Raw genomic sequence first — 63,234 nt, 5'->3', positions numbered from 1 at the left:
TTACTGGGGTTGATTACAGTTGTAAAATGCTGCCTCTGAGATTTCCAATAGATGGGCTGCTGTCCACTGAAATTCAGCCAGTGAGCAGAAACATTATGATGACCAATTGATAAACTATCTTTTTTTAAAGTGGTGTGTTGCAACCAGTCTCTATGGAATCTAAGCATATATGCACTTTGGGAATAACTGTTTTTTAATCACTCTTAGGCCAACCAAGACATAAATCACTTTGTTTCTTTATCGCATTATAAAGCATTACATCACTTGATCAACAATGGATCCTCTGCAGATAGATTCCGTCAGAATGAGTCCAACAGCTGATTAAAAACATCCACAAGTAAAGCAGATGACTCCAGTCCATCAATTAACATCTTGTGAAGTGAAAAGCTGTGTGTTTGTATGAAAGAGATTCATCATTAAGGCATTTGAAGTTAAAACTTTCACTTTTACAAAATGTGTGTCGATTCTGTCACCCATAATATTGCTTCCTCCAGCAAACAAAGTCAAGCCCTTGTTGTCATCTCACATCCAAATCCACTGACACATTTGTTTAGAACTGTTTTTGTACTATTTCCACATGCCTAATCTGTTCATATTTCTCTCCTGATACAGTTGAGATGACATTTTCATGGGGAAAAAATTATATTATGAATTGATCCCATATTTTACCCATGACGCAATGGTTTTATGTTCAAAATGTCTTAAAAAACTTTTTTTTAATTCATAAAACATATACTAATATACTGGAGCCATGTTTTCCCCAGTTGTTTTGACTCTCATTATGATGGCACCTATTCACTGCAAAGGATCCACTGGTGAGCAAGTGCTGCTCAATTTTTCTAAATATGTTCTTAGATGTGAGATGTGTTTGAGTAAACTTATAGCAAATTTTCATTTTTGGATGAACTATTCTTTTTAAACCCCACAACATATTCCCCTGACAGCTAAGTCCTTTAAGTGCTATACAGAAGACGAAGAGCACAGAAGAGAACTTTTACTAATTTTATTCCCAGCACTTTTCACCGATGCGGTCAGGGTTCATCTAATCTATTTTAAATGACTGTAAATGGTAAGAGTAGATGCTGTATTTAGTTTGATTATTGAGTCAGTTTAATATTTTGGTGTTTTAATTCCACTGGAAATGTTTCCTGAGAGGTTACTAACTGATACCCAGGACACAACAGCATTTCGATCAGTTGTTGATATTATTATATTAACACAGAATTTAGATTCAAAACAGTATTTAGATTCATTTTGAACAGTAGAGTCTACTTTTATCCATCACTCATTGTGTCATTGTTGTGTCAAATTAAATATTACTGAGCTCTATTATGAAGCCAAAAACTCAACACTGCATTTCCATTCTGGCTTTCTGCCATTTCTTTAATGTAAAACTAGGATGATCCAGCGTCTTTGCTGGAAGCTGTTGAGGTCTGTCTCAGATATTTTCCCTAATCAAACCTGATGCATCGGACCGTTACCTACTAATCCAGATCGTGTGGCCCTCTACAGTGTAATACTGATCTCAGGACAACTTTACGCTGTCATTGTAAGCAGCAGCCGATTGTTCTGAAGGTTCTGATTACACGGCAGGACCATCTACAATGTCAGCAATCAAGTGCTAGATTGAAAAATACATTATTAATCACTCAGACATAAAAACTTTTAATTGACCAGGCAGCCTGCTGTTATTGATCTCTGTACATGTGTGAAAATCTCCATGAGCAAAATGGACCATAAATGTGTTCTGTGTGTGCTCACCGTACAAAAAGTGTGTACAGTAAAGTTTCTGCACACTGGATATTGTGTCATAGGCTTTGCTAGACCCCATTTATTTAATCTAACCCCCCTCAAATCTGTACCAAAATTCAGGCCTTTTTAAAAATATGTGACGTTTTCTAAAAAAACAGCAGCTACAGCAAGCTGTCTAAAATTATTTTACTGCAAATCCTTTGCTTAAACTAAACTTTGTTATATTAAGTATCATCTTTCCCTCAAGTCAATAGCAGATCACGGCATATGTAGGGCAATACTCGGCACGGAGCGCTGCCCCCACAAACAGTGCTCTACTTCTCTGTTCAACAAAACAAAATGCGACAAAAAATGCTACCTTTAGCTATATGAAAAATATTAGCATATATATTTTGGACCCTTATGTCTGGATTTCATTGTATTAGATAGAAAATATTGAACCAAGTCATATTTGCAAAAAAAAATTTTTTTTTTATTATGTTTTTAATAATTTTAACCAATTGCTCTCAAGGGCATTTTTAGTGGATGAAGTCAGCTGATGAATTTCACTGTATTAACTACTATAATAATAACATGTATAATACATGTATTATAATGACATGTACCATATATATAATATGTCTGTAATCACTATTATTATTCTTCTTTTTTTTTTTTTACATTAATACTTTTATTCAGCAAGGATGCATTCAATTGAACAAAATTGTATTAAAAAAAGTCACAGTTTCCACAAAAGTATTAAAAAAGCTTTTTTCAACACTGATAATAATAAGAAAATGTGGCTTTACAATCACAGAAATAAATTAAAAATGTTAAATATTTTCAAATAGAAAACAATTATTTTAAATTGTAATAATATTTCACAATATTACTGTTTTACTGTATTATTAATCAAATAAATGCAGCCTTGCAGTGAGCACAGAATATTTTTTTTTTTAAATGTACTAACATGATATATACATATGTGTGTGGGTGTATTTATTGCCAGTCAAGCAAGATTTGAACTCACAACCTCTCATACTGAAAGCAGGAAATACTCTTCTGACCCACATCAACACCCTGCACTTTATCTATCGACAATCTGTCCTACTGCACACAGCACTCTCACACTAGTCGGGTGGAGTTTGTGAAGTGCCTTATAAATGATTGAATGAGACCCTGCATGAGTTTCCATAAACCCAGAGAAAGCACAAGAAAGCAAATGCATGCTAACTGACGTCCATCTTACCCAGGCACTGACGACATTCTACATACGTAGCACTAAACACCAAAGCAGGTGTGCAGTCAGGTCTGAGGGTGTGTGTGTGTGTGTGAGAGCATGTCCTGCAGTATGAGCAAAAGAGAGGGAAACAGAGATGGGAAACGAAGAGAGGCTGGCAGACAAGTGTGTGAGTCAGAGAGCCCTTCTCCATATCTCCCTCCCACGCTTGCTATTTTTACAGTCTACCTCACAGCATCTTCAACCACTGCTTGGACATACACACACACATATATTTTGGGTATGATTGGCTGAGTTTGGCTATTTTGACCTGAATCTGCATACAGACATCTGGATATAGCCTAAATCTGTGTGTGAGAGGACACCAAACAACTCTGTCTGTCTGCCTCTCTCTGCTGTGATCACAGTGAATAATTTTTGCACACTATAATTAACTTGCATGGCTTCCTGTCTCCTCACTGTTGAGTGTGTCTGTGCACTGGTTTTTTGTGTACAGCACATTCGCTTGTCTGTGTACAGCATGTGTGTGTGTGTGGGTCTGTGTTTGTGTGCAGGTGAAAGCCACAAAATAACTGTAGTGCCACTATGACTCAATTTAAATGTGATATGATCACATGTGGAGTGGAATGACCTCAGGTCATCTTGTCATTTAGAATCTCTTAGCATCTGACAGAGAGAAAAAGAGACTTTGCTGATCGGTACACAAACATATGCAACCATGTCAATGCAATGTATAAGGGATAGTTCACCTAAAAATACAAATCATATTGACCAAAACCTGTATGAACACTGTGGAGCACGAAAGAAGAAATGCTGAAGAACACTGGTGTCCAAACTACTTTGAAACCCATTGCCTTTAAATGTAAAAATACATTTTTCAAAAATATCTTCTTTTGTGTTCCACAAGACAGCAATGTATGTTTTTATTTTGTGTGAACTATTCCTTTAATTCTCTCATATTTTAGTAATTTTAGTTTTGTAAATATACACTATTTGTTTTGCAAATATGTCTTTACAAATAAATGTGAAGAGCTCACAATGCTCAAGCTCTCATCAGATGTTACTAAAATGTGTGAGTGACTGCAGTGCTCTAATATGACTGCTTTGCCGCATTCACAAGCTATTCTTGACCTTTAGTGACCTCTATAAAATTTAAACCGCAAAAACAAGCCGTTAGTATCAGACAACAACACGACGCAGTCTGCGAAGAACGACCTTATAATGTCACTTTCAGCACCACGTTGGATGGACAGCAACCGTTGCGCTTTGGTTAAATACCTCGAGCACAGGAAACATCCAGTGTTGCACCCAAACGTGGCATGATACAATATCACATTTCTCTGTCTCACCTGATTCGTGGAGATCTGTGCTCGAGGGGGCACCAACAGCTGGATCGCGATGTGCAGCGCGGAGGTCAGCAGTCCCGCTACGATGGCCCAGGTGAGAGGCAGCGGAAGCATGCTGTAGGTAGCAAAGAGCGTGAAGAGCACGTACCCTATCCCATCCCCGAGCAAACCGTAGCCCAGTCCCGTCGCAAGGATCTGCGTGGCCATGGCGACCCAGGTCACCGCTCCGCTGTACTGCAGGTAACCGTGCGAGCTTGTGTCTTTGCGTACCACCACCAGAGCGCAGATGACCACCTCGATGCCCGTGAAGAAGCCGAGCAGCATTCCTTTGATCGGGTCCATCGGTGTGGACGCCAGGGTCAGGTGCAGCACGAGCAGGGTCAGCTTGGTCACCACGTCCAGAATGTTCATGACCACCACCGACTTCCGTCGCTGGCCCAGGAAGTAGCGCTGGTACAGGCGCTCGAGGTCCCTGGACTTGAAGGCGTAGCGCAGCGTGGGGAAGATGACCCCGCGGTACGTGTAGCCCCAGCTCAGAAAGAAGTCGGAGTTGCTGGGCGCGCAGTCGATCTGCAGGAAACCCAGGTCGCTGCTCGAGCGCTCGGGGAAGACTTTAGTACCACCGTTATTGTGCCGGTCGCTCACCGAAGTCCTGCCGGCGGACTGCTTGCGCGAGCCCTGTGCGTGAGGCTCGTCCGGTGAGACGGGTTTAGGGCTGTGCTCGTGAATGAAGCGCTGCTCGGTGATGTGTCGCACGGCGTTCTGCCAGAGCAGGCGCTTCGGTCGGTTCCCGTTGTTGTTGCTGGGGGTCTTGTTGATGGTGTACAGCTCCTCGCTCGCGCTGGAACAGCGAACCTCAGACAACTCCATTGTTCCTAACGCGGTTCTATTTACCCACGCGCGTTCCCAGAACAGAGAAAGCGAAGACGAGCAGGTGTGTGAGAGGAAGAATGAAGGCGAACCGAACGGATAGTGGAGAACGCATCGGGACAAGGAGACTGGTCCCACGGCAGCTGCCGCTCATCATCATACGTCTTGTCCTCCGTGAACGTCAGAGCGATTCGGTTGCGCTGGCTCGTGCCATTTGGCTGCGCATCACTACAGCATGGCATGCGCCCGCTGGCATGCTGAAAAACAGAGCATCTTAACGCGGTCTGACGAAGAAAATGCCCCCCGTTGTCTGCGCTGCCGCAGAAGGTCTTGGTGTGGCTCTTTTCTCTTTAACGTAACCAAAGTGCACATACAATGTTAAGAGTCCTTTTCACAACACCATCCCGCGGTACAGTCCAGTCTTTTACTATATGTGCGTCTTCTGTGGTAGCCTACGTTTTCCCCTTAAGAACTGTCTTCAGGAATCTTTATCATATCCAGAAGTGAGCTTTGGGTTGGAGGGGTGTCGAGAAGACATTCCTCTTTGTCAGTTTTGGGGGTCTACAATAGCACAACCGATCGCGAAGGATATGGAGTGATGAAATCCAAGAATAATATCACATAAAACAAACAAACAAGCAAGCGAGCAAGGATAAACTACAGAAATGTTTGTATCAGTCAGTGATGATTCAGAAAGCTTCTGTGATGTTATACAGAAGCATTCAGTGCGTCCGCGCTCATCTGGTGGAGATGGTATTTACACTGAGCTAAAGAGAGAAGGGAGGGTGTGTGTGTGTGTGTGTGCGTGTGCGTGTGTGTGTGTGACTTAGTCCTCCCGACGTCACGAGCTCCTTGCCTCTTTTTCCTCCCCGTGCGCAGCTTTTGTTTCGGTCCTGAGCACCTCAAATGAACGCGCGCTGTCAGGACAGTGGGGGAACACAAAGCATTTAAGAAAATAATTTAGGCTATGTTTGCGTTCAAAAAAAGAAAATAGATCAGTTTAACAAAAACCAAAATGAACACTGAGATGATTATTCATTTATTATTAATAACACACTATAGGCATAAATAATACCAATAAAACTATAGAATAGCCTAGCTATATATGGCTCCTCTTTGCACAGAAAGCCAGAACTTCAAGGATTTATAAACATTTATTCACAAAACCCCCTTTGGTCATACAGCCATGAAAAATATCTCAATATCACTAAGTCGCATCCTTCTGCTTCTAAAACAAAAACCTGAAGGACTTTTTTCCACTGTGCCTTCATCATTGGTAGCCTACCCTCAATGACTGGAATCAAAACAGAAACATTTGTACTAATTTTAGGCATATTCATTTAATTAAAAAGTAGTCTACCAAACGCTTCAGCCACTTTTTTCTATTACTTTCAGCTAATTTATCTATGTCATTTCTTTTAACATCTTAAATTGGATTATGCATTGTTAATGAATTTTATTCACATTTTGATGTTATTTATTTTTGTTCCAATTTGTCCTCATTCTATTTTCCAAGAGTAGGCTACAATATCTGTCTAACTGCCGTCGTTTTCAATAAGAAGGCGCGACCGGTAAAAATGGAGATTAAACAAAAAAAACGAAAAAATCGAATATTATTAAAGTTATAGGTCTATTGCGATTGATTTGATCATTTTTATAGAAATTCTCAAGATATTTTTAGCAACGTAACCGACTTAGCTCGAGTGGCTTTACCGTGACTCATCGGCTATTTGTCTTTTTCAAATATTTTACAGCGCGAGACATTAACCGCTGCTGATCAAAGCGGGCCGACTGCGCCTCGCGACTGACTCATCACATCCCCCGCTCGCGCTGCCGGCTCTTTTTCAACGGGTGTGGGATTGTACCACACGACACTACTTTCCAGGAGTTTCTCTATGCGTTGCTCACTTCCTTACTTTTTCTGCTTGCTCTAAAAAAAGAGGGATGATAAACTGCAACAGGAAACTCGCTCACCAGCTGCTCACGGCCTCCGCTGTTACACTCATTCAGCTCATAAAAATCAGTGAATCAAATCTAGCTGATATAAAATAAGTGAATCAAGTCTACCTACATTAATACCAGGCTTGGTCATGGTCCTGCAAAACCCCTTCTAGCTCCTATCATCCCTAACGGCAGACCCCTTATCCAACTTGAAGAGTGACTTGGCAAAATTAATGTTAACATATAAAACTGGGGGTCCTTGTCTAACAGTTTTGGTTTTGCATTAAATGCTGCCCACAAAACAATCAAAACCATGACTCATTTCGAAATTGTTCACTTAAAGATAAAAATGCTATCACCCTTTACTCAACTTTATGTTAATTCAAACCTTTCTTTTGAGAAACCCAAATGGTAAAGTTTATCAGAATGTTGATGCTTTTCTCCATAATGAAAGCATGCAGTGGAATGCAATTAGCCTAAGCACCAAAGAGCACAAAAATACAGTAAAAGTATGATTAAACTAAACAACTCAGGCATCATATTACAAGTTATCTGAAGTCAGCTTTGTTTGGAGGAGCAGAAAGGAATACATGCCATATACATTGTATATTTAAACATGGCATGTTGTTGTGATCAGTTTTATAAGACCAATACTGACGTCAAATTGGTGTCTTTCTAGTGCCAAGTTTGAACATGCTCAAATTTCCTCAGAAGAAAAAGTCATGCAGGTTTGGAATAACATGAGGGTGAGTAAATGTTGACAGAATCTGTCATTCCATTGAAGTTCTTCTGGGGTTTCTGTTGGCCAAACATCAACTCACCATCAAACCAGTGTCTGATTTATCTTTATTTACATACTGTACACCACAGTGAAAAAGCTTAGGGTTGTCACAAAGATGCAAAGATGCATCTAGTTCTCATAGGCTGCATTTACTGTATCTTAAATACAGTAAAAAGTAATATTGTGAAATATAATTACAATTTAGGATTTTGCTTTCTACGTTCAATGTAAGTACTTTATTCCAGCCAAGCAGAATTTCCAGCAGGCATTACTCCAGTCACATGATCCTTCAGAATATATATATGCCTTTAATTATGATAAGACAATGGGGGGTGAGTGGGATTGGGAAAGGCCCTCAAGCCTGTAATGCAACAGCATCATGCATCATTCCACTTACTCACTAGGCTATCGGTGCCAACATTGTTCAGAAATCTTTTTAATATGCAGATTTAAAACATCAAATTATCATATGATTAATATTTTTGTGGAAACTACAATACTGCCCCGAACTTTTGCACTGCATATGTCACATTGGAGATACCACATAAATTCACAATCATTCATATGTTTGTGAGATATGAGGACTGCTGAAAATATTTATGAAGTACACACTGCAAAATACAAAACATAAGTAAAACGTGAGGAGTGCCATATGCATGTCTGAGGATGTCTTGCTGTATATAACAGCGTCACAATGTGTTTGAATGTTGTTTGCATTTTGTGCAATCTGAGGTGGAGGAGGATGTTTCTGTCAGGATGAGTGATGTGTGTGGGCTTAATACTGATTATACTGCACTGTAAAACCCGACAAGTTAACTCATCTCAAATCGTTTGAGTAAACCGATTGCCTTGACTGTAATACCCGACAAGTAAACTTTACTCAAACAGTTTGAGTAAACAGATATCCTTAAGTTATGTTAACTCAAACCGTTTGAGGAAACCGATTGCCTTAAACCGTTTAAGTTGAAAAAAACTAACAGTTATGAGTACTCTGAACTTAATTCAGTTGAGTTCACTGAAAGAAGATATACATTGCAATTAAGTGATTAAGTGATTAATTGAGCTTTAGTGATGAACACCTGCTGTTAACAAACAGAATCACTGAAGAAAAGAGAGAAAGGAACAACAGCTGACTTCAGACACAGCCTCACTCAAACCTGACAAGTTATGTTAACTCAAACCATTTGAGGAAACTGATTGCCTTAAACCGTTTAAGTTAAAAAAACTAACAGTTATGAGTACTCTGAACTTAATTCAGTTGAGTTCACTGAAAGATGTACATTGCATTCAAGTAATTAAGTGATTAACTAAGTGCTGATTGAGAATTAGTGATGAACAGCTGCTGTTAACAAACAGAATCACTGAAGAAAAGAGAAACACAAGAACTACTACAACTGACTTCAGACACAGCCTTAGATGAAATCAACTGAAATAAAATACATGAAATCTCTCAAGATCTGATTAAACAACCCCACAAACAGCATCACCAGCTCCACTTATTAATAACCAGACTGACTTTATTTCTGTCAGACGTCTACAGAAGATCTTATTGAGAATGAACTAAGGTTTAGATGTTGATTTATTGTTTCATTTGAAGTAACCATGTTAGAGATCAGTGTTTGCTTTAGTTGGGCTCTTGACCCTTGATTTCTGTCTTAGTCTTTTCTCTGGCTGTTATAACCGTGTGTTTCTAAAACACATTTGTTGTATCTCAAAACCCCAGAAGAAATGCCATCAGGTGTTAACCTGTACCTAGGTGTAGGTTGTTATACTTTATAAAGGTGATGGTAATATTCATTATTATTCACAGTTATTGATCCATGCGGAGTCTAATCTCTGGTGTGTAATTAGTAGAAGTGGACCTAGTAAAAATGACACTAAGAGCCAGTGATTCTGTAATATTAAATTAATATTAAAATGACTTCATAAACATTTTGTAGACATACTTTTGTCTTCTATGCCAGTAACTGGTCAAACACAGACATCAATTATCAGAATATGAACCTCTACAATGGTGACAAAAAAACATGCTGCAATGCATGCTGGGTACTATTGTAGAACAAAACTCATCCATGGCTCCCAGCATGCTCTGCAGGATTTTTTTTTTTTTTATGGTCACCATTGTTGAGGTTCATATGCTGATTATTGATGTCTGTGTGTGACTAATAGACACCATAGAAGTCCACACTGTTTGAAAAGTCTTTGTATTAACGGATTATCACAGAACCACTGGGTCTTAGGATACATAACACTTTTTTCATCAGAGATTACACTTCTTATGAATCAATAATTGATGATTATCACCAATATAAAGTATAACAACCTACACCTAGGTACAGGTTAACACCTGATGGCATTTCTTCTGGGCTTTTGAGTTACAACAAATGTGTTTTAGAAACACACGGTTATAACAGCCAGAGAAAAGACTAAGACAGAAATTAAGGGTCAAGAGCCCAACTAAAGCAAACACTGATCTCTAACATGGTTACTTCAAATGAAACAATAAATCAACATCTAAACCTTAGTTCATTCTCAATAAGATCTTCTGTAGACGTCTGACAGAAATAAAGTCAGTCTGGTTATTAATAAGTGGAGCTGGTGATGCTGTTTGTGGGGTTGTTTAATCAGATCTTGAGAGATTTCATGTATTTTATTTCAGTTGATTTCATCTAAGTCTGTGTCTGAAGTCAGTTGTAGTAGTTCTTGTGTTTCTCTTTTCTTCAGTGATTCTGTTTGTTAACAGCAGCTGTTCATCACTAATTCTCAATCAGCACTTAGTTAATCACTTAATTACTTGAATGCAAAGTTTTAAAACTTACATGGTTTAAATCAAGGCAATCTGTTTACTCAAACGATTTGAGTTAAGTTAACTTGTCGGGGTTTACAGTGTGCTAATTATGTGAACTGAGGAACTAGTGAAGGCATGAAAAAGACACAATGTCATTTGAGTGTTTATGCAAGAAAAGCATCACAAGTTTGGGTAGGAATTGAATAAAACTGAGTCCCGTTTTTCATGGTTAAGTCTGTGAATTGCACTGTTATAGAACAAAGCCTGTGTGTGAGTGCCTATTTGTAAATTTTGGTGGTTCAATGTTTGGTTTCTAATTAAAGTGTGACATTTTAGATGATCCCATTGAGGTGCAAGGGTCAGATCTCTTTTTCTCATTCTCTCGGTTTAGTTAAATGTGAATCAGATGAGAACAGGTCAACATCATGGCTTTTATCTCAAAATCAGAATATTAAAATGTTTTTGAAGGATCATGTGCCACTGAAGACTGAAGTAAATATTGCTGGAAATTTAGCTTTGCATCACAGGAATAAATATCATTTTAAAACATACAAATAGAAAAATAATATTTTTAAATTGAAATATTATTACTATATTTCTGATCAAAGAAATGTAGCCTCACTGAGACTTAAAAAAAAGAAAACACAAACATAATTGTATTAAACAATATTATGGTTAAGCACAAATTCTACTGTAAATGCAGTTTTATAAATCACTTTTGATATATAACAGCTGATTAATATCAGCATAATTTTAATGTGTGACCTTTTAATGTGTTGTATGTAATTGAGTCATCAGTGTTCCTATGTTTCAAATGCCTTTGTTATTGCAAACATTCATGTTAATTGATTCACTTTATAGGGAACTGGGGAGTGGAACGATCCACTCATTCTTCTCAAATTCACCTCACACCCCTGTGCGTGTTAAAGCGTCTTGATTACAGCAATTATTGGCAGAGATCATTGCTCAATGCAAAGAAAGACATCACTGACATGGCACACATCTCTCTCTATGTCTGCCACTCTCTCATCCTCCATCAGGCCGGCTGCTGAATAAGTGATTGAGAAGATCAGGAAAAAGGGAGGCTGCAACACACACATCCAGACACAACTCACACACTCACAACCTGATCACAGCGAAGAGGAAACCTTCACTAGAATAGCCATTGAAAAAAAGACACAGAAAATACATTAGCGCTTCTGCAGAAAAAGCATTACCACACACACACACACACATACTGTGGCTCTGAGTGTTCGGGCTCAGATAGGCATGAAGGACATTCTATATTCAGCAGACACATTTGCGTAATTATAGAATCTCTGCCTGGAAAGACCAGGTGCTGCCTGTGTTAGGTGTTTAATTTGAGTTTATCATGGTCAGGGTGTTTAAAATTAAATGCTTGGTCATAGTTTAATTCACTCTCCTTAATGTCATTGAGTCTCTCTGGTTACACACATACACACAAAACCCAAAAAAGCAGATTACCTTTCAACAAACCTTTATGAAATTTGCTTGCAGGTAAAATACCTTCTTGTCTCTACCCCAAAAAACACAGGACAGCAGGAGGCAGTAGAGAGCAGCCATCCAAATCTCTCTCTCTTACACACACCCACACACACACACACACACACAGTACATTTACATACATCTTTATACTGTAAAAACTTTACATTTGCTTTCTGCGTTTTTACATTCAACAAAAAAGTATGAATTAAAAGCTATATATGCACACACACACACACACACACACACACACATATATATAGATAGATAGATAGAAAACAGTTCTTTTAAATTGTAACAGTATTCCACAATGTCAAATATATGCAGCCATTTGTGAGCATAAAAGTATTACCAACCCCAGAACCATCTTCGAAAAACATTTAGTGCCTTAACTATTACTTTGTCATCGTATTTTTCTTGTCATATTTGTGTCAGCAATGTTTTAACTTCAATTATTTAATTATAATCAATAGGCGCCATAATGTCTCACCTTCATTTTTGACAAAAAAAAAAAAAAAGTTAAAACATTTGTCAGAATTTCATTAACAAGCCACACAATCTTGAAAGTAAAACAACCTTTGAAATGTGAATAACTTTTTCCTTTGATTTCTAACAAGGTTGAAGGTCCCAAAATAAATGAGAAACCAGAGAAAGAAACCAAGTTGTTAGAACTTAAGTTCCTATAATTCCACCCACATTTCTGCTTACATGCTGTCTTGTGAAGGCTTGCATGTGTTTGCTTGTGTGTTGTCTGTGTATGTGTGTTGGATTCAGCCACCTGTCAGCCCATTCTGCTGTTGATGTTTTAGGTTCCAGAACTGTGGGAGTGATCCATAAAATTCAGCCCCAGAGTCCAGTGCTGTTCACACATGCTGCCGTTACTATGAGAGACATGAAAAAGTAGACAAAAAGCAAGCAGAATATCAAAGCAAACAAAAAGACTACAGATAATTTAATACATATAGCTGTGTCCCTCTCACCTGCTTCATAATTAACAGTTCCTCTTCTATTTTTATAGCTTGACTTCGATGCACATTGCTCTTTCATTTAGCCCTTTCAACTTTTATTTTGAGTTTCCCTTTCAGAGACAGCCAATATTCAATATACAAAATGTGTGTGAGAGAGAGATACAGTGCCAGTGTTTCACAGCATGAGAGAGTACACTTAACACAACTATAAATAATGAAAACTTTCCATATCAAATTGGTTCTGTTCATAACCCGCAGTAGAAACATAATCCTAAACAGAATAACTCTAAAAATAGAAGTGTAAATGAATAAGAATATAAAAATATATTTAAATGTAAATTTAAACTATTATTCAATTGTTTGTGGTTGATAAGATTATTTAAATTAGTGCTGTCAAATGATTAATCATGATTAATTGCATCCAAAAGTTTTAATTTACACACACACACACACACACACAGAAACCACCACCTGTATATATGTATATATATACATATATACAGTACAGACCAAAAGTTTGGACACACCTTCTCATTCAAAGAGTTTTCTTTATTTTCATGACTACACTTCAGTCACACTGAAGGCATCAAGAGCTAATTGACCAAGAAGGAGAGTGATGAGGTGCTGCGCCAGATGACCTGGCCTCCACAGTCACCGGACCTGAACCCAATCCAGATGGTTTAGGGGTGAGCTGGACCGCAGACAGAAGGCAAAAGGGCCAACAAGTGCTAAGCATCTCTCGGGGAACTCCTTCAAGACTGTTGAAGACCATTTCAGGTGACTACCTCTTGAAGCTCATCAAGAGAATGCCAAGAGTGTGCAAAGCAGTAATCAAAGCAAAAGGTGGCTACTTTGAAGAACATACAATATGACATATTTTCAGTTGTTTCACACTTTTTTGTTATGTATATAATTCCATATATAATTCCACATGTGTTAATTCATAGTTTTGATGCCTTCAGTGTGAATCTACAATTTTCATAGTCTTGAAAATAAAGAAAACTCTTTGAAAGAGAAGGTGTGTCCATATATATATAGAAGTCTCATAGGCTCAGCAAAGCTGAATTTTTTTGATCAGAAATAAACTATAAACAGTAATGTTGTTGTGAATTATTATTACAATTTAAAATGACTTAATATTTAGTATTATATTCTTCTCGTATTTGTGCTGCATGATTCTTCAGAAAGCATTCTAATACGCTGATTTGCTGATCAAGAAACATTTCTTATTATTATCAATGTTGAAAACAGTCATGTTGCTTAAAATATTTATTTAAAAAGAGAGAGAATTTTGTAAGACTTTTTGATGAATAGAAAGTTGAAAAGAACAGCATTCATTATTTGAAAGATTTTTGGTAATGCTGTAGGTAATGCCTACGGTTGCAGGTAATTTGACACTAATATAATACAAGTTATTTCATAATAGGAAATAACAATATTTCTGAAAAAGAAGCCTTCCCACTGGGATATTAGATAATATAAAATGCTCTGGAGGGAAAACTTGATCTTCAGCACACATGTCCAGGCCTCCAGGGTCACCATTTCTGTTCCAAACAGGTCAGCTATTTAGAAAGATATAACACACACACACACACACACACACACATATATACTGTATATATATATATATATATATATATATATATATATATATATATATATATATATATATATATATATATATGTATGTATGTATACATATATATTCCTGAACAGCACATTTCATTTTCTCTACAATCTCTTCTTAATAATATTCACAATCTATTCCTTTGGCATGAAATATGATTGACAGTTCCACAAGTACATTAATAATGCTTCACGAAAACCACATCTCAGAGTCTTAAGCCTGAATTTTGATCCCTCACTTTTCACACTGTACTGTAGATTAGAACACAGGCAGATGCGAATTCGTTTTTATCACTTCAAGTTAACTGCGTATGGTTTTTAGTCATCCAAAACAGAACAGTTCTTTACAGAAGCTCACAATTCAGTGGGATTTTGTATTCATGGTTTGAAACCCTATCTACAAAACACTTCATATTTATTTCACATAAGAAATTAATGCTTTATCCATGATATAAAACCTTATAAAAATTAATAAAAGTGTTTCAGTCATGAGTTGTTAACATTGCATATATACATGTCACGTTCCTAGACAATTTTAATATATAAAACTAATGTTGTCCGTAACATTCTAAAGCCCTGTACACAGTGTACGATCTATATAAGTCTGATTGCTGCTCATCAGACTGTATGAACATGTTTATGATATGTTTGGTGTCAGTGAGCTGGATTTACATTTGGTAATGAAATGGTGACTTGTATTGACTTGTATTTGACCAAGACTTGTATTAAAAATAAAATATAGTGGGGAAAGGATGTGGTGGTGTGTATCAAGTGGTTTGTTGTCATCACACTAATTGCAATCATTTACAACCCTCAAACTGTTCCAAACCTGTATGAGTTCCTTTGTCATTGGCTACCAGCAACTGTTTATTTACCAACATTCATTAAAATATATTCTTTTTTGTTGAAAAGAAGACAGAAATTCATACAGATTTGGAACAACTTGCCCCAACTTTTGGGGGGAAATATCCTCATAATGGTTCTTCATTGGACAGTTGTAAATCGTTTGTGGCTTAACACATGACACTAAAGATTTTGGATCACAGGAATCTATTAGGATTGACAAAATTTGTCCAAATTATGGCTAAAATAATACAGTATGCACCAGGCTTCACATGTGGGAAAATCAAATTAAGTTAATATTAAGAATTATGCTAAAATTATGAATTGACTTCCTTTACATGGTCTCAAATATTGGATAAAAATATATAAAAAAAATTAAATATATTTATATTTATATTTAAAATTATATTCAATGAGAAAAAAAAGAAGGTAGGGGATGATTTTCTCCAGATTTGGTTGGACATTGAAAAGGTTTTGATGAAAGATTATGAAGGCAAGCATTGCATGCAGAGTGCACCAAAGAATTCATCACAAAAACAACAGGAACATAGTAAGTAGCAGTCACGGTTCATTTCAATGTTATGCTGACTCTAAAAGCATGACAAGTTTTAGAATATCATGACAAATACAGTCATGGCCAAAAGTATCAGTACACTTGGTAAATATGATCAAATGAGGCAATGAAAATTAATCTGCATTGTTAATCCTTTTGATCTTTTATTTTAAATAAATAAATAAATCACAAAATCAAAACTTCCATTGGATATTAAGAATTTAAATTGGAGGAAAATATAATTATGAAATGAATGTTTTTCTCAAATACACATTGGACACAATTATCGGCACCCCTAGAAATTCTTTAGAGTAAAATATTTCTGAAGTATATTCCCATTCATATTCCCATTTCGAGCACTCCAGGGCGATTATGAACATGAAATTATTCAGCTATTGCTTCCTGTTTCACAGAAATATGAATAGGAGGGAAAACAAAGCCCAAATTCCCTTAATCATCCATCAAAATAAGAATAACCAAAGTTTATATTTCTAATGTGCACCAAAAGAAATTTGAGCTTCACAAATTAGTGAAATGGTTTTATGAAAAGAGCTTGAGCAGTGAAAATTCCCATTTCCACCATCAGGGCAAAAATTCTGAATTTCCAATCAACAGAAAATGTTGAAAACTGCCTGAAAGAGGACGTGTGTCTATATCGTCCTAATGCACCACGAGGAGAAGAGCTGCATAGCTAAAGACTCTCAAAATACCACTGATGGAGAACTGAAGAAAATAGTTGAGTCTTGGGGTCAGAGTTTGGGAGGATTTCAAGAAAAATTCTCCCTGCTCATCCAAAAACAAACTCCAGCATATCCAGTTATCAGACATAACTGGAACTTCAAATGGGATTTGCTTCTATGGTGAGATGAAACTAAAAAAATTAGCGTTTTAGCACCAAACACTCAAGATGGGTTTGGTAAACACAGGGATAAAAAGTACCCCATGTGTAAAACGAAATATTCTGCTTTATTTTTGATGGTGTGGGCCTATATTTCTGCTGGAGGTCCGGGGAATCTTGTTCAGATAAATGGTATCTTTGATTCTATCAAATACCAACAGATAAAAAAATCTAAACATGAAGGACTCTGTCAGAAATCTTATAATGACCATGTTTGGATCTTCCAACCATACAATAATCCAAACACAAACCTCAAAAAATGGGTCGCTGGGCACAAAACCAAGCTTCTGCTATGGCCATTCCAGTCCTCTGACCTGAACCCTACAGAAAATGAGTGGGGTGAACTGAAGAGGAGAAGTACCCACATGGAGCTGGGAATCCAAAGGGTCTGGAGTGATTACGGATGAAGCAATGGTCTCTGATCTCTTGTCAGGTGTTCTCTAACCTCATCAGGCATTATAGAGTTATAATAATGTTTATTGGGGCTTCTCAGACATTTTATAAAATAAGATGCCCAGCAATCCAGAATTTTAATTATTAATAATTTTAATTTTAGTAATTATTTCATTTTGAATCATCGTGTAGGAGTCTATTTTTTTTTCTTGTCAGGGTTTTGAGAGAATGTTCAGAAGTCTCTCTCAATTGCAAATATCATGAGTGTGTCTATTACGCAATCAATCCATGCATCGATTCTGACCGAAGACACTGAATAGACATTGCGCCTAAATGCTAGTTGGTGAAAAATGTCAAACCCCCCTGGAGACAGAAAAAAATCAAACTGTCTATTTTTCTCTAACACAAACAGTTCTATGGGTCAATATTGATCTGAAGCTCAGTGTGAAGCTTGAATGTGGAAAACTGAAAATCCTTAAAAGGTGGACATGTTTTGTATGTATAAAAAATGGGTATACAGGTATGGATTAAAAAAATACTTCTGTGCGTTTTCAAAGCATAATAAAGAAAAAGCACAATAAGGATGGAAAACAACAGCATTTACCATTGCGCCATTAGAAACGATTTTGACTCTGAAATTGCTAGTAAATTTCACAATTAATAACAAAAAATGCCAAGTAACAGTAAATTAAATGTAAAATATTGAAGGAAAGAAAGAAAGCTTCAAAGTATACAATGTTTATTTATCCTCAAGTTGTTCCAAACATTATTTCTTCCCTATTTTTTGATGCCTCATTTCTCTTATACGAGTGTAATGGGCTGTCAAAATAAAAATGGCCAAAAAAAAGTATTATAAAAGTACGAATTGTGCAATATATTCCAAGTTTTCTAGAGCTACACAACAGAGCTAAATTATTTTGTTATAATCTGGAAATTAAAATAAAGTTATTCATAACACTGAATTACTTTTATTTTCTACATATATACAAGAAATAATATGCAAGTTTCACACAGATTCAAGTATTAAATTAATGTCTTCAGACTGAGTAAGAGAATAATAAGTAGGAGTATGTGTGGGTTTGTCAGAATCTGTAAGTAGCTGAAAAATAATATACTACATCCATTAACTTAATTTTAAGTTTAAAATTCACATATACAAAACAAAAGTGCATATTTTAGGTGCAATCACTGCATTGCGTGTGTGTGTGTGTGTGTGTGTGTGTGTGTGTGTGCATGCAATATTCAAATAACAACTTAACTGAATGACTGGCAAACCAGCTGCCATTTGTGCACACACACACACACACACACACACACAAAACATTACTCAATCAATCAAACTGCCCAAACTTTCATGCTTCGTTAAACCACCAATATCAATGAGGCAGAAAACATTTTGTGTGTGTGTGTGTGTGTCTGGTCGCAGAAAGACATCACACAGATTTGATAGAGATTATTGGTGAAATAGGATTATTTAGCCAGCATTTCAATAATTATTATGCAAATGTTTGCATCTGTAGATGCTAGAGCTGTATCAAGACAGTTTGTGCCCCAGTATTTCTGTTTCCCTTAGCTCATTGTGACAACCCACGATACAATGTAAACACGCCTAGTTACAGAGAATTAAGCATGAGAAAGTAAGTGATTCAGACTGTATGTGTGTATTTTCAGTGTTTTAACAGATGTTTGGATAAAATGGACCTTAATCACACATAATTCCAGTAAAGCAAAGGTCTTATATTAACACTGCGTATTTTCTCTCTCTCTCTCTCTCTCTCTCTCAGACACACATGCTCAGGTCCTCAGAGCTAAAGCTGTTTGACTGGATGGATTCAGCTTATCCTAATATAATCCAGTTATACACAGGAGGTCTGACACAGGCAGACATTACAGTGCTTTGTATTATTATTCATTATGACTACTGTAAATGATCGGATTCTACCAATAATATGTCATAATGAAGTGGCGGGTTTATGTAACAACAAAGACATAAAAGCCATTTGCCCTTCATTTCATCAGTATTATCTTTTAAAATGAGTATATAAAGGGTTTTTTAACCTAAAACTTTATACATGTGCTCTGATGTTTAAAAAAAATCAAGACAATGGATGCAGAGTTCAAAGACATTGTTCACCCCGAAATTAAATGATAATTTACTCACATTTCATATCATTCTAAACCTAGAATTAAGAAATTAATAAGACTTCAATGTAGGCATGTGACATTCTCATTCAGTTACAATGAATAGGAACAAAAACATTTATGGTTCGAAAAAGGTCACAAAAGCCTCATAAAAGCGTTTTTTTATGACTATATTCCATGTTTTCTGACTGAAATGATACAATAACAAAATGTCAAATGTATTCACTGATAATCTTTCCTTCCAGTGGACCATTAACTGGTGATTGGGACCAAATAATTAGGCTAAGTATTGAAGTTGAACTCAAGAAGGGAAACTATCAAATTCCTGAACAAATAAATGAGAGCACTTTTTATGAACCAGATTAAATGCTTAGTTGAAAATATTTGACAAAAAAAAAAAAAAAAAAAAAAATTATTGGTATATAGCACAAATGGGTCCAGGACTGCTAAGTAGTGCCTATGGGTATATACGTTGAACAATATACAAAAAAATAAAAATAAAAATCAACTAAATAAACAAATAAATAATAAATATACAGCCTAATAGAAATGAATATGTTATTACTTTTTTAATTCAATTTAAAATAAACGACACACCTAAAAGTACAGTATAGTGAGAAAACAATAATCATTTAACATAAAAAAATGGAATCTTTTCCAAAAAAGAGATTTTACACATTTATTTTTCATAGTGTAACTTGGGTTTTTATACATTAATTTAGCTGCATTTAAAAATTTAGGATGGAGATCATTTGCATGAGGAATATCATAACTGGGGGTCCATGGTACCTAAAAGATTGAAAAGCCCTGGAATAAACTACAATATGATTATTCTAAGTTGCATTTTAAATAGTTTTTGCTAAAGGTCCTGTTCATTGAACAGGCCTTGGAAAACCAAGCAACAAAATGTCTCTTGCAGAGTGCCATAGAAAAAATACAAGGTCACATTCATTACAGAGTAAAATGATACCAGTTTTTTTTATTATTATTATTATTTTTTTTTTTCAGTTGATCTACTCCTTTAAAAAGAAATTGAGAGTAAAAATAATCTGGCAACATGCCATGCAAAATTCCGACAGCGGTAATAGCTCTTTTAATGACTTTTTAATCGACCAACCTACACATACACACACTCTCTCTCTCACACAAACATACACACTCACTCACTCTCTCTCTCTCTCACACACACACACACACACACATACACACACACACACGAGCAGTTCATTAACCTAAATCAAAAGCAACTGAGATTGCCCTGTTTATTAATTTTAGAAGCTGGATGGGAGAGCAGATAATATTCACACAGACTTCCAGAGACCTCTTATTATGATACAACATAACAAAGCAAACAACTTCTTTCTCCTGCCCACCTGTTCCACTCAGTGAATCCCAGCAGCGTGTGCTGTGTTTTTATTTTTTCAAACTCGACGCTCCTCTCTTCTCAGCGCCGCGCGACTATAACTTCCGCGTTGGCGTGTCCCGACGTCACGCGGAATGTGAAGCAGGAAACGCGGATGTGTTGCGCTTAATCTGCATCTACAGGTATTCACACACAACTCTCTTTCTTTACTTTTTGCATTCTTAACAACACAAGACGACGTACTGCTATTTTTAATCATGTGTTTTAAAAGCCGTCAGTTTAACCTCGGTGACTGGTTCTGATAGGATTCGCTTAATCCGTATGTGTGTGTGTGTATTTGTATGTGTGTGATCCAGACGTGTTCCGATCCATATGTCAAACCCAGCCCCCCTTTCAAGCTGATCTGATCCAAACGCAGTGCATCGGGCGCGGGTTGGACGAAACCGAGTGGAGGAATGCCTACCGGTAAGACCCCCGAACCCGAGCACGAGCCGGTCACAGCCTCAGCCCTCTGTCATTAACTTAAGACGGTTTATGCTGCAAATGTTGTGCTGTAGTGTGTATGTGAAAATGATTCAGTGTCATTAGCCTACTGGGGTTCTGCTGATCTCAGCTCTTCTCTGCTGCTTCTGCATCAATAGAAAAAAAGCACAAAAAGTACTAAATGGTATTGCCATTGTTTTGTTTTCTTCTAAGTATACAAAATTGGTATTCAGAGTATTCAAAATATTCTGGATCTGTTTTGGTAACTAACCTAGATACATGAAAATGCGAATCATTCGGTAGTTCCATGGTATTCCCAGAGTTCACACAGTCATTGACAATGCAGTCTTTTTCACCCATGATCCCATGCAGGACAATGAGTCACGTTAGGCTCTGTCGAGGCGTTGGCACTGATGCCATAGACCTTGACAGCAGGTTGCACTGGCATGTGATTTAGTGTCAGCATAAAATCCTACTCCGCAGGGTCCAAGATGGACATCTTATGTAATTGATTTGGAGGTCTCTGATTTTAATGTTCCTGAAAAGCATATGAAAGTCTCCTGAAACCAAGTGAATTTGTTATGCTTCCTTCTTTAGTGTTATTTTAGAATCATTACGATTCAATTGTAGTTTTTATTATTATTTTGAATTCGTTTTTCACACATTTTCTGTTATTTTAGCATACAAAGTTAAACTAAATAACACAGTTTCTATCTATCTATCGATCTTTCTTTTTTTTTTATTGGTGTTTAGTTTGATTTGATTTTTGTCACCCATTTAGGTTGATATTTATGGTATTTGTGATTTGTTCTTTACTTTGGATTTTGTTGTGGTTTTTATTTAAGTTTAGTTTGGTATTTGCAGAATAGTTTGGTGTTTAATTGGTCTGTTTTTGGGGGGATATTTGTTATAAGATTATTTTGGTGTTGTTGGATTTAAAGTCAGTATGAAACATAATTGGGATCACTTTTTTTCTTCTATTGTGACATATCTGTTTGAATTCTTCAGTATCTGTTTGAGGCACATTTAAAGCCACACTGAAAAACATTCGCTCACATGTGACCACATGTACTGTAAGTTTATTCTATATTTATTAAGCAAGATGTGACAACTTTTGTATTTTATGTCAACATTCACATTTCACTTTACCACAACATAGTCCTTCCCACTTTCAGCTGTGCAAATTCTATTCTGTTTTATTCTAATGTTTTGGTGTTTTTAATTGTTATTGTCTGCTCTTATATTTGGTGGTAGAGAGATTTAGTTTTCTTGTTTAGTTCAACATATAGTATAGTTTTATATGCCATTTGTGGATGTTTTGGTGTTAATTAGCTTGCAAGATTATTTTGGTGTAATTTTTAATGTTATTTTGGTATTGTTGGATTTACCATTTTTGATATGTTGTTATTAATCCATTGTCATTACTCGTTTGGTATTGATTACATTGCGATGGTTTTGGTGGTTTAATTAAGCATATTTTAGCCATTTGTTAAATTTGCCATATAATTTTTCCTGGTGTTTGGTTTTTTTTTTTTCATCATTGTGTTTAATTTTTGTGACATTGTTTATTTTAGCATGTAATATAGTTTTATGTGCCATTTAGTTTGCCATTTGTGATATTATTCAGAGTTGCATTATTTCGTCAGACCTCGTAATGTGTAGTTTGACGCAGTAGACCAGACACCCTTGAGGGTTATTGCTGCTGACGCTCTGCACTCAGAAGAGAAGTACAACAAAAATACACACACACACACACACACACACACACACACACACATACTGAGAGTAGGGTGACCTCTCCACTGAAGTACAAACACAACTCCCACACCCCTCAGAGGGAGTATGATAACCTCTCTGCTCTGACACACACACACAGTCTATTTCTGGGCAGTCAGGACCCTGTAAGACGAGCCCTTTATCCTTGACATGGGATGAGTGAGGAAAATGGAGAAAAAAGTGATTCTGTAAATGTTTTGCGGCTGCATTCACAGTACAGGCCTATTTCCTTGACACAAATATGACTTATTTTTCGTGTCTATTTACATTCACTTAAGACATCAACTGACTATGTTATTAGTTCTTCACAAGTTCACCCTTACATCTAATCTGAAAGCAAATAGTAAGCATATTTTGGCGTGCTGTACTGGGGGAGGGGTCCGGGCCCGGAGCATAGCCCAAACCCAAAGAACTCCCCCTATACCTAATATGGGATAAAATTGATTAGAAGTGAGGAGTTTGGGTGGAGGAGGGATGCCGAAAAACTGTCGCAGGACAGGAGGTAAGAAGGCTGGAGATATATATATCTGGCACGTCAGTTGTGTCATGACATTAGATAAATAACTTTTTCATTGTTTCGTTGATTGCTCTGATAATATAACTCTCGTGTAGGTCTTAGTATGCGTTAACTAAACTTGCTGGAGCGTGCCGGCAAGTGATTTATGTCTGACCAGGCCTGTCTGCCATGTTAGCTAGTGATAAGGAGTCTAGTCTGAGTTTGGTTCAGTTCAAGTTCATAGTGTGAATCTTGTTCAATCACAAACAATCATGTTTTTAAATCTAGAGCCCATAATAATAATAAAAAAAACTGGTCAACTACATAGCTGTAATTACTATAATAGAGGAAATAATTATTTTAGATAAATAATTATTTTGGAGGACAGTTATTTATTAATTATGAGGAGTAAACACAATGATTGTTATTTTAATATTAAATGTAAAATTATATTTTATTTATTTTTCCAATAATTTTTTACAGAGGACTTAATTAAGTTTTGCATACCCTTAACAGCTTCATCTGGCAGTAAAGTGTTGGCAAATCCTGACTTTGGATACAGAAGTCATTGCTTGCTAATTTGTAGTTTGCACACTTTGCTTAAAATGAGAACTGCTGTTTCAATGTGATTTTGTGCCTTTTTGTTCTTTTAGCTAATATCTAAGCAGCATAAGATGTTAAATCTTTCTCATATTGCAGTAAAAATGACTATGTCAGATAATTGCAATATATACTTTATCGAATATCAGATGATATTGTCATTTAGGTTCAGTCTGTTCAAATTTCAGTAAAAAAAAAAAAAAAATCAGAACTGATTGACAGTGTAAATGCTATTGAAGTGCAGGGCACAATGACCACCCTCTTTCTCTCTTTCTCAATCTTTTCGCTTCTCGTTCTCTCTGAAGGAGCTCTCTGTTTATCTCTCTCTCTCTCTCTCAAGTATCTTTCTCCCTCTCTCATGGCTTTGAGATGATAATGTGGACGTTTGCAAAGCAAAGTTTGATCTTCTGTTTTAAGTGAGCCAGAGAGTTTGATCTGTGTGTTTGATCTGTCATCTGTTTTGTATTGGTGTTCCCCGCTTTCCTTTCAGCAATGTCTCATTCATATGCGCAGTGGACGACGTGCTAGTGAAGCTTCAGTGTGAGGGAAAACATCAAGGGAAGGCGGTGGTGTGTGTTTTGTGTTGGTCAAGAGTGTGCGCGTGCATGGTGGCATTATTCGGTCAGATGCTCGTGTTGACACTGCAGTGAAATTTTAAGTGTGTCAAAACACCAGCATCATCAGAATTAAATACTGCACATCCTCTGTCCTCATACAGATGCGTGTGTGTGTGTGTGTGTGTGTTATAGAATATGGTTAGACTTTCTGCACTGTACAGCACCTAGAGAGAGAAAGATAGAGAGACAGAAAGAGCGCGATTGTCTCCCAGGTCCAGTGAGCAGACACAGACATGGACTCAGAGAACGCTGATGCTGGTAGGTCTGATCCGCGTGTGTTTGTGCTTGTTTTTTGTCCATGTGTCCTTGATTTGCTTGATTTTAAGGTAATTTTACAGCTTATATAATATACAGGGGATATTCAAATATACAGACTAACAGTTGAATATATCTTCAGTGGAAAACATTAGGTGAAAAAGCTGTCATATTTGACAATTGACTAGTTTATAAACAAGGCTAATTTTTGGCCATTTTGAGATCATTTGCCAATAACAGCCATTTTTGCTGATTAATAGAAGTGGTAGTTCCCACTTGTGCCAAAGATGTCTGCGTGATTGTGAATGAGTGTCGCAATGATAATTCAAAGTAGATTCATTATATTTTAAATGATTTAAATGAAATTCATTTTAAATTGCATTTTAAAGCTCGCTCACAACATGCCAAAGATGTCCATCTGAATGTGTATAATTGTACTGGTGATAATTCAAAGTAGATTAATTTAAATGCATTTAAATTCAATTAAATTTAAATATAATTTGAAGCTTACAACACACTCTCAGCATGCTAATATATATATATATATATATATATATATATATATATAACCGGTGGAACATAGAACATATTGTGGAATATAGAAGGTTTGGAATCACAGATTTGGGTGATAAATGATGAAATATGACATTCAACAGACCATGTTTGCATTAATATTTCACCAGGCCATGAGTCAGCTACCCTTTAGCATTGCATTGAACATTTTGATCTTTAAATATTGGCTTCAGCCACTGAAAAACCATACTGGTCTATTACTAATTAGTAGAACATGGAATAAGAGAGAAAAACAGAGGGAATATGTGTTTGAAACAACATATTTATATACTGCCTGAGTAAATGCCATACAGTACATGCTTCATGCCGTTTCATAACCAATACACAGTATGCAGGCTCGCACCATTATATTTAGTTTGTAGTCGCTTAAATGATCACTGCCTGTCATATTTTTAAAACCTAGAAGTTTGGAGGCATTTGCATTGCATTATGGGAAATTGTAACTGGGTTAATGATCTCATAAGTGCACAGCAAATGTGCAGACAGAAATGTTACATTTTGCTCAGATGTAAAACTGGTCGAACGGTAGCACGAGATAAGTGGTTTCCAGTTTCTTTCGCTATCTTCTCCATTCCTTTTTTCGCTTCGCATTGACTAGCTCATGCATATCTTGTTATTTGCCCTCCACTCCATCGACCCATGCTGGCAAATATAGCACAGTGTGTGTATCGGTGTGTTTGGGAGAGAGTATTTGTGTAGACTCTACCTGTACTCTGTCAGATGGCAAAGGATTATGGGTTTTTACATCATAGACTTTGGTCTACAGCTTCAAATAAGAACAGAAAGCCGATATATACACACACTTAAGAAAACATACACAGATGAATGGTCAGAGGTTAAACTCAAACATTCTAGTTAGAATATTTACTGTATTTGAAATCTTGTGGCGGATTAAAATAATCATTTTACTGCAATGCTTAGAAAGTTGAAAAAAGCAAACAAATATAAATGTATTTTTGAACTTTCTTTTTTTGATTAGTTTACTCCCACGGGTTGTTTTGTGTTTTATGTTATGTGGACACAAAGGTCTTAAAGTTCTGCCTTCGTTATTGTGCATCATGGTCCGTCTCTAGATAGATGGTAATTCTGTTATGGCAGCTTTTTCTCGGGCTCTTAAGCTATTTCAGGTCCTCATAAGGTTAAGAGGATTTTCTCTGCAGGCGCTGAATCAATCTCTTCATTTCCCCAGACGGTCTCATGTTGGCAGTAATGGGGATTCAACAGGCACCAGTGGGAAGCAGGATTTGCACCCTGCTCTGGGGTGGCCTAAACAGGGTGAGCGTCCCCTGCTGGACGTGTCTAATCTGTTATGATATAGAGCTTTCCTCGTGGAAATGTAGATGAAAAGGAAAACAACAACTTGGTTTAAGTCAATGCCCTTGACGTTAGTAGTATTTATTTATATTGTCTCTTCATTTGTGAATGACAGTTTTACCCTGCACTTGTTAACTTGTTTTGTGTTTTTTGAAAATTAAACATGTGAAATCAGAATGGACCTGCATTGGGAATTGTCGTTCTGTTTGGTGAATGATCACTTGTCCTTTTTAGACCTTACTGTTCTGTTGATTTATGCATCATTTATGCCTTTCAGACTGAAATATTTGGTTCTCTGTGATATGTAGGCCAGTATGTGGTTGTGGTAAAATCTGCTGATTTGTCACTAAAAAACATTATCAATCTAGCCAACCACCTCACAGGAAATTTTGTAGAAACTGTAAATATCTTTTGATATTTAGTATTTTGATAGTGTTATAGAAACAAATGAATTCATGTTATTCCATCATTTTCCAGAAGCTTTTCTGAATTTAAAGCTGACATAGAGGGAAACTATAACACATTATAGTAATTTATAGTCAATTAATAATTTATGCAATTCCCATCTATTATTGTGTATATATATATATATATATATATATATTTTTTTTTTTTACTTGTATGTAATCTAGATGTATACTAATATATACACTCAGTGTATATACATGTGACACTGATTCACATTCATACTAATATAAACGTATATGTGTGTGTGTGTGTGTGTGTGTGTGTATATACACATATATATATATATATATATATATATATATATATGTATATGTGTGTGTGTGTATATATATCTAATAATATATAATATGTATTATTTATTTTTAACATTAATGTTCAAATATATATTAGTCTGAAAAGAAGAAATGTTGAAAAAAAAAAGCTTATTCTCGAGAAAACCTTTTTGTGCACATTGTGAACATTATTCTAAACAAACAACAAGTGTTTTATAGATTTTCATCAAAATATGAAACTTTCTACTGTCTGCTGTAAACAAGGTCATTTGGGCATTAAAGTATTATTTGAATTAAATAATATGCACCAGTTTTTACAAACCAATCAACTTCAGTCTCACCTTTCAGTATTTACTGTTGATTTTTTTTTAATGACTTTTAAATGCGTAATTTTACAAAGTTAAATGCATCAAAAAAACTTTTCCTTTCCTTTAATATTATTTATATTTGTATAAAAACATTTTTTAATGTAAAATATTATTCTCTCTGAGTCCGGTTCTGAGTTCTGTCTGTCACCTCATTGACAGAACACAGTAGGCGTTACTTCCATTCATCTGTAATTGGTTAGCTCTCCTGCCAGTCTCAGTAGAGGGCGAATCCTCTACAGGTATTCAGTTCAGGTGTGTGTCTGAGTCTCAGACCAGGGTGGAAGCAGGACGCAGAAAGGTTGCTGTTCTGACCGGGTTGAGGGGCTCTAAAGGAGTCAACAAAGGTCAAAGGTCATGATGAGGAGGTACAGGCAGGTGCCGCGCTCGGAAGCTGACGGGACCTTCAGATACAGACACACCTGGGAGAGGAGATCTTTCCTTAGCAGACTTGGTATCTATGTGTGTTTATTTGTGTGCGATCGTGATGATTAATACAAGCGTTTTGCACACCCTTTGTTAGTAAGACTGTTTATGCATTTGTCACTTTGCTGTAGAGCTCAGCTCACTCACCCGCTCTCTTTTGCTTCTATTTATTTCTCTCCCTCACAGCATCTTTCGCTTTTCTGTCTTTCTGAAGTTGGATCAGGTGTTTGAGCTGATAATGGCGGCTCCTTTTTCCACATCTCACTTTACAATCCCTGCACACACACACACACACACGCACACACTGTCTTTTGGCATATACACATGCATTTCAATCCAGATTTATTAACAATGTTGGACTGGATGAATGAACAATTTCACCTCTAGCTGGTGAAGGGCTGTCAGTGCAGTGTGTGTGTGTGTGTGTGTGTGTGTTGAATAATATGAGGAGTGCGCATGTGTTTGTGTGTACTGGCTGCTCTGCTGCTCTCAGATTTCTTCTTTGACTTTTTTTAATAATTAATCAGCCCTTCAAACTGTGTGGCATCATCCCCCCACACACAGACTGTAGTTTGCATTGAGCCTTTCATCAGTGCACACATACAAATTTCATCCTGACAGCTCATTTTAATATCATGCATATGTAGATTCAGAAGTTCTTATTGGCTTGAGTGGGTGAAGTCTGAATGTATGTGTCAGACTGCTTATGTTGCATATCTATCCTATCTCATTAGGGCCATTCTTGACACAGTGCAGTGAAACGCAACAGAAAGCAGGTGTCACGAGACACATTTGTAAAAGCTGAAGTTTATGTTAACTGAACAAACATTCTTTAAAATGTGATGCTATGGCAGGAAATGGTTTTTAAAAAAACACAAAAAAGCTAAATAATTTGAAATCCGTGCAGACAGATCACAATCGTTTGTGTTCATGCAGACTGAACAGAAAACATATAAAGTTGATTTTAAGATGTCAAGGTTGTCTATCTTTATTTTGTCTTCTGTCTTTTCTCAGGAGTGTGTGGATGTTGTGGTCCTCTGCGGCCACGCTACAAGCGTCTAGTGGACAACATTTTCCCAGAGGACCCCAAGGTAACCTATCACTGAAATAGATGGAAATGCAAGGAATTTCTGGAATATTAGAAGAATGGAATGGAATATCCATCCATCTGAAGTGCATAACATCTAGGTTTTGTAATATAATTATACATGAGGCATGCACAAAACTGAAATAAAAATAAATTTGAATGCGCACACACACAAATGCATATACAAATACATAAAGTTAAATTTAGATTTAGTAATTATATTTTTTCAAGTATGTTTTATTCTTTATTTAATCTGTGATATCTTTACATAGTTTACATTTTCCATTTGACAGGATTATTCATTTGTTTTTTTTGTTTTTGTTTTTTTTACTGATATACTCTTATTTATTGGCTAATAGCCATTATTTTAAAATGGGAAAAATTATGGCCTGAGCAATATCTCACTGTATCATCTGTATTTATACACACACACTTTGATATATTAATTATTCAGTAACTGTATACACCTATTAAATGTTAAAATTCAGTCAAATATTTGATAGTTTGGAATGTATTTTATCTTTACGTTTGATAAGACTATCATACTGATAGAATCTTGTTCATTGGCAAACAATGGATACTAACTGCTTATCTTAAAATGGCTAAAATTTGTCCTGATCAGTATCTCGCTGTATCATCTGCATCTATAGATTCACTGAAGGAGACGAGACCGTAGAATTCTGCAGTCAACAAGTCTTGCTCATTTACATACGTTTTTGACAGATGCTTTAAATAAATGCTTCTTTAAATACCATCGTTATATCAAAGTTCATGCACTGGGATTCAGACACATTCAGGTTCTAGTGCTGTGATCAAAATATATTCTTATCGGCTCTTCTTGTCCTCCGAGACCAGCTAAAGTAAATGCCATGCATAATAAGAAAGAAGCCATTGGACTATCAATCTGAATTTAAAGCACCGTCGACTAGCAGCTGTTGCTCGTTATTCACATTGTTGAAGAGAAGTGTCTTGGCAATGTTATTATCGAAATGTATTATTAAAGCCTTAATTTTGACCTTTGACCTGTTCAGCAGTTTTTTGAGAGTGTAATATACACCAACACACACTGGGAAGGTTTTTAACCCTGCTGTTACTCCATATTCATCACATTAACATTTAGCTCTGTTGATAAGAGGGACACACACACACACAATTGTTTTCTCTGAAGGCTAAGTGTGAGTAATATTCTCATAAGTTGGTGTGACTGTTTCAACCAAAACACACACACACACCGAGAGAGACAGATTCCCTACAGTCATGTTATGTACCGTACGTTAAAATCGTGTTAAGTTAATTAGCACTTCGTGAGCTTCAGGAGTTTATGTTTCTTAAGGGGTTCTGGGTAACTTTCTGTTGAATAACACTTCTTATATTCAGTAGAAGATATTCCCTGTAAATATTCTACTAAGTCTTAAAACATCAAAGATTTTAATACTTTCAAATAATATTTCTACTTCAGATCTTTTTTTAACTAAGAAGTCGCTAGGTACAATTACAAACCAAAGTAGTTCAGAATAAACTGCTAACAAGAGTATTTATAAAACTGCTCAGAGTTGATTAATATGAAACTTTTATTACCAACAGTAGGACATTTTCTTTAACTGGGAAAATGAACAAGAACTATAAATGAATATACAGCACAATAATGCATCTACTGTACAGACACTTAAAAGTCCAAGATTATCGCAGAAAATGACAGTTTCCGGTAAAGAGGCACATTTTCGTGTAAAGTTCCAGTAAAATCGTAATTGTATTTCACAATTTTTTTTTTTTTTTGGCAGGATGGACTAGTGAAATCTGATATGGAAAAGCTGACTTTTTATGCAGTGTCAGCCCCAGAAAAGCTGGACCGTATCGGAGCGTACCTTGCAGAACGCCTCAGCAGAGATGTGGTGCGACACCGCTACGGGTAAGATACGCATGATTACAACCATACATACAAATATGTCCCACATCGCATTTAGTGCCAATGCAGAATTATCTTTGATATACCTGCTATTAATGAGTGAAATTTTGAGTATGTTGACTATACGTAGTTTTTACTGTCCGTAAGATTGTACCTGCATTACATTTATTATTTGTTTGTTTGTGTTTTTTTTTTCCTTTAATAAAAACCTATTTAGCTTGTGTTCATTATATATATATATATATATATATATATATATATATATATATATATATATATATATATATATATATTATTATTATTATTTTTTTTTTTTCTGGTATCTTAATCTGATAAATATTCTACATGTGTGTTCTGGATAAAAAAAAAAGTGATATGATTAGAAAAATATATGAAGATAATTTGTACATGGAGGTCAAAAGAAGATGGCCAAGTTGTCACATCAGATCAAAACGTTGTTCTTACAGTTTTATTGATTTTGGACCTTGATTCTTGGTGTGTGTGTGTTCAGGTACGTGGTGATAGCGATGGAGGCGTTGGATCAGTTGTTGATGGCGTGTCATTCCCAGAGTATCAAGCCGTTTGTGGAGAGCTTCTTGCACATGGTAGCTAAACTGCTGGAATCCAGAGAACCTGATTTGCAAGTCCTGGGCACCAACTCGGTAAGTTTGTGTGTGTGACTGAACAAACCAGCGAATGCAAACCTACACTCTTCGAAATAAAAGTGCTTCAAAAAATTCTTCACAGCAGTGCCATAGAAGAACCATTTTTGGTTCCAGACAAAAAGTAACTGGAACATTATGGTTCCAGTTACCTTTCTATAACCTGAAGAATTAAAAAAAGGCTATTCTATTGCATTGTGAAGCAAGAGTGTAAACAACATTCCTTACACCACAACTTTGATGCGAGAGGTTCAGGTGGAAGATGAGAAATGGCTTTGACTGTTATTCTGCCATTTATGTTATGGTGCTTTTTTTCCCCTTTTATTCTCTCTTGCGTAGTCTCTCTCTGCTCACTCAATTTTCTGCTGTATTACTCCTCATCTGGGTTTTTAAAATATGTTCCCAGCATATCTGAAGCGTTGCAAATATTCTGCTGCAGTGAATTGTTTAGTTGTTTTAAACATGGCATCTGTTGCAGACCGAAACTACATTTCTCAGTCAGGCTGCGTAAACTCACGTATTATTTAATGTCCTTCCAAAAGCAGGTCACTCGGAAATAATCACCGTATTGACTGCTTGAGTGTATTAGCATAGGAATGCCCACATCATTTAGCATTTAGAAACTTTCCAAACAGAAGCTAGTGAAAACAGAAGTTGATTAATGCATGTTTAATTCTGAGGGTCAGACAGAAGGTGAATATGTTCCTGTAAAAGTGAATTATGGCTGTTTTTAATAGACTTTAGTGAAATAAAATGCTACAAATATCAATTATGTACCCTAACAGACAATGACTCACACATGCTGTATGCACTTGAACACACAATCTTGCTTCTCTAATGAGATGTCACACTCTGGCTGATATCAGTAACTTCCTCTGCACATCATGGGAGGGAAATATCACCTTCACTGCTTTGCATGGGAGTGTTTCTGAATCTGTTATTGTGTGAGAAAAGATTGGGTGTGGTTGTGTTTTTCTGACATAATCATTGTGAGTGTTTTTTTTTCCCTTCTAGTTTGTGAAGTTTGCAAACATTGAGGAGGATACACCATCTTACCATCGCAGATACGACTTTTTCGTCTCTCAGTTCAGTGCCATGTGTCACTCCACACACGAGGACCCTGAAACTCGCAGCAGGTGTGTGCATTAATTTGTGTCTGAGGTTATTTCATGATGTGCTGTCAGTAGTTTTTTAATATATATATTATAATATAAAATAAAATACAACCCCAATTCCAGAAGAGGTTGGGGCATTTTGTAAAATAGAATAAAATCAAGAATCTGTGACTTCTTACTTGTCTTTAAATTTAATGTAATTGACAAATTCAAATGTAATTGACAAAAGTATTAAGGTAAAGATTTCCAAAGTTTTCACTGACCAATGAAAATGTATTTTGTAAATATGAACAAATGTAGTTTTTGACGTTGGCAACACATTCCAAAAAAGTTGGGACAGAGGCAAAATAAAAGTGAAAAGGTTATTGAATATCCACGTTAAACTGTTTTGAAAAGATCACAGTAAGCAGGTGAATTGGTAATGGGTCAAGGCGTCATGTTTGAGTATAAAAGGAGCATCTCAGTCTTTGCAAGCAAAGCTGGATCATGGCTCATCACTTTTGGGCAAATTTCATGAGAGAAGTATAAAAAATATCCAAAATCACATTTCGCAATGCAAAATTGCTAAGAATTTAGGTCTTTCACCAACTACCTACACATAATATTGTGTAAAGAATCAGGGAATCCCGAGAAAATCACACTACATGTAGGGCAAAACAGGAAACCTCAATTTCAACTTTCAATTTACTTGACTTTTGATCCCGCAGACGACATTACATAAGAAACCGTCATGCGGCAGTGTGAAATATAGCCACATGGGCTCAGGGGTACTTCAGAAAATATTCTCTATAATTTACCACAGTCTGCTGCTGCATCAAGAAATGCAACTTGAATATCTGTTACTGTAGGAAGAAAAATATATATTAATTTTAGGTTCTCTGGGCCAGAGCTCATCTAAGATTGTCAAAAAGACTTAGATGAGTCCACATTTCAACTTGTTTCCGGGAAAAAAGGATTTCAATTTCTCAGTCCCAAAGACCAAAGGGACCATCCAGACTTTTATTAGCAACAGAAGCAATTCATATGTCTGTCATGGTATGGGGGTACAGTTGCTCAAAAAGCATGGGTGACTGGCTTATGTGCGAAGGTACTATTGACAGGGAGGCATAAATTGGGATTGTAGAGACATATACTGCCATCAAGATTATGTGTTTCATGTAAAATCCATGGTTATTAGATCAAGACGATGCCAGCTCTCATTCTGCATGTGCTACAATGGTAAATCAGCATATTCGAATTATTTCTGAAAGATCATGTGACAATGAAGACTGGAGGAATAATGCTGTGAATTTGTAAAAAATAACAGTCTATAAATGTTTATGCATTTTTGCAGTATTTATTTATAAATATTCTCCCCCTAAAATGCATTTATTTATTTATTCTGTTAAATATGTTTTAATTTAATAAACAAATTAACTATTTAAGGAAAGAAAACAAGTACATATTTAACTTTTTTTTTTTTTGTTCTTCACTTGCCCAAATCTAGATGTGGATTGTGAAGTCATTATTGAGACAAGGCCTATAGCATCATTTGTTTCCAGCTGCCAACTGTGTTAGGAATGCAGTCAGATTCCTATAGTTAAAATATGACTTATTTAAATGCATTCTAGACCACTAGAAGTATTTAAGTACTGACACCAATTATGTGTGCATTATTTAGCGTTCGTTTATTAAGTGTGTTTAACATATAATTGCTGTAGGATCCGTGTAGCAGGCATTAAGGGTCTCCAGGGTGTCGTCAGAAAGACTGTGAATGATGAACTGCAGGCAATCATCTGGGAACCTCAACACATGGATAAACTCATCCCCTCCATGCTTTTCAACATGCAAGATAATGAGGACTCTGAGAGGTACAGTACACACACACACTTGAGAAGGCAAAATCATTAAAATGTTGATGCTCAAGGTGATATTTGCTGTTCAGCGTCGTCTTGATGTTTATTTATTTATTTTTCTGTGCCATGCACTGAATAAAACCACCGTAACACCACCAAACACACAGAGAGACAGGGAGGAAGATCTTCTTGATAAAAGAGCTTTGGAGGTCCACATGTAGAGGGCAATCAAGGATATCTGATTCCTTTAAGGTTGTGTGTGTTTGTGTAAAATAAAACGTGAGTGTTTCTCAGATAAGGGCCCCTTGTGCGCACAGAATACTTAAGTTTAATTGCCTGTTTGTGTTTTTGAATATGGGAACATCAATCATACCCTTCTGCCCTATAATCAGGAACTGAAATCCGATCAGGTGCATTGATCAGTGGTTAACAAACCCGGGCAAGCGTTTGATTGATGTGTGTAAGCTGGTCGGGAATGACATTTAACCTGCTAATGTAACAGCAGATGCTTTCTCATCTGAAAGCTCTATCTGAATATTTTAAAATGATATTTTTAAATGTTTCATTCAATTAATTATTTACTGTAATTACTTTCTAGATGCATAACTGTAAGTATATACTCTAGTTATAAAGAGTATGCTCCGAAGTTGCATTTCATCTGCTAAACTATTTATATTATTTTGTAGTATACCTTTCACAATATGTGTACATAGAATTAACAGACTTCCTACATTACCTAAAATATACAATATATAACTAGTGCATACTGCTCTGAGTGCTGTCCTACAATGCATTGCATTGAAGTTGTGAAATTGTCTCTAATACTGTATGACTATTAACCATGATTTGACCAAAAAAACTTTAAATTGACTTATGTATATTTGACATAAAATTAGGTTAAAATGCAAGTTTGTGGATTCTGTTTGGCTGTCAGTATTTTATCATATAAGCTAGAAAACAAATCTGGAAAAAAAGGTATTCCAATTATATTGTTCTTGTGTGTCACCATTGTTAAAGCTGTGGTGTTAAAAAATATAACTTCTGATTGCGATTATAAAAAAAAAAAATCTTAAGATTCACTGTTCTACTCTGTAGCACTGCACTAAAATAATAATGATACCTATTACTATTGTAGAATTTCAAACTGAGCTGCTCTGAAATAGTGAAAACACTGGATCATGAGCTGCCTGCATATAAAAAACACAAGTGCTGCGCTTCACTCTGGAACATGCAGCCCATACATTTATTTATTTATAATTAAATTGCACCCTTTGTGATTTGATAATCTCACAAAGCCATATCATGATTTAGTTTTTTGGGGGGGTTAATTGTGCAGCCCTGAATCATTATAGTTGCATCCTTGTTGTGAACAGCCATGTAGTAAAATGATGTTACCGCATTCAGTTTATAACCTGCTGCATACTACTTTACAAACTCTTTATTGAAAAAAATGCAGGGGATATACAGTATATACTGTGAAGCAAGCAGTATACAAGTAGTCCTTTACAAAACATTGCCACTGTTTGGGGTTGTTGTGGCTCTGTTTAGTTTGAATACGTTGCTATTATTAGCTCCAGAAAACATGTGCACACCACTGATGAGTGTGCGTGTGCATAGTTGTATGCTTATTTCAGCTTTTCAAGGTCGTCAGATTCTGTTAATTGCTTTCCATGGGCTGTCGGTGAGCCGAAGGGACAAATAGTGTGTGTGAGAGAGAGAGAGAGAGAGAGAACGAGAGGTGGCTGGGTTTCTTTCCAAAAGGTCTTAATGCATCATTTAATACACTTGTGTGTTTGACATCAGAATGCAGAATGTGAAACCACACACTGTAAACAACAGTTTAGTATATTGCATTACTTATGTGTTTGTTTCTCTCTCTCAGGGCTGGAGAGGAAAATCCAGCTTCACTGGCGGAGAGTTGCTTTCGGGAGTTGCTGGGTCGTGCTGCTTACGGCAACATGAACAACGCCGTCCACCCTGTACTGGTGTAAGTACCATTGGCATGCTTAGACACCATTACCCAGTGCTGTTGTTTGAATTGTCACTTTGGCAACGGCAGTTGTTCACTCTCTATCCGCTTGTTAAGTTGTGGTGTAAGGAATGTTGTTTCCATGTCTAATCCTCTACTTGTTTCATTTGAGAACACTTTACAGATGTTGATGAGCTCATGTTACACATTTAAGCATTTAAAAACTCTCAGACACAAATATTTGAACGATTTATAAAGGATGAATCAGCCTCTGGCCATCTGAGATTTTGTGATCACGGGTACCATGATCCTTAATCTTTCAAACGCACACTTCTTGACCGAGAGCTATTGTGACATTACTATTGCAGTTGAAACTTTTATTTTTATAACTTCCAGTTTTTGTTGCTATGGGAACCCCAGTATCATAGGATTCACTTTTGATAGGCTTTGATTTAGTTATTTGCCTGAAAATTAATTTAGGCTAAGGTGTAGAATCATTGACCCGTAGCATTAATGATTACTTGGCACTTTTATACAATTTTTAATTGTAATCTAGCCATCATTAAAAGGTTTATATTTCAACAAATAATTGGAGTAGAAACATAATTCTATAATTACAAAGTTAATGTAAAAACTGCATATATGCGCAGGGTAAATGGTTTTTAGAAATCCTTTTTTTTTTTGATAAATGGACACTTTTTAATTTTGTTTTGGAGTTTCAGTAGAAATTAATGTTGCTGCATCACTAGTGAGTTTAGTTTTATCATTTTTTTTGTGCTTTGGAAGAATATTTATGAGCTTGTCATTTCCTCCATTGTTGTCACACACTTCACACCAAAGCTTTTACATGCCCTAACTGTTTATTGTAATTATGGCAGATTAATATCAATTCCATATTCAATGCTTTTTTTTTTTATAATGCTTTGATGCAATATTCACCCTTACCAACATGAACTTTTATCCTTCAAATCATACTGCATGTGCTGTGCTGAATACCTGCACGGTAAAGGCAGGTACAGATATCTGCTAAATATTGGTAATATACCATTACAAGTCTGTGATATTTCATAGAACCCTGTAACACACACACAAACGCGCAGGCTACAATATGTGTGGCTGTTTCAGATTTTCAAGGATGTCAGTTTCTATTAATTGCATTTCAGGGTTGACTGTGAGTGGAGATTGCAAGAGAAAATTGAAAGCAGACAATACAAAGGTTTTTTTTTTTTTCACCGTAGTTCAGGTGTTGTATGATCTTGATGAGCTCTAGTCTCAAATATGCACACATACTCAAATGCGAAGGGTGCCAGAGCTCTTTGAGACGCGCAGATGTTTTCAGACAAGCACACAGCGCGGTGTTAGCCTGCGAGCTCAGGTGTCCAGACACTGCTGCTGCTGCTGTCAGCCGCTCGTCTGCTTCCTCTCACGCTGTGGGCATGATGGGATTCATTCATTCCAGTCTCAACACAAACATTATGCAGAAAATGCAAGCAGCACCCAGATGGCTCTGTTTTGTGTTCAAGGAATTGTTGTGATCTGAATCCAGCTGTTCTGCGTTTTGATTTGTGTTAAAGGGGTTACAGATGCAAATATGTGTTTGCTGTCTGCACACTGACTCTGCAGCCTAGTGACTTTCCAGTCTACTTGGTCATATTACCATTCATGTTTTTCCCCAATTTCACATCTTCAGAAATCAAGCCATTTCATAATTTCAGCTTCAAAAATACCATTATTTGTTTTATTCAATAATAGATTTTTTTGCAAAAACATATAATAAATTAAAGGATTTAGGTGGAATTTGTACTTATATCATATTACTGCATAATAATTACACATTATAAAACGCATAGTTCTGGATCTTGGTTCTGATTGGTTTAGCCATGTTCAAAGCTGTTGTAAACATAGATATGCATAGATTCTCTATTCGACCACTCCGGATACGTTGCTGTGTCCGCCATTTTGGAACGGTTAACTTGACGTCATTCACCATAATAATCAATGAATATTCAAATACATACAAGTGTATAACTTGCTGTTGTAGACACACACAGTCAACGCACTTAAAGGTTCGCAGCATCGCAAACTGTTCCAAAAATGGCAGGTGGCTGACGTATATATATACAATACCACAATTGATTCTGAGGAACTACATTATTTGGGGAAAGAATAATGTTTTTATTAATATTATTACACTTTATTTGCTCTGTTTTATTTTGTGAAACCTTACTACACATTTGGAATAACCGTTTTATAAAAGCAATAAGCCCCATAAAGTCATAGTTTACAGTGAATTTATAACAGCTAAGGGGATTTTTAACTACACCCCTTAGCTGTTATAAATTCACTGTAACCCACAGCTTCTTGGGGCTCATTACTTTATTTTAACATTTTAAGCTGTTTATAACCAAACATTCGATACTGAATTTAGCAGTGTTCCAAATTAAATGGACTACATGGACCGATGATATTAGATTAAAAACGCTCCCAGAATTTGTGAAAGTTGAGTTGCGTTGGTGAAAATTATTCATGTCAATGCGAATGGATTAAGCTAACGTTCATTTTTGCAAATGAAAATTAATTACATGCATGATCAAATGTAAAAAGAATTGTATCAACTTGTTTTCATTAAATTGGACCAGCTGCAATATATATCAATTATGTAAGTAGACAGTGCACAATGAATGGAATATTGATTATTCTCATGCGGCTGCAATTAGTTTAGCAGTATTAAATATTAAAGTACAACTACATGTTTTAAATGTATAGATCTCTTTATCTAAAGAACCTGCAGGTGAATTTTCGGCTAAACTTGTGACTGCACTCATAACTCAGTACTCATTTTATATCATGCTTAATGGGGTCATATGATGTTGCCTAAAAGTTAAATTTGTTAAGTACACACTAAATGCAAATTCTGTTTTGTAGGTCTGTCTGTCAGTGAGTTTAACGGCGGCTGAAGGTGAAACTTTAGATTCAGATTTGAAGACGAGTGGCTTTGATTTTGGCCCGTTTTTTGAATGAGCAGTTCTTGGCTTGACTGCTCTTGACCTGGTCTCCATCTGCAACTTATTACTATTACAATTCAGACACATGCAGCTGTGTGTGTGTGTGTGTGTGTGTGCGTGCGCGCGGAGACTCACAGGGCTCATTAATGAGACTGTTTTGGCTCATCTCAGTCATTGGCCAATTAGCGCTGAGTGAGACGTCTGTCAAAAGAGAATATCAAAGCACCAAAGGGCTCTCAAGTACGTCTCTTTCTCTATCACACCGCCTCACCTTCTCCATCACATCTCTCCGTCTCTCATGTCCCGCTCTTTCCTGATTAAACCGTGCGCTGTGTGCTCTGTATTTCTTAAACTTGTGTGAGATTTTAAGGGAACGTTAAGCTCCAGGGCAGATATCTGTACCTCTGATAACACACAAAGCTGGTGTTCGGGGAGACAGACAGACAGAGAGAGCTTTTTTTTTTTGGATGGAGGGGATTTCAGGCGTCCTAAAAATAGCTTGCATCGGATGGGGGGTGAGATCAGATTGACGTTACCATGGCGACAGCAGGAAGGGAGACGATGGTGGCATAGAGGTTTTAGAGTTAGATCAGACTGCGGAAAAGAGGAGAGATAAAGGTGTGGTAACAGAATTTGTGATGTGGTGAAGGAATGCTCAAGTTTTCCGCATCACAGCTGCTGTTTAGTGGAAGCACCATATCTGACATAACAGACAGCGCTGCCAGAATTGACTCCAAAGACCTGTATAAAAAATCACAGACTGTGAATTTGGTCGCCTGGCTGTGCATGAGGCTTTAAAGACTCAAACTAGCTTACCGATGGAATTTGAGTTCCGAACCTGTATAGCCTTTTTATTCTGGAAAACATAAAAAGACATTTTAAAGAAGGCTGGTGTCAAACTGTATTAGTATTCATTGGTTTTCAATGTATAGATGAAGAAAAATTCAGGCTTTTCTCAAAATATCTTTTTTTGGGTGGACAGGATAAATATAGTCATACAGTTTGAAAGAAAATGCTGGTAGATAATGACCAAAATTAATTTTTTGGGTGAACGATCTCTTAAATAATGAGCTGTTTTGTGTGTGTGTGTGTGTGTGTGTGTTTGTTTTCATAACTCCCATTTTTAAGTATTAAACTAATACAGTCGATATTCAGAACCACTAACCGATGTAATTTTCCCAAATCGTTTATTACACGTTTTTTTTTTTTTTTATCCTGTTAATGCTTTCACTAGGGTTGCCTGGTCTGCGAAACAGAACAAAATCCCAATTGCTATTCAAAACTAGACTTAAACTAGCCTAATAATGTTTTCCCTCCCTCCTGAGCAGAGTAAAAAAAAAAATTTTTATTATAAAACATATTTTTCATGTGGAAATATCCTTTTTACATTAAAACAGAATTTTAGTTTTTTTTTTCTTAAGACATTTTCATTTTAAGAAATGATTCAATGATTAAGTTTGTTTCCTTGGATTAAAAAAAAATATCCCACATTTAATAGCTGAGCATATTTACAGTAGAAACCTTGTCGGTAAACTATGAGGGCAAATAAATATATAAGATTTAGATTTGATGTGTATTTATAGGATTTTTTTTTTACACTTTAGTATGATGAAAAACTGTGACTTCACTAGTCTGTGAAACTAAATTGAGGGGTGATTGTTCAATCGAAATTCAGTAGAGGAAATTCTTTTTCCTTTGCTTTAAATATATTTTTTTATATTTTAATGGATCTTTGTAAATTTAATTTAAAAAACTTGAAAAGAATGAAGAATCTCTGCTTCGTTGTTAATAAATGACACCAGTTTTTAGATGATTTTCATAAATTGCATAAAAACATCCAAACACAGATCCTACACAGATTTTCATTTAAAAGGGCTAAAAGCTTGTTTGTGAAAATTGTATAGGGCAAAGGTTACTTCATTACTTGCTTACATCAAATTGGTCAGAAACCTTTTTTTTTTTTTTTGTTTAGCAAAGGGTAAATTCTGCAGATTTAAAGATAGCAATTTTCACATTTAAATATAACGTTTTATATCTGCAATGAAATCTGACATTAACTGACCCATACATGTTTTTTTTTCATGCTCAAATGGCATTAAAAGCATATATTTCACAGGGTTCATACAAGGTGCTTAAAGTGCCAAGATTTACTTGAAGTACTTGAATTTGACTTTTTGAAGATTAAGTCCTGGAAAACCCTTGAAAACAGACATATTTTTGAGAAGGTACTTGAATTTATAAAGGGCAGTATATATGAAATCAATGTTATCTTTTTTTTTTTCAAGATAAAACAATCTTTTTACGCAAAATTAACGATGCAGCGAATCTGATATAAATACAGAGCTGTTTCGGCGGGGCTTTTAGCAGTGCACGAGATATTATCTATGTCTAATCATTTATTATCTCGCTGATTAATCAGTAGACATTTATTGATTATTCAGCTTTTGCAATTAGTTAAAAGATGGAGTTATACATATTCTAACAAATAAAGTTAATCACTTCAGCTTTTGAAGGTCATATTTTGTAATTACAGTTTTACAATTAATTTATACAAACATATTTGCCACACAAAATGAGATGGCAGAGAAGCTTCTTAACTCTTATTCAACCTTTTAATTATTTAATTACTAAAATATATTCATATATTCAAGTCATAAGACATTTACATTTTTGGATAAAAATTTTATTTTTTGGATAAATTTATATTTATAACATAATTTCTCTTAAAATACCTTATAGGGTCATGATAATCAAAACAGTCTTGAGCTAGATAAAGCTTTGATCTCTGCAACCCAAACTTTAACTGTAATGAAATGTTTTATATTTCCCCACTAATAAAAAGATTTTATCATTTGCTAGCTCCACACTGAAGAGCTGCTTTATAACAGAAAATAAAGTTGTTATTCTGAACTGAAAGCAACACTGACGGTTTTTCAGGTTTAATAATACTATAAAGCTGCTTGATTTAAGGCTATTGCATAAAGTACTAAATAAATAATAATCTCTGTAATCAGATGTGTTTTAAACCGCTGCCTTTTTTCACAGCAGTTTTTGTTGTTGTTATTGAGAGGAAAGCGCATGGTATACATTTACATATTCATCCAAACGCCGCTCCGCAGCCTCAGGTTTGGCTGCCTTTGCTCTGAAGCTCTGCGTCGTCTTCTCTTGAATTGCATCAGGAGAGCTGAATCTTGTGCTACAGTGCCAAACTGGTCCAACCACGCTATTGCAGGCTCTGACATTAGGTCATATAACATAAAATGACTACTCGACAACAAAAATGTTTGTCGATAATGTCGACTAATCGTTTCAGCCCTAATTATCACACATCCTTGTGTTGATAAGGGGTGATATAGATCATTTCCCAAGTGTTTGATACAGCATTCATTCTTCAGGTCAATCATCTATTCATAGAAAAAAAAGCGATAACTTTGGCATGATATCCTTTCAAATGTTAAAGATGCCAACATCATTGCATGCTTTTGTGCTGAACTTTATTTGTACCATTTTGTTTCATTATTTTATTAGAATTTGAAAGATAACAAAATTGTTTGTTTAAACAAGAAAAAAAAGTCCTGGAATTTCATTTAGCAGTTTCTCTACAAACCCTGATTCCAGGTCTCTAGCGCACATCCCTAGATGCTGATTGCTATTTGTTGATTGGCTCCTTTCCTTAGAAGGCTTTGCATATTCCTTCATATTACACTTTGCACTCTCTCCCATCCATAAAAATACAAGTGAACTATCCTGGTGGATATGGATAATCATATAATCAGAAACATGTCTTATAAGAGGTCATTATACACCCTTATTTTCCTGCAGGCATTTAGACAACCATCGTCTGTGGGACCCAAATGATTTTGCTGTTTCCTGTTTCAGGATAATCATGTACTCAATACAGGTAAAGCAACCAGATTCTCTCTTCATCTCTTTGTGTTAATCCTGTGTGGCCATTGCAGCATTTAATGATAATGAAGAGTAAATTGACTTCTACAGCATGTGTAATGAACTGTGTGTGTGTGTGTGTGTGTGTGTGTGTGTTTCAGGCACAGCATTCTCACCATGTGATCCAGCAAGTGTTGTCTCACCTCGACACTCACAGTAAGAACACCCCACGTGTGAGGGCAGGTATCGTTCAGGTGCTGCTGGAGACGGTTGCCATAGCAGCCAAGGGCTCCATCGGTAAGACAGTACTGACCATCAGCAGCATCATGGTTCCTGCATGGTTTGTGTAAAAGACATAGATGATAGCTCAAATTGTATGGCTTTTTGAGGAGATATGTATATTTCTGAGCTATAGGACTTAAAACAGCTAAACAAGTCCAGTAGACTCAAACAAACCGAGGGCTTGTGTATCATGGAGATTTTCATGTTTTGGATGTGACTAGCAAGTATTCATCTTAGCAATGTTGAGTTTATTTATTTGTGTTTGGTTAACATCTACGTTACATTTACTCTACCAAAAATGTTTGGGGTTGGTAAGATGTTTTAATGTTTATTTGATCAAAAATACTGGGAAAACTGTAATATTGTGAAATATTACAATTTAAAATAACTATTTTATATGTGTATTTTCAAAGTGATTTATTCTTGTGATGGCAAAGATTTTTTGTCTTTTAATGTCACACAATCTTTCAGAAATCATTTTAATATGATGATTTTGGGCTAAACAAACATTTCTTGTAATTAACAATATTTGAAACCGTTGTTCTTGTTCATATTTCTGTGGAACCTGTGACTCCTTTTTTCAGGATTCTTCAATAAGTAGGAATTTCAGACGAACAACGTCTTTTTTTGTAACATTATAAATGTATTTACTGTAACTTTTAATCAGTTTAATGCTCCCTTGAATAGAAGTAATTGAACTTTACCCCTAACTTTCAAACGGTAGTGTTAAAATGTAAAAGTTTACATGTTGCTCTTTTTTTTCTTATCCTGAAATCATTGTTCATTTCAATCTTTTTTTTATGTCATTCTGTTTCTTCTTTTGCTTGTGTGTCAGTCACTACAACTACAAACAGATGCCGAAAACAACAAACTACATTTCCTCTTGTCATTCATCATCTCTTCTGATGTTCATTCCGCATTGTCTTTTATTCCTTCCTGAAATCTGATTTCTGTCACAGGTCATATTGCTCATAATCAAAACAATGCTTACACGTTTCTCAGTCCGATCTCTTCTCCACCCAATCTGTGGTTGGGTATGTTAACTAACACGACTCTCACCCAGTCAAAACCTTCAAGCGGTCAATAAATTGGCATGTGTATGATGAACTGGTGAACTCTTTAGAGTCCCGTTATGTGTAATGATTAATTGACAATGTCTATTTGACAAATGACTGAAGGTTTTGTGGGTTTGTTGTGTAGAGAAACTACAGCGCCCCCTAGCAGTGCTCTATAGTTTCTGCGTCTAGTTTGATATTTCTTCTAATGTGGTTATTAAAGGAATAGTTTCATAGTTCAGTGTTTCGTACCTGGCAGAAGAAGACATTTTGGTAACCAAACGGTTACTGGTAGCTGTTGACATTCATAGTATTTTTTTTTTCTTCTCCATACTATGGAAGTCAATGGCTACCATTAACTTTGGTTACCAAAATATATTTTTCCTGTATTGAGCAGAATAGAAAAAAAGATACAGGTTTGGAAGAACACAAGGGTGAGAAAATGACAGAATTTTCATTTTTTTGGGTGAACTATCCCTTTAATATCATATAGTGCTTATTCAATAGGTCCTGGCAGAATCTGTGGTGTTTTAAGCATCTTCTGTGCTGATTTTGAAGGAAAATCTGCACAATTCTGCATAATTACTTTTGTGCTGTGTGTCTGTTTATTCTCAGGTCCCACAGTCCTGGAGGTGTTTAACACCCTGCTGAAGCATCTGCGTATGAGTGTGGATTTTGAGCTGGGCGACGGTTCCCGCAGGAACTCTGCGAGCAGCCTTTCCTCCACCCGCACTAAAGAGAGCGAGGAGCGGATTGTCCAGAACGCCATCATCCAAACCATCGGTGACAGCTTGACGTGCTCACTAAAATCTGACCTTTTGTGAAGTCCAAATACCGAACCAATTCAATAAAATGGATTTGTGTGTGTGTCTAGGTTTCTTTGGAGGAAATCTTCCCGATTATCAGAGAGCTGAAGTGATGATGTTCATTATGGGAAAGGTTCCTGTTTACGGCACGCCGTGTCACACGCTGGATACCGTCAAGATCGGGTAGGACAGTGTGTGTGTTTCTGCATTTGTCATGGTGGTTGTAGTGTTTAGTGAAAGTTTCTTGAATCCTTGATTATGGCACTGATTGCACACGTTACACTGACACAAGCGTATTTGCAACATGCAAATGACTTGTAGTCGGGGATGTCAAAAGTGCATCTTCAGTGAGTGTAAACAGACAAATCAGACAACTCAATATTGCGGTTATAGATAAAAAAAAAATTCAAGCACTGTTTATTTCATTTGTGTCTTTGTTGTTTTTATTTGCTATGTATTGTACAGCATTATTATTTACTTATCTTTTATAACTGGGGGAAAAAACATAAATTAAATGTTGATATAATTAAGAAATGTTAATTTTTATCTACTTTAATCATTTCTAATAATAAACGTGATTTGTCAAATAATAATAATAATAATAAACATTTGTCAGATTTCATTGTCATTGCTGTCGCTACTAACTGCTGAAATACCTACTATACATTTACTCTTTTGTGTGTATAGTATGCAGATAGGAATCCAGCAATTGTTTGCATAAAAATTAAATCATCTCCTTTTTCTTTCTCAGGCATCAGGGCACTAAGAGAATCCAGGCAATGCTGTTAAATTCTCTCATTATGGTAAACCTCGTTTCTTTATTTTCCTGTGTGTGTAATTTTACGAAGCTACAAGAGTACTTTGCTGCAAGGATGTGCTGCAGCTTGTTTACAAGCAGAGGAAGATGCACACGTGTGGTATTCTCATGAATAGCTGCGGAGACTGACACAGAAGAGAAGAAACGGTTGAAAGTTTATTAGAAGTTTTGTTCTCACACAGAAAGTATTCTCGTAGCTTCATAACATTACAGTTAAACCACTGATGTCACATGGACTATTTTAATGATGTCCTTACTACTGTACCTTTCTGGGCCTTGAATGTTTCAGTTGTGTTGGTATATATGCAGGGTCAGAAAGCTTTTGAATTTCATAAAAAAAATATCTTAAATCGTGTGCGAAGATAGGCTCACGGGTTTAAAATGACATGAATGAGGGTGAGTAATTAATGACAGAATTTTCAGTTTTGTGTGAACTATAAGGCTGGTATCAAGCATCGCTAGTCATCATGACTAGTGAACATATATTAGACTTGCCTTCTGTCTCTGAGCTTGTTAGTAAAAATCTTCCACATCCTCCTGAGGGAGTTTCTGAAGGTTCCTAGACAGCAGACTGCACGGATCATAACATCAGATCACAGCCGCCTGTGGTGCTTGGTGTCCTTTTTCTTCTTTTTTCTAATGTCCAATTTTGTCTTTAGTCTGGTTTATGGCTGGTTTTAGACAGGGCAACATTTCAGGCGCCGTTGCCCAGCAACAGGCAGGAAATGGGCTGCAGGTTGAGATATACAATTGTTATTTTGGATGTCAACAGCTTTTGCTCTCCATCTCCCACTGCTGGCCAGTTCCACAAGTGCAAATGAGTTGCTAGAGTTACTAGTGTGAATATGTACTGTAATAATGGTGCTGTTCATATCTGGTGGATTTGTTCTGTGTGTATGTGTAGGTTACGTCAGGGTTTAAGTGTAAAACAATGTGTGCTGGCCTGCCCGTGTCGTTTCTGGAGCCGTTGTGCTCCATCTCTTTGATGGAAGACAGTGAACTTCGGCAGCTCGTCTTGGAGATTCTGCACAACATCATCGATCGCCATGACAACAGAGCCAAACTCAGAGGGATCCGGTATGGATGCACACATAACACCCTGAAGTGAATGTGCGAAAACTAGGCTGTCAAAAGTTAATGCGTCAACACCTTTAATTAATTTAATTATTGAATACTTTTTTTTTTTTTTAATGCTGTAAATACATTTATTCAATTTGATATGTAAGCGTTTCATTATGTTCAGCGTGATTTGTAAAACCTGATTAATGCTGAGTGGAGCTGCAGCACAAGTATCATGATTCCTGCAAGCCTTTATGAGTTTAATAAAACGATCTTCATTTTTTTTTTTTTTTTTTTTTTTTTTGTAAATTATTTTTGTAAGATGACAATATTATAACCTGATGTTGTTTTAAAGGTCAGTATGTGATCTTTCCTTTATAGACCACAGTCTTTTTTTATTTAAGAAAGTAAATGTGGACGAGGTCAAACTTTAAAAAGTACACAAAAGTTTTACTTGATTGACATTTTAGTATTGATATTCTTTTATGTATTTTTTTTTTTATATTTTGCATTAGATATTTTTATATATTATATATTTGGATTATATATATTAAGTTATTTTGTTGTGCTTTTTTTCCCCAATAATTCTTTATATTTTTATTTCGGTTATATTAATTGCAGTGCTTTTACTTTTAAATTTCATTTCATTTTCTTGCCAGATTTTTAGATTAAAGATAATTTTTTTAAGCTTTATTCCAATTAACGAAAACAACTTTTAAGGTTGAATAGTTTATTTAGAAATAATAACATAACACTGGTGCCAGCAGTTTTAGGTGAGAGTGTGTTCTGATGCACCAGAATTAATGCATACTGAACCATTTCCTTTGTGTTTGTGCACAGGATTATTCCTAATGTAGCTGCTCTGAAGATCAAGAGAGAAAAAATCTCCAAACAGGATGTGGTCTTCATGAAAAAGGTACAAAACACACACAGACGTCACATCTGCACACATGTGGAACTGCAGCCCTTAACCTGTTGTTCTCGCTCTCTCTCTTTCTCTCTCTCTCTCTCTCTCTCCCCCTCCCCCTCTCCCCAGCATGGGCAGCAGCTATACAGACACATCTATCTGGGCTGTAAGGAGGAAGATAACGTGCAGAAGAACTTTGAGCTGCTCTTCACAGCTCTGGCATTGATCACTATTGAACTGGCCAATGAGGAGGTGATGATTGATCTCATGCGCCTGTCCATCGCCCTGCAGGTATGCTCACCTACAGTGCATTGACAGTCATTCATTTAGCAGACGCTTCAATTCGAAGACACTTAGCAGTAGCCATTTCTCCTAGTTTTCTTATTTATTATGCTAATCTCTGTTTTGATCGGCTGAAGGATATGGTCCTGGCTAATGAGGAGAACATGCCAATGTTTATTCGCTGTGGAATCATGGCGTTGGTCGCTGCATACCTCAACTTCCTGAGTCAGATGATTGCAAATCCCCCTTTCTGCCAACACGTCAGCAAGGTAAATGTGCGCACATGCTTTGGCACACACACATCCCTTTACAAACAATATCCTCCTAACTCCTATCTTCCTGTTAGGTGATTGATATGAGAAATCTAGATGCTCCGTATCTTCTGCCTGAACACGTCTTCAGGGAGAAGTGTGTGTGAGTATTTCTGAGAATGTATTTTTACTAAAGGACTGTATCAATAATCATTTATATATTGATATAATTAATTATGCAGGTGAATTTCCTCTCATTTTTCATTACCTTGTTTTTCATCTACAAATCTTTAAAAACCGTAATAAAGCTATTAAATGTAATCTTTAGCTGAACTCAAAATAAATATAATTTTTTTCATGCTGTACAATCATAATGGTGTGTTTTCTGAATTTATTTGGAGCCTTTAAAATGATTGTTTTAGATTTAAAATTTTCATGTATTTAGTCAGAATAGTATTGAGCTTTAGTATCAGCCATACAGTAGCTTAAATCTGTTGGTTTTATTAATGCATAATAAAAATGTCATAACTCATTCCATGTTTCTTTCTTTGTTTGTGGATCAGGCTCCCAGACTCTTTAGACCGGGACGATGTTGGTTTGTATTTTCAGACGGCTGATCTGGCAGAAGCTCTATCTTTACCTGGATATAATGTAGAGAGACTGTCCATACCATACATACCCCAGGTTACAGGTAATAAACAATATTCTGTACTGGACAAAATTTTATCTGAATTAATTCAGTATCCAAGATTAAATCTTTTTTTCTGCCTATGAAATTACTTTTTGATTAAGCAATTATATTGATGAATATTATAACATTTTCCTGTCCACTCAAAAACCACAGTGGGTAAAATAAATTCTTGTCCTGTGTTTTTTCTGATTGAATATTTCATTTCAGATGAAAATGTCAGATTATGAAAATAAAATGGTTGTGAATGCTATTTCATGCTGTCTTGGAGAACAAGATATATTTTTTTATATATAAATAAAAAATCCAAAAGAGGCAAAAGATGTGTAGAGTTCTTCATGCTCTTTTGGATTTTATATATATATTATTTGGGTAAAACTTTACTAAATAATAATTAAGTGACACTTTAATGATAATATTTATTACATTAAGTAACATTAACTAATGGAACCTTATTGTAAAGTGTTAAAATGTATTTTTTATTAATGAATATATGTTCACAAGACTATGTTAAATTAAACAGAAAAGCAAACAGGTGAGCATGATTTTACATGGTAGCCAATATAAATAATTAATAACCATTTCCTTACCCAAATCCTGCTTTTGGACCAGACTCGGTTGCAAAATCACATCACTCTGTTCCTCTGAAATGACCTTTATCTATATGGTGTAGTGGTTAGCTATCTGTGTTGTACGTTGTCGATTGTCGAGCATGATTGACATGATTCCAACCTCAACACCTCTGATTGGCCATGGCATTGTAGAAATCAACAAACATGTCTGTCATTGTCTACATTGCTCACCTCTGTGAAAGTGCATTGTAAAATCAAAGCCGGCCTGCTGCTGCGTCTATGTCTACTATCAGAAAGTCGTATCTAGCCTGCAGATTTTGGCAAGTAGCAGTTAACAGATTTTGGATTCCATCCAGTCAGAGGATATGACACGTTTGATATTTTGAGCTGATTTTAGAATACACATAGTTTTCATTTGTCAGGCATATCCTACAAATGAAGCACATTTTTCAGCGTGAGATGTATGATGCCTAGTGTTTCAAAACATGAAAGTCATTTTGAAAGTCATGTAGTGTATTCCAGCCAAGAACCTGGTGCTACAATTAATCACCAAGTCCCTCTAAATCTCTAAAATAATACTAATACTAACTTCCTGAAGATCTTTCCTTGTCACATGTGAATTCACCCGCTTCATTCTCTGTTGCCTTCTCTCTGTCTGTGTATGTGTTTGCGCTGTAGTCCTGTACACAGTAGGAAAGATTCTGCACAGATGCAAACAGACATCCAGAGGTACCATCATTGAGTTAGTGAGGACACCTGTCCGTGTGTGTGGATAGAAAGTTGAGTTAATAGCAAGAATATGTAGTTAGTTTCTTCCTAGCCCAACAGTGTTTTGTTTCCATAGATGAATATGTAGGCTTCCTCTACTCTATAGAAGCCGTGACCGATTTCCTGTAGCTCCTGAATGTGTTGTTGAATGAATTTCAGCATTAAGATGAAACGTATACCAAGTATATTGTGTAATGAGATAAATGAGTCCTGTTTAACTTGATTGGTGTTTTGTACGCTGCTTTCATCTGGACGGTGTAACTGGTAGGTTAAAGGGAGAACTCGCATCGGTTCGAGCTTACTGTTCAGTAGCTTGGGTGTCAGGGAGAGTGCTGATGAAGTATCATTTTTTTGGACCTGATTTTCTACCGATCGCTGTAGACCTGCTGCACTCGAAAAAACCTTTGAATAGAGGGTTTATTTTACACTTTAATATGATCACAGATTCCTTTTTCACATTTTCAAAATAAATTAATTTTAATTAATAAATTAAAAATATACATGTACTATTTATAAATATACATGATGAGTTTATTTACAAAAACAGATAATTCATAAATCATGTTTTTGTGTTTTATTGTTTAAAATATAGTTTGTTTGATATCATTTTTTAAATATTTTTTTAAAATAGTTTTTTTTTCTCTTCATATACACACACACTCACATATAAATATACAGTATATAACATTAAAGATTTATTATTTTCTTGTGATGTAAACTTTTAATAGGAAACCATGAGAGGGATGTTTTGATTGAATGTTAGTGTGTATATAGTTTTCTGAAATGAGTTGGTTTACTTCTGATGTGTCATCAGCACTCTTGCCCTAAAACTCTGTTTTACTTATGAATTTTTCTTTTGAAACTTATTTTGCTGTGATGGCAGCCTGTGTTTGTGTAATTTGCATTTCCTTCTGTTTAATAATGCTTTCACACTGCTTTGCCTGAACATTACATTCATTAAACATGAGCAGTCAGCGAGATTACACTGGCTGGCTTTGGGATATTCATCTCCTTTCATGAATAAGAGGCGAATTAAACCCATATATCACAAATACTGGGTTTAGTTTAGTACAGTTCCACGTCGAATCCATGCATGATTGGATCTATTTCAGTCCTTAAAACTTGGATCATTTATATCTTTGACTTTTGACCCACAGAGGAAGACCGGCTGCCGCGTAGGAAGAGTTTTGTCGACACTATTTCTCTCCAAGTTGACATCCTTTCCAACAGCTTGCCCGATCAGGTACACTGGACATAATTAAATCATGCTCGAGTTGTTCATCATTAAGAGTTAGACTAAAGAACATATTTATGTGTTTATCCTGTAGTCTGAGCTTGCAGAGGAGATCACATTTGAGACCCTGAAGAAGGCCATCGGTACGTGTGTGTCTTCTCTGTGTTAGTGTGTGTTTGTACTCTATGTGTGTTAGCGTCTGATGTCACTCCATCCCTCTCAGATACCACTGGTCTGGAGGAACAGGAAAGAGAAAGGAGAAGGCAGGTGATGGAGAAGTTCCAGAAAGCTCCGTTTGAGGAGATTGCCGCCCACTGCGAGTCCAAGGTACAGCTTGTGTGTTCTGCCAATCAGCTTGTTTGCATTTAACACAATTAGAAAAGATTTGGAATGTTCCAATATGATTTTAAATATTTTTAGCCCACTAAGCAATATATTGGCATATATACGTACACTAATGTTCAAAAGTTTGTGTTTTGTTGTTTAAGAAAATGATTGCTTTTATTCATTAAGGACCCATTAAATGGATGAATAAGTGACTAAGACATTTATAATAGTACAAATTAATTCTGTTCTTTTAACCTTTATATTCAGTCTCCTTCAAAAAAAATTATACATTTTTAACATTGATAAAAACAAATGTTTTTTGAGCAGCAAATCTGCATATTAGAATAATTTCTGAAGTATCATGTGACACTGAAGACTAAATGTTACGATGCTGAAAAATCAGCTTTGCCATCACAGGAATAAATTAAAATTAAATGAAAATAGAAAACCTTTATTTTTAATTATTAGATTTATTTGACAATATGACAACTTTACTGTATTTCTGACTACATAAATGCAACCTTTCAAAACCAATGATGACAAAGTTTCGAATTGGCCAATATATAATAATATTAGATATGAGTAAATTTTATGTTTTTGTATAGTTAGTTTTTAAAACTCTACCAAACTCTGAATTGAATAAATAATGTCCTGTCAAGGTGTAAAAAATATGGGAGTTTGCTTGAACCTTTTCTGACTTTTCCTAACGAAAAAAAAAATATTTTTAAGTATATTGGCTTATAAAGTATAATTGGTGTAAGACTGTGTTGTGGGAATTTGAAGCCCTTGACGCAGCACAACTTCCTGTGTGTGTTTTCAGGCCAGCATGCTACACGATCGCTTGGCTCAGATATTTGAACTCACCATTCGGTAAGTTGACATTCCAGAAAATATTATACTGTTTGTCATCTTAAATTTCAGCTTGAACTGATACTTGATTGCTTGTATTGTTTTGTTTCTGATCAGCCCTCCCCCGAGCCCTTCGGGCACCGTGACGGTGACATCAGGCCATGCCCAGTACCAGTCTGTGCCAGTCTATGAAATGAAGTTCCCTGACCTCTGCGTGTACTGAACCACGATCTTTCACCTTAACTTTGACATGTGACCACTGACCTTTATGACACTTTATGTTTGGTCCTGTGACCTTGAGCTCACCTAAACCACTCATCATCTTTAGGCACCTTTCACTGTATGTCACATACATTCATGTCCAGCAGAGAGAAGGGGTGCGAACTGGACAGGCGCTTCATATTCTGGCTTCATATAGAGGCTATTCTGCACCAGTCAGACGCAGACTTTACAACCAGCTGTCCAATCATACACCAGCTCTGTAGAATCATGTGAATCTTATGTGTGTGGTTTTCAGTTTGATTCTTGCACTAAAAGGCAGCTCTAGGAATCAAACTGAGTCTTTTGAACACTATATGATTCTTCAGCTTTTTAATGTATTGATTCATAGGAGTCATTTAGAAAACAAACCTAACCCTAACTTAATAGCTAGCATTAGCTTAAGTGCTAGTTTATTTTCATTAAATCATTTCAAAACCATCATCAGCAGAGAGATTTGAAAATACAATAGATTTCAGATAACTTGAATCTCTCCTAAATAAATTATTATAATGTATAGTATAGACTATTTTTGACCAATATATATAAACTGTTAGATGAAATGGTTGCTGATAGTTACAAAGTGTTATTTGTGTTCTGTTTGCATGGCTTAGCCAATGTTTCACTGCAAACGTTTGTTAGTGTAGGCCTTTATTAATATACAATTAGCCTTTAACTTCGATGTTGTGGATGTCAAAGGGGCTTTTGTTCACCCAGAGCTCTTAGTGATCACTATGCTCTCCATTTTGCCTTCACTGTATAGAGATACCAAAACATTTTCTTTTCATCACCAAAGAGCTCCGCCCATGATCTTTCTTTATGGCCACACACAGCCAATCAGAAACTGAATTCCCTTTGAGGGCGGGAACATTGCAGTGTTTTTGAACTCAAACCTCAAAACAGTTTCTAGAAAAATGATGGATATCAGTGATAAAATGATCTGCATTCATCAACCGGCGGTTTTTACATTGAGCCACATGGGCGTTCAAATGTGTTTTCTTTTTCTTTTTGCTTTTCGGGTAACTTTTTTTTCATCTACCTTGGACAAAATGTGTCATGCTGAATTCTGACGATTTATTTGTGACTGTTAGATGCTGAAATCCTTTGCTGGGAATGTTTCACATCATCTGTGCTTCCTGTGGTGAGAGCTGTGATCAGTTTCAGTTGCGTTTAGCTGGTAGAAACGTGTCTATGCACAACCGTTTAGGACATTTTGGCTGATTCTGAGGTGCTTTTCATGGATTCTGGGGGTTTGTTGTCATATGGTTGGCTTGTCTTTCTATTTTGAATGTATTTTTGTGGATGGAACTGCAAGTGAACGGTCAGGTGTTTATTCTGCAGACTTATGGATGCAAAGCTGTTGCCAGTTTTTTAGCCTATGAAATAAATAGTCAGACTGTTTGTGACCAGAGACTTGCACTATATTGTGGGATTTGTATGCACAAAGTATAGAATGTCTTGAATTATTTAAAGGTAAAACTTCACAGGTGGCTTGTTCTAAATTCGCAGTGGGATCGATTATTTGTCTCCTATAATTTCCATAATATCCTGCATGACTGCAAGGTGGAAGATCTTCTGATCTGTCCAGTCTGTTAAAGGACGTGTTTTGAAGTGTTAATGGAAGGATTTGTTGGGACAAAATGTTGGTGGACAGGAAATAGTCAGTAACTGACCTTTTGGCTGTTGTGTTTTTCTCTCAGTAACTTGCTGAATTTCAATAGAAGTTGCTTTGCGACAATGTGTGTAAAATGCTGTGATGAAATCAGGCACATTATTTCTGTAAAAATTTAAGATTACAAATCATTTCTAGAATAATGCAATATATTTTTAGTGTAATATGAAATAGGAAACATCTGTAATGCACCTTTAGAGATGTGTGTGTGTGTGTGTGTGTGTGTGTGAGTGTGTGTCAAAGGGATACAAGAAGTCTATTTTCTGCATGCCGTTTTTGTTTTACATCAGTTAAGGGAAATCTTGTTAAGGGTTTTACTGTAACTTCAAATATTATTTTTAGTTTAATTCACAAGATATGTTTTTATTTCCATCCATAAGTGGAAGTTAACTGTACTTGTAGTAAGTATCACATGGTTTGTCTGAAACTGATCTTAAATTGTGTTTTATCTGTAACTCAACAATGAATTTCTCTTTCATGTTTGTCTGTTTGAATGGGAGAGAGGTAAAGAATAAGATGCGTTAGGTTTCAGGTTGATGGTAATGTGTCGATATGGAACAGAAATGGTTTTGTAGTCTTCTGTGTGAAGATAGTCCAGAGGACAGACTTATGTCTACATGCATCATGCTAGATTTCAAATGTGTAATGGTACGAACCTCTGCAGTGTTGCTACAATACATGACTATAGAAGTTCCCATGAAATCTTGATGTTAATTAGCCATATTCAGGGTCACTGACAGTGTCTGCCACATTAATGTGCAATGAGATTTTATGTACGAGAACTTAGTCTTAATAAAGATTTTGTATTGAAATACATATGGTTTCTGTTATCTTTTGTAAATTCTCATCGAAGAAGGCACTTTATATAAATATATCTTTATAAATATATCACTTTATTTAATCAGTTTAAATTCAAAACATCGAAGACTATGATGCATGCTTACAATTGTATCTAAATTAACTTTAAAATCTATTTAAAAAAAGTATTATTTATTTCACATTCCAGAAACTTAATTTTTTTTTTTTTGCATTACATTAAAGGCGGCTTCTGAGAATTGGGTTAAAATTCCTAGAATGTTTCTACAAATAAGCTTCTTGTTCACTTTATGCAATGATTTAGGTTATTTATTTTTATTTACTTATTTTTTGTGAAACATTTCTTGATATTTTTCATGAGATTCACCTAGATTATATTGTTTTTTGGCCTTCTTATCATTTGTGATTTAATTTAAAATAAGCTAAACTAAAATAAAATGTTAATATAAGATGAAAATCTTAAAACGAAAATAAATTTTTTTTTTCTTGAAAAAAAAAAAATCTAAAAAAAGTTGAAGCTGATGCATAAAAATTACTAAATGAAATGAAAACCAATTTTTACATAATAGATGCCTTTATTTTTAATTACACAGACATCAGTTAAAAGGGGATAAAAAAAAATACTGCGAAATATAAAAATGTAACTGCTGGCATTCATGATCCAGCATACAAACAGTCTTTTATTAGGTCAAGCACCAGCAGAGGAGGAGCAGCAGATCTTGGGTGATCTTTTGTGGTCGCTAGACTCTGAGTGAGCTCAGACTGAGCTTAACTTTTCATTAAATGTGCATGACATCCTTTCTGACTGATTCTTCTCTTGAGAGCTCCCTGAAAATATCAAAATTATAGAACTACTTCTCCAATTCTTCTTCTTTTTCCTCCTCCTCTTCCTCTTCTTCCTTTCCTGGCTCCTCCTCTTCCTCTTCTTCTTCTTCCTTTCCTGGCTCCTCCTCTTCCTCCTCCTCCTCCTCCAGTTCTGGTTTGCTGTGTGTGGGGTTTTTGTCGAGTGCAGGTGTGTGTGGCTGTTTGTTTGATTGGTTCTGTAAGTTCATTTGAGGCCGAGCTGGGGTCTTTTCATCACTCTCCTCGCTGGAGTCCTGACTGGCTGATTGTGTTGAAGAATGAGGCTTATTACGACGGCACGGTGGGCGGGGCCCAGAACACGAGGAGGTGACCGAATGGTTGAAGTGGGAAGCCGCCATGCACTCTGCAGTTGATCGATCGCAGACGCACTGCAGTCGATCACACACACTCACGCCTGAACCTGACACACATACACAACACAATCATTTAACACAAAACTGACTTCCGAAGAAAATGTTTTCGCATGCATTATGTGAGTGTGATGCCATACATCGAGGCTTTCCATTGTGGCAGCTGATGTGTGCGCTGAGTTTTCGGTTTTTCCTGCAGCCCAGAACAACGAGCTGCTCCAAACAGCACTGCTGCAGAAAACAGCACCTGACACAGAGACACGTCAAGGACAGACTCAGGACACCGTACACTCAATAGCTTGCACACCCTTAACTCATTTTGTGTTTATTACGATCTTATTAAAGCTTTTGATTGCTTAAATGCTTGATAAAAATAAAAAATTGATTTCTTTATAGCATATATATAGTAGATTTAATTTTTTTTTGTTAACTAGATATAGAGAGATTCAAAAGTTTTTATGTTTTTGAACGTCTCTTCTGCTTACCAAGGCTGTATTTGATCAATTACTGTATCCAAACTTTTGATAACTGCTTGTCCTAACTTAAACAGAAGCACTTTTTTCCAGTATAGATGTGTGTGTTTGTGTGTTCTGACCGGTCCAACTGGTCCACTGGGTTTCCTGTCCCCTGCTGGCCGCAGTAGCAGCCGTAGTGTTGATACTCATGAGGACATCGTCCGGTCAGACAGTACAGCATTTCTCCCAGCGCAGACATGTCCCTCAACACCTGACCGGATGCACTGTACTGGAGGAAAGAAGTGCTGCACTCTACAAACACACACAGACACACAGATTAATGCGCCATTTTGCATTTCTCTCATAATTTCTGTGGCTGTTTGTTACTTATCCAATATAAGTATGTTTGCATGCATCAAAGTTTGATTTAAGCTGTACTAAAGCATTAAATTGACTTTTTAAATTGGCATGTAAACTGTTAAGTCTGACTGAAAATAGACCAGGCAGTTCTGTGCAGTCAGACTAACAGACCTACTGTAAGTAATGCAATTGTAGCTTGACTTATACAAGTTATATATACAATAATACAGGCAGAACTGTAATTTTTTTTCACAAAGATTTGAGGCTTTTTTGCTTTTATAAGTTTTTCTAGACTAGTGGAAAGAAGTATGTATGTAGCTATACGTTTTGTCCATTTCTCTTTATATTTCTCACCTTCAGAGTCTCCTTGCTGCTGCTGCAGATCTGACAGTCCAGCATCCTCCAATAAAGACCAGGCAAAGAGCGGCGCCGAGCGTCTCCGGACCCGGTGAGACTCTGGGAAACACACACACACACATACACACATTGATTTCTCTGGAGTACAGACAAATGTGCAGGAGTGTTTGGAGAATAGCTTAACCTAATTTACCCAAGCAGGACAAGTTCTTGGATGAACATCCTGCTACAACATTACCATACCAATCAATCGACTGGATTTTAGGAACAGGGTTATCATCTACCAATCATTTTTCTCTGATTTCACAAACAAGTTTGGACTCTTTTCACAGTTCTGGGGTTTTCAAAGTGAAAGTGGTCATAATTAGGTTAACCTCTATAGTGGTGAACAGAAACTACTGTACAACAAATATAATTTTTGAGCCCCAAGTTTGCCCCAGTATCAAGAAAAACAATCCAAAATAGTGTTTCAAAGACAAAAGATTTTTATCAAATTTGCCATCACTCCTTTATCCGTTTTATTGGAAACAGCGTTAAGTTTTCTGTAAATTCATGCCAAGCTAATAAAACAAAAGCATAGTGTTATAAACCCTGGACCACAAAACCTGTCGCTGGGGTATATTTGTAGCAATAGCCAAAAATACACTGTATGGGTCAAAATTATAGATTTTTCTTTTACACCAAAAATCATTAGGATATTAATTAAAGATCATGTTCCATAAAGACATTTTGTAAATGTCCTACTGTTAATATATTAAAACTTAATTGATAAGTAATATGCATTTAATTTGGACAACTTTAAAGCTGATTTTCTCAGTATTTAGATTTTTTTGCACCCTCAGATTCCAGATTTTCAAATAGTTGTATCTCGGCCAAATATTGTCCGATCCTAATAAACCATACATCAATGGCAAGCTTATATATTAACTCAATTTCTAAAAACTGCCCCTTATGCCCCTTATTTTTTTTAAATGTAGATGTATAAAATATTGCAAGGTTTACTATGAATATGCGTCATCACATCCTTATATCAATCTAATTGACGATTTTCGCAGACTGTTGAATCAGGAACTCGTCTTGCTTGGTTAAATCATATTGTTTTTATGTGAATTGTCAATATTACCGATTTTCTCTGATTCCTGTGAGCTGTCAGATGGCTCATTCTCTTCCTCTTTCTCCTGGTTCTCTTCCTCTTTCTCCTGCTCCTCTTCCTCGGCAGACTCCTGCTGAGCTGTAGTGGTCAGTGACGGTGCACGATCCAGAGCAGGAGGTTTCTGGGGACGAGGCGTGATTTCACCAGCAGAGAGGCCTGACGTTGTGGGTTTGTGAGGAGCCGTCGATGTGTTCTTGTGGTTCTTGGTTGGTTTTGCAGCTGTGTGAGCTGTCGGTCTTGGTGAAATGCTGTGAGGTTTAGGGAACAGTGCTGGAATGATCCACGTGAATGGACTGACCTCTCCGAACACGAATGGGGTCACAGTAGTTTGGGTTTCCACCGATTCATCTTCTTCTTTATCACTTTGTAGATATTCCTTACTTTTTGTGTTGGCTTGTGTTTGAGTTGTCGGTTTGGTTGTGCTAGAGTCGCCAATTAAATCACTCTCTTTATCTTCCTCACTCTTCTTCTCCAATATCTCTGTTTCCTCACTTCCTTTCATTAATGTGCGCTGCACCAAAGTAGTTGCAGCTACTGTGTGTTTATTGGTAGCTGTTGAAAGGGTTGTTTTGTGATGTGAGTATTGATTGGTTGTTATTTTAGTGGGTGTGGTCATCAGAGCTATAGAAGGGCTTTGACTGGCTTTTGTTGAATGTCCTTCTGTGCCTATGTCACTCTCTGTCATTTCCTGTTCCTCTTCTCTCTCCTCTTGTGACTCATCACTCGTTTCCCTCTGTTGTGATGTGTAAAGGTGGGCTGACATATGGTTTGGCGATGTAACTTAGGTCATTAGTTGTAGTGTGTGTACCGGATGTGTGTGTAGTATGTGCTGGTGTGTGTGTGACAGATTTTAAAGTGTTGCTTGCAGGTGACTGAAGTGCGTCTTCATCAGTCTCGTCGTCCTCCTCCTCAGATGATTGTGTGCGAGTTGTTGGTGTTGTGTGGGTTGTATAGTGAGGAGTGTGTGTGTTTGTGTGTATATCTGGTGATTCTGTGACAGTCTGTGATTCTGTTGTTGCTGTTAGCGCTACGTTAGTAGTCAGCTCACCTGTCATAAAACCAAAATATTATAGTCAGAAAACATACTGGATTTTTTAATGAGGTCATTTGCAAATTCATTTTCAGTAAATTAAATGCTTACTGTTTGTGCTCCAAACCATTGCATTGTGGGTTGTAGGGCTTTCTTCCTGTTTGTCTCTGCCCAGCTCTTTTGTCGACAGTACAGCAGTAGCTAAAATACAGAAAGTGGATTTCAAATATTTATTTATATATTATAATAGTTGCATTATTTAGTCCTCATTGATTTTTATTATATAAACAAAAACAACTGAAACATCCTTCAAAATATCTTCTATTGTGCTGGTCAGAACAGGATTTTTTTTTTTTTTTTTTTTTTTTTTTTTTTTTTTTAGCTAAAACTACAACTAAAAGTATGATTTTTTTTTTTATAAAGTTTAAATAAAACTTAAATTTAACTTTAAAATGTACACATAAATTAGAAATGTTGCCTTGGTCAACTAACAGAAATAAAATAAAAGTTAAAGATGAAGTGTTAATATTACTAAAATTTAAATAAATAAATATAAATTAAAGCTAAATAACTATAATAATTAAAAAGAAATTAAATTTAAATTGTGCATATAAATAAATAATGCTAACATAATACTGGTGCAGACAACAGAATCTCATACACTCTTGGAAGCAAATGAGGGTGAGAAAATGATTGATTAACTACCTCTTTTAATGTGGTTACACACATTGCATTCATTTTATATAATTTTTGTACTAAATGGGTTTTGCTTCTGATACTTAACGCTCTTATTGGACAATTTATGCCATTGGGTCTTGATTTTAGGCTATATCTTTAGTCACTACATATAGACTTTCTTTCTTAATTTTAAAGAAATGCTTAATTAAGAATTAGAAGAAGCCAGAATCTATAAAAAGTAAAGTAGCAGAAATGCTAAGAGCCTTGCTTGAACTCAAGCTGTGGGGTTTAAAGGCTTGTTGTCATTTAGAATAATTTGGTCACATTTGATCAAGTGTTTTTTTGAACAGTGAGCAGTACTAGAATTTCAAAGAAGTCCTTGATGTACTCTACAAGTTGAGATAAATTTGTTTGTGACTAGCTAAAAGCTCAAAATGCATAAATCAAGGCAGTGCATCTGAGGCTGTAACTCAGACTGTTGAAAACGGGACACTCTTACCATCCTCATATTCCACTGCCTCCTCTCCCTCACTCTCAACTATACTTCCTCCTCTGAGTTTCTGCCCATTTCTCTTTCCGCTGCTTCATTCTCCTCTTCCTCTGGACCTGAAGACGAGGTTCAGCTTAGATCAGTGAAGTCTTTAGGTAGCTGAGGATTACTGGAGTTCTCAGAACTAGCGATGTGAGGGGGAAATCACCCTCTGGGCTACAGAAAAGAGTCTAAAGATAAGTTCAGTGAAGCGCTTTACCTGACTGATATATCCCAGGGTACTTTGTGCTCTGGATATTGCTGCTCTGAGAGCCGTTAACCAGCACCAGCTCATTGTTGAAGTTAGTCATAGTCTCATTCAGTGTGCCATTAACTCCTGAAGAAAAAGAGTAAAAGAGGGAGGAATTTTTTATGATATTTAAAAATATCCATAAGAACAGAGTATATCTTGTTCACTAATAATTGCTAAAGGTTTCTCATACTTTTCTAATGCAAAATTTCAGCTGGATTTTCATCTTGAATGCATGTGATCATATTTATTGTAATATTTCACCACTAATTATTTTATTTAATTACAGTAAAACAGTCATATTGTGAAATATTATTACAATTTAAAATAACTGTTTTCTATTGCAACATATTTTAAAATGCAATTATTCCTAATGATGCAAACGCTGAATTTTCAGCATCATTACTCCAGTCTTCAGTCTTTCTACAATAACAAATATTCATAATATATAAATGTTATAAATGTCTTTA

The 63,234-nt window shown here is 36.0% G+C and overlaps 1 protein-coding gene and 1 pseudogene across 2 annotated transcripts; one reads left to right on the top strand and one right to left on the bottom strand.

Moving 5' to 3' along the window:
* The first annotated feature begins 20,933 nt into the window (after positions 1 to 20,933).
* Positions 20,934 to 56,738, top strand: LOC113089365 (protein EFR3 homolog A-like). Of its 2 annotated transcripts, XM_026255987.1 has the most exons (24): positions 20,934 to 21,168; positions 21,343 to 21,451; positions 29,646 to 29,722; positions 31,500 to 31,627; positions 32,136 to 32,286; positions 33,301 to 33,422; positions 35,102 to 35,251; positions 37,119 to 37,223; positions 44,033 to 44,111; positions 44,257 to 44,392; positions 46,048 to 46,215; positions 46,307 to 46,421; positions 46,990 to 47,041; positions 47,960 to 48,132; positions 48,955 to 49,030; positions 49,151 to 49,312; positions 49,441 to 49,572; positions 49,650 to 49,717; positions 50,118 to 50,245; positions 52,740 to 52,825; positions 52,911 to 52,959; positions 53,040 to 53,143; positions 53,964 to 54,013; positions 54,110 to 56,738. In XM_026255987.1, the coding sequence occupies exons 2-24, from the start codon at positions 21,442 to 21,444 to the stop codon at positions 54,213 to 54,215; spliced, it is 2,427 nt and encodes an 808-aa protein (XP_026111772.1). In that variant the 5' UTR covers positions 20,934 to 21,168; positions 21,343 to 21,441; the 3' UTR covers positions 54,216 to 56,738. The 2 variants fall into 2 exon arrangements, with proteins under 2 accessions (XP_026111772.1, XP_026111771.1); XM_026255986.1 differs by lacking the exons at positions 20,934 to 21,168; positions 21,343 to 21,451 and adding an exon at positions 24,934 to 25,216.
* Positions 56,739 to 57,317: 579 nt separating this feature from the next.
* Positions 57,318 to 62,851, bottom strand: LOC113089366 (uncharacterized protein DDB_G0290587-like; annotated as a pseudogene).
* Positions 62,852 to 63,234: the final 383 nt, after the last annotated feature.

The sequence above is a fragment of the Carassius auratus genome, unplaced genomic scaffold (assembly GCF_003368295.1).
Source record: "Carassius auratus strain Wakin unplaced genomic scaffold, ASM336829v1 scaf_tig00049429, whole genome shotgun sequence".
Classification (NCBI taxonomy): Eukaryota; Metazoa; Chordata; class Actinopteri; order Cypriniformes; family Cyprinidae; genus Carassius; species Carassius auratus.
Note: the sequence above shows the minus strand (reverse complement) of the source record. Positions and strands in the feature narration are given on the sequence as shown.

Excerpts from the sequence above, each read along its gene's own strand:
- LOC113089365 (XM_026255986.1), top strand. The coding sequence starts at position 25,192 with ATGGACTCAGAGAACGCTGATGCTG. Across the intron at positions 29,723-31,499 it reads TTTTCCCAGAGGACCCCAAG|GATGGACTAGTGAAATCTGA; the intron begins GTAACCTATCAC and ends TTTTTTTGGCAG. Across the intron at positions 50,246-52,739 it reads ATACATACCCCAGGTTACAG|AGGAAGACCGGCTGCCGCGT; the intron begins GTAATAAACAAT and ends TTTGACCCACAG.